Source organism: Pinus tabuliformis, chromosome 9, assembly GCF_031772625.1.
Source record: "Pinus tabuliformis cultivar Carrire ecotype Pingquan chromosome 9, CPIR1, whole genome shotgun sequence".
Taxonomy (NCBI): domain Eukaryota; kingdom Viridiplantae; phylum Streptophyta; class Pinopsida; order Pinales; family Pinaceae; genus Pinus; species Pinus tabuliformis.
The window spans coordinates 1,435,513,696-1,435,585,784 of record NC_142307.1 but is presented as its reverse complement, the minus strand read 5'-3'; positions in this window follow the sequence as shown (position 1 = coordinate 1,435,585,784).

The window sequence follows — 72,089 nt, the reverse complement described above, 5'->3', positions numbered from 1 at the left end:
GGCAGTCACCCGACTCAGTACTCCATGCAGTAGTACTCCAGTCATCTCGAAAGGATGGCCCACTCCCTCCACACTCACTAAGGTGCACATCCCAAAGCATTGAATTCCTTACACCCCCACCAGACTTCGGCATCCCAATCCATTATCAAACACTTAGCCTACAATGTCAGGCACTTGGCCTCCTCAAGATGGTCCCATAGCCCCTGAAGAGCTATCCATCAAAATCTATATAAGACAAAGGAACCACTAGCATATGTAGTGTTGATTGAATATGTCCCCAAGCCATATGGTGTTTCACATTCTCCCTCACAGTTATGGTCTCCCATAAGATCATCAAATAACCAGCCCTCTCAGCCCGTTTGTGGATTTCTTGTCAATCACCACATCTCAACATGCAACTAATGCATTAGTTATAACATCATAACATCATAGAAAATAATCCACATGCCAAGTCTTGCATGTCATCATGATAACATAACATCATTGTTAATCGCCACATTCTAGATAGTAAATAATTGCATGCTCATGCATGCCATAACATCTTCATGCAATTGCCACATGTTTCGCATCATGAAATACCATCATAATTTTTAACATCAACATATATGCATCAAAAATATATCATGACATCTCATAATAAATAGAACCACATGTCAACATAACCTCATCCCATAACATCATAACTAGCATTTGCACCATATGTTGCAAAGGAAACGTCATAAGGCAATGGCATAGATTTGTAGATAGAAGTTTTTGGGGCCAACGGAGCCATCATCTTTTTATTGAGTAAGAGAAGAATCCCACAATTTGATTTCGTAGAATTCAAAGTCTTGCTATTATTATTTTATTATGAAGTGTATCTTGGAAGCATAAGTCATGCTTCTGCAAAATTGCAATGTAAGGCAAGAAAGCCTTAATGAGACATTTCAGTGGGCATAGGATTTTCCCATATCAATGCGACGAATTGTACAAAGGTTTGTTTCACAATTTATGATGAACATTGAGAATTCGAGGTGCAATCATGTTCATCTACAGTTGACCTATGCATACTATGATGGAGGGCTATCTGACCATAAATTTAGATATTGAAAAGCCTGAACCGAGAAGAACTGACCCAAACATAAATAAGCACCCATGTCAACATGGAAATCTTGTTAAGCCTATCTATATGTAAGTTGCAAGGAAGCAGATACTGAATTGTTTGAATAGTGAGGATCTGATTACAGCGAAATGATATATAAACAATATGACAGTTGAAAATCCCCATGAACTACAAACATATAAAATTCATATTTTTGAATTTTACTTTGAAAGAAAACTCGTTCATGAAACTTAGTCCTTAAATTTTGACTATTTAAATAGTCCAAATAATCAATTTTAAAAAAATTATTAAAATAAACTAGATTTAAAAACACGATTCACCAAAAATAGCACAATCTGAATGCCAAGAAAGAAAAAAAATGTATTCCAAGTCATGAGACATGTACACGGTCTCTCTATATTCCAATAGCCTTTAATAGACACTGTGCTTGATTGGCAACTTCTCATTGTCTTCTCCACTTCCTCGAAGTCATCCATTGTCTTCTCCACTTCCTTAGAGTCATCTAATATCAAGTATTTTATGAATTTAGGCTTCTGTGATCCATAATAAATTAAGAAAATTATGGAATTTATAATGAATTAAGAAAAGTTTTTACGTAAAAACTTATCTTAATATCAAATATTTTTAAAATTTCAAAAAAAAATATTGAAATTGTAAATATTGATTGTTAAAATTATATAACTTAAATATAACATGAGTGTGTGTGTGTGTGTGTGTGTGTGTGTGTGTGTATATATATATATAGATATATAGATAGATAGATATATGAATGGTAGGTATCACTAAATATTACACAATTTGAATATAATAATACTTTTCTGTGTCTTTTTTTCCTGATAATTTTCAAAATTTATTCAAAAATTCAAATAAATTATCAATTGAGATTACACAATTTTATTAAATTACGCAATATAAATGGAATAAAAATATGTGAAACTAAACCAATTACATTAAAAATATATTTTCAAAGATCAAAAATTAAACCGAACAATCATATAAATCAAATTACCTAAAAAAATCCAACTAAACGAGATTCTTCTAAATGAATCCTCTAAGATCAATTTCTTTCAATTATTTGATAATCCGAGGCCAAAACTTACGTTAGCTTAATGAAGAAAATGTGAAGGAATCCTCTAAGATCAATTGCTTTGAATTATTTGATAGGCTGGGGCCGGGGCCACAACTTATGTTAGCATGACGAAGAAAATGTGAAACTACTAGTTTCAAGTCAATCGAGTAATTTGGTAATGAGGGGCCGTGGCTTACGTTAGCAAGATCAAGAAAGAGGGAAGATTCTACTTTCATGCCAATGGATGGAATTTATATATCACTATTGCTTTGCAAAATATATGAAAGGCCACTGGTTACATTCGCTAGATCATTTTATGTTATTAATGAATATTTAGTAATCTTTATATCACACTAATTACACTATAAAACCATAAAAACTATGATTTTATTATTAAATGACAGTCAACTAAACATTTTTCTCTATTATTTTTTTTCACCCACTTGTTAGGGACCACGGGTTATGCTACCAAGAAATTGCGAAGATTGCAGTTTCATGTCAATTGATGAATAATGAATTTGGTGTTAATTAATATCACATGACTGGGTCTAGAACATCATAATATTTGGGATCTTCAAGAAGCTAGATCGTCATGGTTTTATGTGGAAATGATAATCAATTATACTATTGTTCTGAATGATAATTGACTATACAATTTTTTCTTTCTAAGATGGGGAAGAGCAGAAATGTTTTGAATGATAATTGGCTATACAGTTTTTTCCTTTAAGATGAGGAGAAGCAAGAATTCTGCATAGTTAAACTGAGAAATTGTGGGAGAGCACCTTCCCAATCTACTCAAGAACATAGCTCCCAGCTTATAGTTTCCTTTTCTTTTCCCTTCTCCTTCTGTGTCATCTTATTTTCGTTTGCAATGGCATGTACATCCGGTTCCTCTTCCAATTCCATGGCTGCATCTGCCACCCCCAGCAGCTACTGCGATGTGTTTATAAACCATTGGGGAACATATGTTAAGAAGACCTTAGCCAACTATCTCTACCATTGCCTTCTTGTACATGGATTGAGAATTTTCCTGTACTTTGAGGAATTGCAGGAGGGAGACAACTTAACTTCCCAAATAGAAGGTGTCATTCGAACAGCCTCTGTCCATATCGCAATATTTTCTCCCAATTATGTGGAATCAAATTGGTGTATGAATGAGCTACTATTGATGGTGGAGTCAGGGTCAACCATTATTCATGTTTTCTATGGTGTGAAGCATATTTTAGGTGGATGAAGGTGAAAACAGTGTGTATGCTCAATCCCTATGCACACTGGAAGAGAAGAAAAAATTGGACCCTCAAACACATCAAGAAAAGCAGCGATATGACTACAACACTATTGAAAATGGAGGAAGGAATTTTTTGATGTTGCAGAAATAAGAGGTTTCGAGCTAGAGGCATATAATGGGTGAGTGAGGACCTCAAACTCTTCCTTATCTTCTTAGTTTTTAATTTCATGTTGGATAGATTAGATATATGACACTTTTCTAGGGTTTTCTTACTTGTTATGCTATATTATTCGAGAATTAGGGGCAGCTGGTTGATCAGGTCGTGCAACGAGTGGTGAAAAAGGTTAGAAAAACACCACTAAATGTGGTCAGATACCCAACTATTCTAAATGAAAAAATAAAATATTTTTAAAATACAGTGATATTGCAGCAGCAAAGTAGCGATGCTAGAGTTGTGGGAATTGTGGGTCTTGTTGGAGTTGGCAAGGCGACCCTTACAAAAGAATTCTTCAACCCGAATAGATCATATTACAATTGATCTTGCTTCTTGTCTGATGTCAGAGAAAGTGATGCTAGGAATTTTTTAAATTCCTTGCAGTGTATACTTATTAACGATTTGACCCAATTGAACATGCAAATATACAACACTGATGAAGGTAAAGAGAAGCTCGAAAGGCATCTCTCATATGTTCGCGCTCTCATAATATTAGACGATGTGGACCATGTTTAGTAGTTGGATACATTATTGTTGCCAATGAGGGATGTCCTAGGTTCTGGAAGCTTAGTTTTACTTACAACTCGCAATAAGAATGTTCTCACAAGCTCAAGAATAATAGAGTCATCTATATACAAACTTACAGACCTTAATCGGCTACACTCCCAAGAGCTCTTATGCTTGCATGCCTTCCTTCGGCCTCGTCCTATTATAGGATTTGAACAAGTAGTTAGTATGTTTTTGGATGCTTGTGATGGATTACCATTATCTCTATAAGTTCTCGGGGTGCTTCTTCATGGTAAATATGATTTGGAGTATTGGATTGCGCAACTGCACAAAATCTCCAAAATACTTCCCACAGATGTACAGAGCACTCTTAAAATTAGCTATGACAATCTTGATTCAGAAGAGAAGCAGATATTCTTAGATATTGCCTGTTTATTCATAGGAGAAGATAGGGATACCACCATAAGAATATGGGATGCATCCAGCTTTGAAGGAACACTCGGTCTTCAAAGCCTAGAGAACCACTATCTTGTCGATGTTGACAACAAAAAATCCATTAGAATGCACGCCCATCTTAGAGACATGGGCAGAGATATGGAAGATAAAGAACCTACAGGAATTCTGCGTCGACTTTGGCGCCCAACTGACATCCTTCTTCATAATGACCTATCACCTGTATACTTTTGAAGCTCTTTTGTAATCAATTTCAAATTAGTGTTTATGTGCTCTCAAATTTTAGTCTGTTAAATTTTGACTTTATGAAGTTTTCTGGGATATCGATTTATTGTTTCTAATAGTTTTAGAAGACCATTTAGGTGCACGAGATTAACATGGTTCAAGGAAGATCAAGCCGAACTAGGTGGTACAGTCGTTCGAATTTGTTAGCCAGAATAATTCATCACCAATCATGTGAAAATTTTGTGGAGCTGCTTAGGGCTGAAGGTGATTGTTTGAAAACCATATTCATCAGTCTGCAGTCACAACATCTCATATGGCTCTGCTGGTATAACTGTCCCTACTCTTGCCTGCCTCCCTGGATTCCAATGGAAAGTTTAAGGGTTTTACAAGTGGAGGGAAGCAGAATGAAAACTTTGTGGAGAAAATACAAATTTCAGTTATGTAGTATTTTTTGTTTGTTTGTCCCACAGAGATTTATATAATACTAATCTCATAATTTACATAACAGTTTATAACATGTTGATTGCTAATTGAACTGTCCTTATCAACAGGTATATAGTAAATCCTTAAAAATTTACAAAAGGTTGTCATTCATTTTCCCTTTGTGCTCCGTCTCCATGCTCTTACAGCTCGGAGTGAAGTACTTTTGGAAAAAGAACACTCCTTTGTATTTGTTTTAAACTAGCGTAGATTTATTTCAACTCTAAATCCTTTATGCATAGATGTTTGTATTTTTTAATCCTTCCTGATCCATCTTCACTTTGCATCTTTTAAACAACATATGTTTGCACCTTGCTTTTATACTCCTCTGTACTGTATGCAAATACGCCACAATTGTCAAAAACTAGCATCCTAAGTGTAAATGTGAACATTGCAGGTACCTATGCAGTTGAGGGAGTTGGATATAAATGCTAACATTTTAAAGTTTCCAAAGTCCATAGGGAAACTGAAGCACTTGGAGAAGATTGTCCTACAATTCCAAAATATGTCTGTTGAGCTGGAAATTTTCCCTATTGAATTCTGTCAGCTACAATCGTTGAAATCCTTGGAGTTAAATAGATGTTCAAAAATGAAATCGTTGCTAGATTTCTTTGGGAAATTAGGTAACCTCCAACATATTGACTTGTACAGGTGCTTTAAAAAAACTTAAATATCTCTCTTTAAAATCATGCGAAAGGTTGACCATCTCAAATGAACTCTGCGAAATATCAACAAACTTGAATTCTTAGATCTCTCAAGTTGTAAGGAAATTGAAGTGTTGCCTCCCCAAGTCGCATATCAATTGTCCCTCGAAGAAATGCATTTGTTAAGTACAGACATAAAAGAATTGCCAAGTGCCATTGGAAATCTATGCAATCTGGGTGTTCTGAAATTAGGAACCCCTTCGTTGGAAATGTTGCCACCTTCCATCGGATACCTAAGGAGTTTAGAGAATTTATGTCTACAGAATTGCCATAAATTGATATGTTTGCCCGATTCCATTAGACTGTTGACTCAATTGAGAGAGTTGAAAATAATTTAGTCAAATGTACATCACTTACCACCATGTATCATGGAGATGAACAATCTTGAACAATTAGAAGTAACGAAATGTCCATTAAAGGAACTGCCATTCAAGAAAGTTGAAGGGGAAATTGAAACATTAACAAGTTTGAGAGGGAAAAGAGTGTTGCATAAAACAGACACTTCCATTGAAAAATGTATGTTTTCTCTCAGGCACCTTGAACTATTCCAAACAAGGATATCATAGGTTTCCTTTCATGAAGATATTTGGCCCAACCTTCAACGTCTCAACCTGAACTTTTGTCATGATTTGTTTGACGTTGGAGCATTGCCAACAACACTAATAAAGTTAGAGTTGATCAATTGCACTGCATTGAGGAAAATAGGAGGGCTTTGTGGTGTTTCAGAACTTGAAGATCTTAATATCAGCGGGTGTTATCAAGTAGAGGAGCTGCCAGGTCTTGTAACATTGATATCTTTGGAGGAGTTGAGGGCATCTCAATGTTTGAAGCTGAAGAGCATAGAAGGGTTGGTGAAGTTGACAGAACTTCAAGTTTTAAAGGTGGCTTATGTGATGATTTAGAATAACTTCTAGGTATTGAACGTTTGACATCTTTGAGGAAGCTTAACGCCAAATTTTGTTCGAAACTACAGTGGGGCAGGGGAACAGTGGAGCAGCTACGTCAATAATTGAAAGAAGACCTGAGCATATAAACAACAATTTTTGCAATCATAACACTTCATACTTAAAGTCCCGGCCACAATACTTCCTGCATGCACACTGCAAACAGAGTTCTCTCAACCAATATACATCTGTCTTAACTCCAGATACATTAAACTTACAGGGATCTTCCCCCACCTCCACCATAGAGTACCCCACTTCTTTCTATACATTAAGAACCAAAAAAATTATGACATGATATTTTTTCATAGATGTATTGAATGCTCTAAATTTGTTCAATTTGTTTTATAAATAGATTTAACAAGGAAAACAGTGTTAGCTGTTAGTTACAATATCTCAAATAGAAGTTGATGATATCTAAGTATTTAATTTTATGGTGCACATCTTATCATCAAAATTGCTATATGCAATTCATTCCTTTTTTTCCTGCCTATACTACCAACTTCTGAAATTTACAACACCATAATGGCATCCATCCTCTGGTTGGTCATGGAGACTGCATGACTTTCCTGTGACAAAATTTGATCCCCAAAATTTGGTTGAAATTTGTGGTTAGCACATGCATATGAGCTATTTGGTGATGAGGGCTTTGCCTCCATGTAACATCTGATGTCCTCACTGAGAAAAACTGAATTCTCGGATCTCCATATCCCAGTGGGGAAATGTGATTGGACTTGCAAACAAAATGCTCTTCTACCTCTTCTCTTTGCTGTGAAGGTGCTTCTAGGCTTACCCTGCCCTGCTCCATAGTCAACAACAACAGGCATAGGAGCAATACACCCTAGCCATGAACATCACGAGGTCCTAGTACAAAGAGAATAAGCCTAGGAATCAAATAACGAATTTTGACCATCAGTGAGCCCACATCGATTCCATTAGACTGTTGATTCAATTAAGAGAGTTGAAAATAATTTAGTCAAATGTACATCACTTACCACCATGTATCATGTAGATGAACAATCTTGAACAATTAGAAGTAACGAAATTTCCATTAAAGGAACTTCCATTCAAGAAAGTTGAAGGGGAAATTGAAACATTAAAAGGTTTGAGAGGGCAAAGAGTGTTGCATAAATTAGACACTTCCATTGAAAAATGTATGTTTTCTCTTAGGCACCTTGAACTGTTCCAAACAAGGATATCAGTGGTTTCCTTTCATGAAGGTATTTGCCCCAACCTTCAACGTCTCAACCTGAACTTTCGTCATGATTTTATGGAAGTTGGAGAATTTCCAACAGCACTAATAAAGTTAGAGTTGATCAATTGAACTGCATTGACGAAAATAGGAGGGATTTGTGGTGTTTCAAAACTTAAAGATCTGAATATCAGCGGGTGTTATCAAGTAGAGGAGCTGCCAGGTCTTGTAACATTGATATCTTTGGAGGAGTTGAGGGCATCTCAATGTTTGAAGCTGAAGAGCATAGAAGGGTTGGTGAAGTTGACAGAACTTCAAGTTTTAAAGGTGGCTTACTGTGATGAGTTAGAATAACTTCCAGGTATTGAACGTTTGACATCTTTGAGGAAGATTAACACCAAATTTTGTTCGAAACTACAGTGGGGCAGGGGAACAATGGAGTAGCTACGTCAACAATTGAAAGAAGACCTGAGCATATGAACAACAATTTTTGCAATCATAACACTTCATACTTAAAGTCTCGGCCACAATACTTCCTGCATGCACACTGCAAACAGAGTTCTCTCAACCAGTATACATCTGTCTTAACTCTAGATACATTAAACTTACAGGGATCTTCCCCCACCTCCACCATAGAGTACCCCACTTATTTCTATACATTAAGAACCAAAAAATTATGACATGATATTTTTTCATAGATGTATTGAATGCTCTAAATTTGTTCAATTTGTTTTATAAATAGATTTAACAAGGAAAACATTGTCAACTGTTAGTTACAATATCTCAAATAGAAGTTGATGATATCTAAGTATTTGATTTTATGGTGCACATCTTATCATCAAAATCGCTATATGCAATTCATTCCTTTTTTTCCTGCCTATACTACCAACTTCTGAAATTTACAACACCATAATGGCATCCATCCTCTAGTCGGTCATGGAGACTGCATGACTTTCCTGTGACAAAATTTGATCCCCAAAATTTGGTTGAAATTTGCGGTTAGCACATGCATATGAGCTATTTGGTGATGAGGGCTTTGCCTCCATGTAAAATCTGATGTCCTCACTGAGAAAAACTGAATTCTCGGATCTCCAGATCCTATTGAGGGAATGTGATTGGACTTGCAAACAAAATGCTCTTCTACCTCTTCCCTTTGCTATGAAGGTGCTTCTGGGCTTACCCTGCCTTGCTCCATTGTTGACAACAATAGGTGTAGGAGCAATACACCCTGGCCATGAACATCACGAGGTCCCAATACAAAGAGAATAAGCCCAGGAATCAAATAAGGAATTTTGAACATCAGTGAGCCCACATGAATAAGGAGGAAGGGTTTGGTATAACTTCATTTTCCAGTTGATTCATGCATGAATAACCTTCAAAAACTGTTATTTGTCATATTTGAGGGGATTTCTCATAGGATGGAGTTGGATTCTCTACAATACTGCATGTGTTTTGTACCTCTTCCAAAGCACTCCTTTAACATTTTATGTTTCTGAATGAGATAAAATATGATGCTATCAGTCTTTGTTCCCTTGTGGGCTTGTGAAGATTGGCCAATCCCATAGTTCCAAGGTTGGAACTGATATAGGAAACCTGCATTGTGCAACATACTAAGAATAAGATCATATTTATTTGAAATAATAGCCATAGTAATTTGTTGATTCTTTAACTGTATAATCTCCTTATAATTCAACTCAAATCAAACCCTATCGAACTTTCATCTTTACATACCTTAAGATACTTAATAGATGAATTCGATATCCATTGATGGGTTCTAAAATGGCTCGGTTGGGGTTATGTAGTGCCCATCAGAATCTCATAACTTAGAGATAAGAAAAGGTTGCCTGCCTGTGGAGGGGTCAGATCAGGAAAGGTGGTCCAGATCAGGAAAGGCTTCAGGGCTCGAAGAAAGGCTGCTAGAACCCAATGGCTTGCTTGATGGTGAGGATTTGAACCTAGGCATCACCACTATACACATCGATGAAATACCAAGCACAACATCACAGACGGAGTTCGCAAACAACGTCTCTTTGTTCTTCTTTTGATGATGATGATTTCAACAGATTCACCATCGATCTGGTTAGCTTTGGTTGTTTCTTGGCGGCATTGAAAAGAGTCTTGCCATCTACAAGGGCATCAAGATGAGCTATTACTTATGCTTTGTAACCGTATACAACTTGCAACGAATTGGTAACCACTTTTCCCTAATCGAACGGTTGAGTCTTTTCCAATCGTCTAACATATAATCTCATGGTAAATAATAATGACAGGTGGGCAAGAGGGGAGTTGATTTCAAAGGGGAACGCCTTACGGCATAAATATGAGAATCATCTCAATGCACATAAAATATAGAGCAATAATATACTATAAGCATTCTTATCAATTTATATTTCTTATATAAACAATGAATACCAAGTATGAAATAAGATTATTCAACATCTCTCTAGGATCTAGGCTATCTCATCAATATTATTAGCTTCTTGTTTTCATCAAGTTTCCAATTACTTTTCAATAATTATTACTTCTTCAACTAGGAAGTTGACAATTTACATATGTATAGTTTCACTAACCATCAAAAGTAAGTAAAAACAATATTTGTATTATATGAAAATACACTTTCTTATAATATTTATGATATTGTTGTCATATATTGAGTTAAAATAAACATGTACTTCATAATTCTAATAATTTATCAAATATTATGATAAAAGTTGCTTAAATATATATAATTTATATCATACCTTCCCAAATATTCTTATAAACTTATTTATTGAGATATAAAACAAAATATATATAAATAAACTTAAAATACACATTATAAATTTTACATACAATGATAAGTCATAACATATTATATATACTCATCAAAATAATATGATTTAATTATAACTAAATAAAATTTTACTCTTGCCATATATAAATGTAATAATAATATAATTTATATACCAAAAATAAAATACCTTCATTAATTTATCCCATCAAGATTACTTCCAAAAATATATTGATATTATATTTATAATAATAACAAATTATATTATATTATATATATATATATATATATTATATTATGGAAAAGGCTGTTGTGTAGGGCTATTACGTGAAAGAGTCTAATTAGAGATTAGAGATTTGATAAATTAACGCGAGAAAATTTTTTGACCAAACTATTTTTTTTAATTCATTTCAAATTAATTTTATTTTTTTAAGTAAAAAAAATATCCTTTAAAAAAAATGAACAATACTTCTTCAAGGAAAACCCTTTAACAAAGCTCTTTTATAGGACTTTATGAACCCTTTTATAAGCTCGTTATTATTTTTCTTTCATACCATTAAGAAAAACTGAAAAGGAGATGTCACGTGGGCTCAAAAATCCATGTGACTTTAACTTGCCCTTAGTCTTTTGTTTTTCGATTTATAAGATTTTTATGAACCTATGTTGTTGCATGGAAGTTGTTTCAGTTGGCTTTTTGGATGACAAATTTCACAATTCATGGAGTATGTGATTAATTCAACGGAGATGGAAGATGCACAACCGTTCAATTTTATGAATAGTAATGGCCCCCGGATTATGGCGAGAGTGTGCACCGATTGTAAGACTGTTAAATCTTTGTTTTGACGAAATGACCCCTAGGATCTAGGGATCTGTGTAATGCTGGCTTGCATAATCTTGTACAAGAATTTAATTAAATTCTTAAATTAGTCGTTACTTATTAATATTTTTAATAAATGAATAAACTAATAGTATTATTTAAATATTATTTTTCGAAAATTAATCGTTTATTATATCTATTAATATTTGTTTTTAACATATTAATAAATTAATATCATAATTTAAATATTATTGTTCAAATATAGATATTATTTGAAATTATGTTTCTACATTGCTCTCTATTTAAGTTTTTGCCATGGTCTACTTTTTCATTTGGTCTTGATAATGAACCACACTTATTGATTCAAAACAAGTCGGCCAAAAACTTCTGTTATATGATTTCTATCGAAAGACTTTGCTTAATTCATTATGGATCACAAAAACTTGAATACATAAACTTTAACATGCTTAACCATTGATTTGCATGTTTTTTTTTAATGTAATTTGAAAAGTATAATTTTTATTATGATGTATTAAATTAAAATGTATATTCATGAAAGCATATTATTTAAAAATAGGATTAATAATAAAAAAAGTGTTAATGATTTTAGTTAATTTTTAAATAAGATATCATTTTAACAAGCAAACATTTTGTATTCAATAAAAATAATAGAAAATATGTTCCCATATTTTCAATGTACGTAATAACGAAAAGGTTTCTACATCTCATGTGTTGCAATCGTGCTCTGATACCATATATAATAATCCACAATTTAAATATACAACTAATTAGATCAATTATGTGATTTATAATCAACATACATCTATTCAACTAATTAGCATAGAATTTCGAAAAATATGAGCAGAGACAACTTACTTGTAGTGATGATATTCCTTACTTGTGATTTCAAAAGTGAATGTTATTTGAATGTCGCTAACCGCAATAAAGTTTTGGAGACGACTCTCCACTTAACCGTAGGCTCAGCTACACATAATATTTCTACAACTAGCCACCCCTGGGCCTTTAATCAATGTACTACTGTCATGGAATCTTTTGTTTCACAACATTTTTCTCCCAAGAGAATGAATAAAGGAATGGATGAATCTCTTCCTCATCATCGTCCATTAAATAGACCAAAAAATGGAAAGGGGTTTGCATGCACACATTCCATGTATCAACATACAACTTTTATTTCTTTATTTTAAGTTTTACTTAATTTAATATTTCTCTTAATTTAATTCTTTCTTTTTTTATTCCTTTTACTTTTTGTTAACTTCACTTATTCTTCCTATTTTAATAGTTTAATTTTATATATAATTATATAAAACTCCACTTTATTATTTACTATTTTATTTATTTCTTTATTATTATTATATTTTCTTCATTATTTGTTATTTATTTATTATTATTATATTTTCTTTATTTTCACTATTTATTTACTGTTATTATCTTTACTTTATTGTTTATTATTTATTTACTTATATTTTAATATTATATTATTTATTTATCATTATTATTGTTATTATTAGGGGCATTAAACCCCAATATTTATCTATCAAAAAACCAGCTCGAGGCATTCTTTTAAGAAACGACACCGAGATACGCAAAAAATAATTGTTGTCTTGGTGCTTTTGTTTAAACTCGGAGCGTCGATGTGTATTATTTGTATAAATGCACCAGTGCATTAGGGATATAAAATAACCAGTGTTGTTAATTTTAGTAATGCATCGGGGCTGCAAGTAATATTTTGTAAGACCAGAGTGTTAGTTCTATGAAAGCACTAGTGCATTAAGAATTAAAATGCGTCGAGGCATTTATTGCAAACAACACCAGTGCTTGAAGAAATAAACGCCCTAGTGTTGTCATTTTCTGAAAAGGAACTGGTTATGCAAAAATATGTCCTATGGTACTTTTATATAACATAACGCACCATTGCATTTTTATGTAATAGAAACACTGGTCTTTTGTATGATATTTTCTCTTTTTTGGAAACATCATCTTGTAACAGTGCAATTATTGTAATTTTTTTAATTTTTTATTCATTAAAAAATCGACATGTATATCTTATAACAGTATTCATATAAATTAAAATTTGATTAGTGCATTTGTATATGATGTTTGGAATAATTTATTATATTATCAGATTTCGCATCTCTTCAATATAATATTTAATCATTCATATATTTAATCAGTGGTGTAACATTTAATAGTAGCATTAGATAACACAATAGAATAAATTAAAATTTATTATATTATATATCAATAAGAGGCTCTTTGTCATACAAAATGGAATTGCTATTGATATCCCCTTATCTGTCAATTGGGACACTATGTCCATTACATTAAATAAAATGTTTGATTTTCACAAACAATTATTTCAAAAAATACAACAGGTTGCATTGATATCCAAATAAATCATCATTCATCACTAGAACTTTTTTCAATGCTATGTCTTCTTCCATGACTTGGATTATTTGGAGGTCTGTTATGTTGATTACATCGATTGTTTTTGTCTTTTTGATCTTATTCTATCTGCAAATAGAAAATTAAAATGTAATGAGTGTATCTACATTGGTGAAAATAATGAAAATTGATAGAAATTATACATGTCAATGTAAATCAAATAATAATGTACCATAGCAAGAAGTTACTCATAAATTGTGCACATGGTTTCAAAACGAAGTCTCATTCCTTGTTGCAACAAGTCTTCTGTTGGTGTAGATCCATACTTTGTTTCCTGCATGTTTTAAACCCCACTATAAATCATAGATTTAATATAAATGATTTTTTGTTCTGTTAATTATAGACTCAGAGAAGTATAACAACATAGATACGAACAAATTCCACAATTAATTTTTGATATACCAACATATATTCACAACCCATATTTAACCCAATCTCAATCAATTCTTCTAATGGCTCTTCTTTGTATGTTAGCACCTATTTGAAGATATTCAAGGATGATTGTTTTAAAACAACTTAAAATATACAAAAATGAAACCTTAAGTTGTTATAAAGAAATATTAAAAATTACTAACAAATTTTGAAATCAACTATTTTCTTCCTTCTCGTCCTGTTTTATATGTTGAATGAGTTCCATTTTGTTTTCTTTTCTGCAAGAAAATACTTGAAAATTGACATTTAATGTTAAATTGTTTTTTATATGTACATAGTCAATCATGATTGCATACATTTGAAGCACGTTGTTGTTGAGATGGCTCCTCCTGTGATGCAAATATGTCCATTTATTTGACCATCTCCTTGTACACTATTTTGGACATTTCTACTAGCATGTTTCGCATATCAGCGTATTGATCATTTGGGATTTTCGTATTATTCTTGAAAAAAATTAATAAACTATTTTTATATTGATATATGAAACCTAAATATAATAAAATTCATATTAATAAATGAATGGTTTTTAGTAATATATATAATTTTAGAAAATCATTTTAATTAGGAATATTACCTTTTGAATGATTTTTTTTGTTGGTGTATGTTTTTTCTATTGCAAATATGACATGTCTCATTGACCATTGCTCTAGAAAAGCTTCTTGTACTTTAGATATAATTTGGTTCTTAGAATCATTGGATTGATTTTTGTATTGTAAGTGGAAAGTATGTCTATATGTTCATTCCACTAGATCCCTCATAATTTTGTAAAATAAATCCCCCCTTGCATTAACCTTCAGCACCAGTCTAGATGAGCTAAGGTCCAATGCATTGCCATTTACAAGTTCTATAAAAAGTATTTTCTTAGAACGACATTGATCATTTCCTCCGTTGTTAGGTCCCTATAATACTAGTGATTCCCCCATTACTATTGTCATTGTATCCCTTATTGTTATTATGTATGGTATCAATGGCTTTTCTCTCGTAAACAAATTGTCACTTGGGCTATTTTTATGGATGAAATGATAACACATTATAAGGATACAAAAAGCAACATTTTTTTAGTCAATTGATAAAACTCAAACAAAAGGTTCTTAGGGAATTGCACACCTCTCCCTTAGGAGGGCACTCAGGATTTCTAAAAACCTACCAAAGGGTTAAGAAAGATTTTTTTGGGATGACCTTAAATCAAATATTCAAAAGTTTGTGGCAGAATTTTTGGTTTGCCAACAAAATAAAGTTGAAACAATTAAGACCACGGGACTATTACAACTTTATCAATTCCAAGCCAATGTTGGGAGGAGGTTTCAATGGATTTTATCACAAGTTTACCCAAGTCCGAAGGAAAGAGTGTTATCATGGTGATAATTGACAGACTTACCAAGTATGCACACTTTTGTGCATTATCTCATCCATTTAAAGCAAGTACAGTTTCCACTGCATTTATGGAAACAATTCAAAAGCTACATGGAAACCCAAAGATTGTTGTAAGCGACAGAGATCCCATTTTCATTGGAAATTTTTTGACAGAAATATTCTCTTGTCTTGGTACTCAGTTAGCTCATAGCTCATCTTATCATCCTCAATCTGATAAGCAAACTGAGATAGTAAACAAATGTTTGGAAGGATATCTTCGTTGCTTTGTATCTGATACATAAACACAATGGGTCAAATGGTTGCCTCTGGTTGAATGGTGGTCTAACATTTCCTTCCATACTGCAACAAAAATGACCCCATTTATGGCACTTTATGGATATCATCCACCATCCATAGCATCATATTTAAGAAAAAATTCTAAGATTCAAGTAGTGGAAGATCACATCAAACATCAGCAACAAGTTCTCCAACTCTTAAAGGATAACCTCACCTTAACGTAGAATAGAATGAAACAGCAGGCAGATCAACATCGTAGCGAAAGAATTTTTGATGTAGGTGATTGGGTATTCCTACGGCTACAACCATATAAACAAATGTCCCTCAAGCAAGCTAAGAAGGATAATAAATTATCAACAAAGTATTATGGTCCGTACAAGGTGTTGCAAAAGATAGGTACTATGGCATATAAATTGGAGCTTCCTACAACTTTCTGAGTCCACCCAGTTTTCCATGTTTCATGCTTAAAGAAGGTTATAGGTGACAAGATTCCAGTTCAAACAATATTTCTAGAACTTGATGAGGAAGGAAAAATCATATTGGAACCTGAAGCAGTCAAAGAAACAAGAACTCGACAGCTACGAAATCGATCAATTTCAGAGTATCTCATCAAGTGGAAGAACTTACCCGTTGAAGATTCCACATGGGAAGATGAAAATTTTATATAAAAGCATCTAGAACTACTCAAGCATAGAGGACAACACTTTTTTAAAGGAGAGGGGCATGTTAGGTCCCTAAAATACTAGTGATTCCTCCATTACTATTGTCATTGTATCCCTTATTGTTATTATTGTGTCCCATAGAATCCCACTATTGTTATTTTTGTGCCTTTATATTATTATTGTTAGGTTGGCTTGGTTATATTGTGACCCCTTAGACTCCTATATATAGAAATGAGGTTTTGTCATTTGTAACATCCAAAAATTGTTCATTTGTGTAATGTAAAAAAGGATTCCCCCTCGAAGAGGCTGAATTCTAAGGCGTTGATTTATCTTTTCCATCTTTTGTGAGCTGGTTTCAGAACACCTGTTGTTTCTCCTTGTAAACATATATGAATTAATATATTGTTTGAAACATGTTATCTAATATTCTTAAGTATATTATTAATGAAAAACTCATATTGAATAGTATTTTTTCATTTACCTGATTCATCCTTCTACAATTTTTCTATTATGCTTTTACACTGTTTTTCACTTAACTTAGAAATAACCTTATCGACCTTCTTCATTTTGTGGTTTCACATGAAACACACTAACCAATACATATTAGCTAAACTCACATATAGTTCCAACATATTAATTTTGTAAAAAATTTACAAAGAACTTGCCTTCTCTGCTTTTTTCGATGTGTTATTATTGTTTCGATCAATATTTTTGTTACTTTACACCTTCTCAGACATTTTTTTATCAATATACAACTTGTGCCATTCAATACAAAGACCATTAAATATATTTTATAAATAAATCAATAGATTTTAGCCAAAAATAGCTCTAGTAACCAGTGCATTTATCTTAATAAACGCACCGGTGTGTTTACGCCATTAAACGCATCGAGCGTTTAATTGTTCGGCACCGTTAGGGAAAATTATTTTTTTAAATGATTTTAAATTATTACGTGCAATTTGTAATGTTAAAAGCACCGAAATGATTTAATAGTGTTATTTGGAATAGGCGTGTTGGTGCATTATATTACACTGGGAGCAACGATGAACAGACTGGACAGAGCCAACAATGTTATAATATACTAGTATGTTTTATTACATTGTGTGCACTAGTGTATTATATTACTCAAAGACCACCGTGACACATATATTCATTTGTTTTAAAACGAACAGAGTTGATAAGTTTTAGATCTAATTCAATAAGTGATTTCCCTACTTTACATGTCCAATTCCATATATATAGTAAGTACACAAACCCATTAAATATAAAATGCCTAAAATGAAAAACACTAAATGTGATATGATAAAGGAAGTTAAACCCTAAGGTGAAATTTTGCAAGAAGAAGCAAGGATTTAAAGTATTAACTTTTTTTATATTGTTTTGAATTTTAATTAAATTTAAACAGGAACAAAGATCGTAAACTTTTTACTGGTAAAACTAATAGTAATTTTTTTATTATAAATGGTTTTTAAATTTTTTTTCTGAATTGTGAATAAATTTAACAGAAATTGTAAAAAAAATTAAGAGTAAAATTTAAAATTTTTGCTATCTAGGGTTTTGAGTGAATCACCATACCTTTCAAATTCTGATCTTTCTATAGTTCCAAAATATTTTACTCCACAGTGCTCCAAGTATGTCTCTCTTGCAAATGATCTCTCCTTTAATTAAACCCTAAAAGAAATTGTAAGTTTTTTTATTAGTAAAATAAACAATAAAACTTAAAAAATTTACCATGCAAGGTTTTGATTGAATCACCATACCTTTCATCTTTTGATCTTCTGAATAGTTCTGTTGCTCCAAAGTATTATGTTTTTGTACTGTGCTCTTGGTATATATCTCTTGCAAATCATTGCCTTGAAATTTTGGAAAAAATAACGAAATAGTAAATAATTTTTTACTATGTAAAAGACTTTATGAAAATAGATTTCGAAAAATCAATTGCCGTTCATTTTTTAATTTCAAAAAAAGAAGAAAAAACTTGTTTTACTCTTTTTTTAATTTATCTGAATATAGGTGTGTTCGATAGTCAAGCAGATTGGTGCATTCATAAGAAAAGTGTACCGACATTTTCGGGGTGCTAAATTTTTTCAACGCACCAACATGATACAATTCTTTTTTATTTTCAAAATCCTGAAATAGTGCAATTATTTTTTTTTAACACAACAGTGTGGTTTCTCTTTAAAAGCATAGATGTTGTATTTGGTATAAGAGCATTGAGGTGGTTGAATTCATTTTTATTTTATAGAATCTGGAAACAGGTGCATACCGGTGTTTTTTTTTAAACATATTAGTGCATTTTTGTACAAGGGCACCGATATGATAACATTTTTTTTGAAATGTAGGAAACCGATGCGGGTATTATTTGAAAACATCGATGTTGGTATTATTTTAATGCATTGGTGCGCTTTTTTCTTATAAACACACCGATCATGTTTAAAAGCTATCTAAAATTTTATTTTCACATAAAATGGCATATTAATCTCAAATTATCCTTTAGGACGCATCCACATGAATTACAATGGTTCATAATATACATTTTTCGCTTAAATAAATGGACAACTATACTAAATTTCAGATTATGATTATATGGTTCTCGAGATTAATTTTAGATATGCACACAAAATTTTATTTCTGATTTTTCTCAAATGCAAGGACAAAATCTTAATAATATCAAATGGCCAATTCTTCAAATTCCAGCTCGTTCCATATTGTTGATCAAATTCCTTCATGGAGTTCTCCCTTTCCATCTTTAGTAAGTTTAGATTTTATTTATATTTTGATTATCTAATTGAATTTATGTTTTTTTTAATCCATGTCAATTTGAATAAAAATATATCCAAATTTGCAGGATCCTGATTCATAATCGAGTTCAGATGCAAAAAAATATTCCTCCATTTCAAAAACATCGAAAGCTCTTATCAGGAGCAGAATATCACAAGTAGTTGGTAGATGAAAATGGACAACCTATTCACACTGCCAATTGGAACATGGCATCTTCCAGCCGCAATCCTAGATCAACGATAGTAATAATTGTTTAGTGTAATGTAATTTCAACAAACCAATTGCATTGGCGTGCTTACTAATATCATTGATAATGTACTAATGACGTTCAATATTTTTTGAAATTAAGATTCTAGTGATGATGAGCGACCCACCTACCATCTTTTGGTGCACCCCACTATAATGTCAACTTGAGAGTTCGATGCATTAAGAGAAAGGTTCAGAGAGGAAGCATACAAAAAATGGTTGAATCAACCACACATTCAATTCCCAACTATGTCCAGATTCACCAATTAGGAATGACTATAACAATAGTAGTTATTCATCACAAGTTGACAATAAAGGTAGTCAAACAAAGGTTGGTATAGGTGATTACTTATAGGATACGACTGCCATGGAGGTAATGTTCTTAGATTCATTCCAGAACGATGAGTTAGGGAATGATGCTCATATCATTGATGCCTTATTCGAAAGTCTAAAATCTGCTTCTACCTCTTTAGACCCGGAGGCAATTCAAAGTCTACTTAGCTTGGGACAATGATGTTGCTATAAAACTTGAAAGCAAAGTTCGGCATGTTGAATGCATGTTTCTCGGAAATATTGAGGTAATTCACCTACATGATCGATCAAGTCCCTTATATTTGATAAATATTGCCACACAATCAACATTAAAAATGGACGATTTTACGAACGTTAAATATTAACATTCTACAATTATATTCTCCACCAACTGTAGGTTATTCAAAGATCAGGTTCTTCTGAGTGACAATGTCTTGCCAGGTAGCTGCAAGGAGGCAAAGCGGTTTTTGAAATCGTTGGGTGAGATGAGTGCATATCATATCATGCATGTCCAAATGATTGTAATTTATATAGAGGAGAATATGTAGATAAAGAGATATGTCTGAAATGTAGACATGGAAGGTACCGTAATTCAAAAAAAAAATGGGAAAATCACATGGTCCTCCTCATAAGATATTGAGGCACATGCCTATAATCTCAAGGATTCAAAGACTCTTTCGTTGCAAAGAATTAGCTACATTGTAGGGATGGCATGCCTCTCATAGAAGTGAATCAAGAGTTATGTGAATCCCAATAGATTCAATAGTCATGATGCATATAGAGGATACATGGCCTGAAAAATTAGAGGATGAAGTACAAAGTCTATGACTCAACATAGCTACGGATGGCGTCAACCCATATTCCTTCCAAAACACCAATTATTCTATTTGGCCTATAGTAGTGATCAATAACAATATCCCCCCATGGTTGTATGTGAAGAATGAACATCTTATGTTTGTTTTCATAGTTCCTGTAGAAGATAAGTGAAGAATATGGATGTCTACTTACAACCATTGGTAGATCAAATGAAGGAATTATGGGAATGGATACATGCGTACGATGTATCAAGACCCATCACAATAGAAAGGAGTTTTATGTTGTATGGCATATGTGCTTACACCATACATGATTATCTAGACTTAGGAGTTTGCTCTAGTAAATTACCATTAGAGGAATTTTGAGGTCAAAATTGGGCCTCCTAAGGAAAATGTACAATCAAAATTCACTTTATGAGAATCAATCACATTTTAAGGGATGACATCATCCCCCATGGTTGAGTTAGCATTGCTTAAGTTAAAAGTACCTACTTGTCACATTCTCAATGGTGGATAAAAACTTATGGTTAACCATGATAGTGCTCTAAATACTTTTAAAGTCATAAAGTAAAATACTCATAATAAAAGTCATTTCACATTTTTTGAATAAAATATTATTATTGTCATTTCATATTTTTTGAAAGAAACAATGCATATCCCTATACAATCTTCATGTCTTTACACACTTTTCAATAAATATTATATTTTTATATTTTTATATATTTATATATTTATTTTTAAATTATATATTCATTTCATTTTATTTAATATTACAATTTCAAATTAATTATAAGTTAATATCTATACATATATAAATAAATACCTACTCATAAATATAAATTAAATATATTTCAATACTTTTTTCTTTAATTTTAAATAGAACTCAATTCATTTCATTATAATTATATTATTATTATATATAATATTAAGAAAAATAATCTAAAATTAATAGAATATATATTATATTCATTTTTATATTATATATATTTTTTCTTATGTTGTAAATCAAATCAATTCAATATGTAATATACGAGCCTAGATCCATCTTAACTCTGGATTTATCAAGCGCCGAGAGGGATCAATTCTCTCAAGGTGCGAACCTCTTTTTTGAGTGACAAAATTGAGGAAATGTTTCCACCTCAAGAGATTTGATCCATCTAGGCACTTGATAGATCCAAAGTTAAGATGGATCTGGGTTAGTTTTAGTCGTGTACGGCCAAAGAAAATATAACGAAAATATGATTAATTTTATCAATAATATGTAAATTCATCTAATATCAATATAATAATATTAAATATTCTAAATATGTCTCAGATTAATCTGGTAATTTTAATTTTAAATTTTCTTAGTTACCTCAACTATTGTTAATAACTGTAAAGTGAAAAATGATGAAATACAAATTTTGAATGTAAAGTGACAATGTAATAGTGTTGAATGATAGAAAATGTGAATAATAAGAATGTAGTCAATTACAAATAGTATTCATTGTGATTAATATCAAACTATTTTCTTCTACTATTCTTATTGTCACCCATGTTAATTTTGTCATATTTTCATATCGATTGTCATCTTTTCATATTGATCATATGAAAAGGACAGGTTAAATTGTAAACCATTTAAATCTTTAACTCAAGTTATTGTAGTAAACATCATACCTTGTCTCTCTTTCTCTCCAACATTAATAGGTTGAATTACTATAAAACAAAAATCAATGTACATTGTCAATAAATTTTTTTGCTTACACTAAAATCAATGCACAATGTTAATCCAATCACTTTAAAATTAATGTACCATCATACATCCAATTACCTCAAATTAGAAATCAACATCTACAATGAAATCAATGCATCTAATGCAAGCAATCAAATAAGATTAGAAATCAACATTTACACTCAAATCAATGCATATAATTCAAGTAAGAAAATAGTATTATAAACCAACATCTACACTGAAATCAATGCATCTAGTGCAAGTAAGCAAATAAGATTATAAACCAACATCCATATTGAAATCAATGCATCTAGTGCAAGTAATCAAATAGGATAAGAAATCACCATCTATACTGAAATCAATGCATTTAGTGAAAGAAATCAAATAGGATTAGAAATCATCTACATCGAAATCAATGCATATAGTGCAAGCAATCAAATATCATTAGAAATCAACATCTACACTAAAATCAATGCATCTAGTGCAAGAAATCAAATAGGACTAGAAATCACCATCTACACTGAAATCAATGCATCTAGTGCAAGAAATTATATTCCCTCTCTCCCCCCTCCATCTATATCTATATCTCCATCCATCTCTCCTTATTTGTCTCTCTATCTCAAACCCCAAACAAGCATTCTCTCTCACTCCATATCTATCAATCCTTTTGTCCCTACCTCCCTCGCTCCATCTCTCTCTTCTTCCCTCTATTCACTTTCCATCTATATCTCTATCTCCCTTTTTCTCTATATATCACCCCCAAAACATACACTCTTTCATAAATCTATCTATCTATCCCTCCCTCCTCCTCTCCCTCTCTCTTTCTCTCTTCCTCTTCTCCCCCTCTGCCCTACTTCTATCCCTCTTCCCTTTTGCTATTCTCTCTCCCTCTCTCTCCATATTCTTTATCACTCCCTCTCTTTTTCTCCACCTTTATCTCTCTATTTATTTCATCTTACCTCCCTCTCTCTCCCCTCCAACTCCATCTCTATTTCCCTCCCTTTCTCCACTCTCTCACATCCTATCTCTCTCTCTTCCTTCCTCTCTCAACCTTTCTCTCCCTCTCTCTCCATCTCTCTCTCTCTCTCTTCATCCTCCAACTCTGTTACTATATCCCTCCCTCTATCATCTCTCCTTCTCTCCCCCATTCTCTCCATCTCTCCTTAAATGTCTCTCTATCTCACCCCCAAACATACACACTCTCTCTCCATCTCTCGCTTTCCAATCCCTCTCTCTATCCACTTCTCACTCTATATGTATTTCTTCTTCCCTCCCTCTCTCCCCCTCCAACTCCATCTTTCCTCCTCTCTCCCTCCCTCTCTCCCCATCCAACTCCATCTCCCCCTCCCTCTATCTCTTCTCCTCTCTCCCTCCCTCTCTCCTCCTCTCTCTCAAGTCTACTCTCTCGTACTTCCTCTCTCTCTCTCTCTCTCTCCAATTATGTTACTATATCCCTCCCTCTCTCCTTCTCTCCCCCTTCTCTCTATCTATTCTTATTTTTCTCTTTATCTCACCCCTAAACATAAACTCTCTCTCTCTCTCCATCTCTCCCTTTTCACTCTATCTATCCTTATTTTTCTCTTTATCTCACCCCTAAACATAAACTCTCTCTCTCTCTCCATCTCTCCCTTTTCACTCCCTCTCTCTCTCCACTTCTCACTCTCTATGTCTTTCATCTTCCCTCCCTCTCACCCCCTCCAAATCCATCTCTCTATCCCTCCCTCTCTTCTCCTATCTTGCAAGTCCTCTCTCTCCCTTTCTCTCCTACCTTCCTCTCTCTTCCCTCATCTCTCTCTCTCTCTCTCTCTCTCTCTCTCTCTAAACTCCAATCCTCTCACTATCTCCCTCCCTCTCTCCTTCTCTCTCTCCCCCTCTATCTTTGTGTCTCCCTCTCCCTCTCTTACCCTTCTCTACCTCTCTCACTCCTCTCCTTCTCTCTCTCTTCATTCTTACTCTCTCATCTCCTTCAGTTTATCTCCATCTCTCCCATGTCACTCCCCATACCTCTATCACTCTATGTCTTTTTTCTTCCCTCCCATATATATCTAGAGTTAATATATATCATGATATATTAATATATATTATATTATAACAAATTTAATAGTGTATTAATCCAAAGTTATTAAATTTAATAATATTAATATTATGATATATTAATATGAATATTAGATTTAATAATAATATTAATATGAGGGTTAATACTAGAAATTTCACCACATGTTGCAAAGGAAACATCGTAAGGCTTGTCTTTCTATCTTTGTCAGGAGTTTCTTGTTGTTAATTGTTAGGGTTTGAAATCTAATGAAATTTTGTGGATAACCCTATTCTGGCTTGTGCACATAAAATCACATGCATTGATTTGAATGGCCTCTGGAATACTCTTATTTATATCAAATGTTGACAAACATTTGCAGGAAAAATAAAAGTTTAAACCAAATTTTATGATAATAGGTTACTCATTGTCAGGATAAATTTTTAATGGCCATCATCTCAGGTAAATTCCTATTCCATCCATGAAATAGTGTTCTATCAAAGAGTTATGAGTGGGTCATTTCAGTTGAGGAAAGAAACCAAGCAAATTTACCAAACAATACCAACATGTCCATTTCCAAAATATACTTTCCATTTAGATCGTAACAAATCAGTAGCTAACTTTGCACTAGAAAATAGGAGTATAAATCAACATCTACACTGAAATCAATGCATCTAGTGCAAGAAATTAAATAGGGTTAGAAATCAATATCTACACTGAAACCAAGGCAACCAGTGCAAAATATCAAATAGGAGTAGAAATCAGCATCTACATTGAAATCAATGCATCTAGTGTAAGGTATTAAATAAGATTAGAAATCGACATCTACACCAAAATCAATGCATCTAGTGAAAGTGGTCAAATAGGGTCAACTACACTGAAATCAATCTCTCTCTCTCTCTCTCTCTGTCTCTCAATATCTATATCTCTTCCTCCCTCCCTCTCTTTGCCTCTCTCTTCTTCCCTCTCTCTCCATATATATCTATCTCTCTCCCTCCCTCTTCCTTTACCTCTCTCTCTTACTCTTCTCTCTCTCTCCTTCTCCCTCTCGATTGCTTACCTCTTTCTCTCCTCTCTCCCTCACCATCTCTCCCTTGTCACTCCCTCTCCATCTCCACCTTTCTCTCTCTATGTCTTTCTTCCCCTTCCAAATCCATCTCTCTCTCCCCCTCTCTCTCAAATCCTCTCTCTCTACCTTCCTCTCTCTCCCTTTCTCTCCCACCTCCCTTTGTCTCTCCGCCCCAGTCGTACTCTCTCTTTTTCTCCACCCTCTAACTCTATCACTCTCTCCCTCCCTCTCTCCTCCTCGCTCTCGCCCTCCCTCCCCCCTCCATATCTATGAATCCCTATCTCTCTCTTCCCCTTCTTTCCCTATCTCTATCCTCTCATTTTCTCTCTCTTCCCTCATCTCCTCTCTCCCTCATTCCATCTTCATCTCTCAATTATCACTCCATCTCTCTCTCTCTCTACCTCTATGTTTCGACAGCTTTCTTCTTCCCTCCCTCTCTTTCCCCCTCCAAATCCATCTCACTCTCCCTCCCTCTCTCCTCTTATCTACCCCTACTCTCTCTCTTCCTTCCTCTCTCTCCCTGACTCTCCCACCTCTATGTCTCTCTCTGCCTCTATTCCCTTTCCATCTCACTCTCTCTTAAGAAAGTATCTAAATTATAATAAAAAAAACATAATTGATTGTAAAATATTAAACCTATATTTTGGATCATTCATGTGAAAGAAATATAATAATAATAAAAACTTAAAAGAATCATGCATTATCTGTCCTTTATCATTGTTAGACACTATGCTTTCTCTCTTCACTTGGATTCTTGGTTAAGATGCATCTATCTTGGTTCTTTGTAATATTATTTATATTATATAAATTTCACATATGTATATATAAAATCATTCTCATTTTTAATTTATTAAAACCTTGATTTAATCTCTATGGGAATATTTTTAGTAGTTGTGAGGATAGAGGGTTTAGATATACCTCAAAAGTAATTATAACCTTTTTTCTTTTACATTTAATTAAAAAATGTTATAAAATTAAATTAAAATAAATTATTTGTAAAATATTTTGATTTTGAAATAAGTTATGGTTTTTGGGCATGTGGTATTGATAAGTCATGGTATTGGCCCATGGTATTGTAAATAATTAAAGCCTATATCCATAAAATAATAATCAAAATACTAGATGGCCCATGGTATTGATAAACCATGGTATTAGCCCATGGTATTATGATTTTCTTCCCTCCTCTCCCTCTCTCCCTCTCTCCCTCCCTCTCTCTCCCTCTCTCTATCTTTCTCGTTTGGTATGGCCCATGATATTGTAAAAAAACCTATTTAGAAGTTAATAATATGTATGGTAAATATTCATGATTATTGTAAATATTAAGTTTTTATCTGCTTATTAATTAAATTTATAGATGGTTATGGAATCATTATTTTAATTCATATGGTAAAATAAATGTTAATTTATAAGTACTATTTATATTTTATATATTTTAATGTGATATGTATATTATATTTTCTTTTATCTAAAAGAGTGTTAGTAATTTTATTAAAAAAAAACAAAATTACAATATATAAAAAATTGAATTTAAAAAATATATAACATCTCACATCTAGCATCTCACATTCATCTTATGGACTGGCTTCTTCTTAAGTATTAGGCTCATTCATAAATTATAGAATAGATATGGCTCATGTAAGAGATTGGTCACACTCGCACTTACATTCACCAAACCAACAATCAAGTTAGTTAGTTAGTTATATATATATATATATATATATATATATATATATATATATATATATATGAGTACTATAATATAGTTGAACAAAACATTAGAATATAAGATCTTAGAATAGAACCTTAAAATATAGGTTCTGAAAACTAAGGAAAAATGCTTAGAATAATCCACTCAAACATAACTCTAAAAACGCATAACAAACTCTAATAATGAGAGATTCTAGATTTCTGGCCTGCGGTGTCAGAAAAATTACATCTATTGCAGCAATCCCCAAAAGAAAAAAATTGATGTTTCGAGCTTGTCTTGTTTTCCTGTCTTTGTTATATGATTTCTTATACTATTTCTCTCTAATAAAGGAAACTTCGTAAGGCTCGTCTTTGTGTCTTTTCAAGAGTTTCCTCTTCTTAATTGGTAGGGTTTGAAATTTAATGAAATTTTGTGGATAACCCTATTCTGGATTGGTTTCTTTTGGCGTTCCTCCATAATGGATGTGCACATAAAATCACATGCATTTATTTGAATGGCCTCTGGAAGACTCTTATTTATATCAAATGTTGACAAACTTTTGAGGGAAAAATAAAAGTTTAAACCAATTGTTATGGTAATAGGTAATAGGTTACTCCTCGTTAGGATAGACTTTTAATTTCCATCATTTATCAAAGATTTATGAGTGGGTCATTTTAGTTGAGGAAAGAAGCCAAGAAAATTTACCAAACAATACCAACATGTCAATTTCCCAAATATAATTTCCATTTAGATCGTAACAAATCTGTAGCTAGCTTAGCACTAGCAAAGAGGAGTAGAAATCTACATCTACACTGAAATCAATGCATCTAGTGCAAGCAATTAAATAGGATTAGGAATCAATATCTACACCGAAACCAATGCATCTAGTGCAAGCAATCAAATAAGAGTAGAAATCAGCATCTATGAAATCAATGCATCTAGTGTAAGGTATTAAATAAGATTAGGAATTGACATCTACACTGAAATCAATGCATCTAGTGCAAACAATCAAATAGGATTACAAATCAATATATACATTGAAACCAAGGGATCCAGTACAAGCAATCAAATAGTAGTAGAAATCAACATCTACACTGAAATAAATGCATCTAGTGTAAGGTATTAAATAGGATTAGAAATCGACATCTACATTGAAATCAAGGCATCTAGTGCAAATGATCGAATAGAATTAGAAATAAACAACCACACTGAAATCAACACATCTATTTTAATTAAAAAATAGAATATTCATGACTTTCTGTATCTAACTTTTATGTCTATATTTGTCTTTGTGTGTCTCTTTCTTCTTCCCTCTTCCTCGACCTTCCATTATGTTTCTATCTCCCTCCCTCTCTCCTCTCTCTCCCCCTCCCTTTCTCTCTCGTCTCTCTCTCTGCCTCTCTCTCCCTTTCTCTATCTTTATCTTCTTCCCTCTCTCTCCCTGCCATCTATATCTATACCTCCCTCCATCTCTCCTTATATGTCTCTCTATCTCATCACCCTAAACACATGTCACGCTTTCTCTCCCTCTCTCTCTCTCCATTTATATCTCTCACCCTCTCTCCCTCTCTTTGTCTCTCTCTTCTTCGCTTTCGGCCCCTCCATTTATATCGCTATCCCACTTTGTCTCTCCTTCTTTATCTCTCTATATCATCCCACAAACATACTCTCTCTCTCTCTCTCTCTCTCTCTCTCTCTCTCTCTCTATATATATATATATATATATATATATATATGTATATATATATATATGTATATATATATAGATATATATATATATGTATATATATATATATGTATATATATATAGATATATATATATATATGTATATATATATATATATATATATATATATATATATATATATATATATGTATATATATATATATATATATATATATGCCATTGTCTCTCTGTCTCAGCCCCCAAACAAACACACTATCTCTCCATATTTATCTATCTATCTCTCTCCCCCTCCCTCTTCCTCTCCCTCTATATCTCTTCCCCTTCTCTCTCTCTCTCTCTCTCTCTCTCTCTCTTCCACTTCTCTCTCCATATCTATATCTCTTCCTCCCTCCCTCTCTTTGCCTCTCTCTTTTGCCCTCTCTCCCCCCTCCATCTATATCTCTATCTCCACTTGTCTCTCCTTCTCACCCCCAAAACATACACACTCTCTCTCCATATCTATATATCTCTCTCCATCCCTCTTCCTCTATCTCTCTCTCTTCCTCTTCTCTCTCTCTCTCTTCGCCTTGTCTCCCTCTATCTCTCTCCCCTTCTCCCTCTCTTCTTCCCTCTTCCTCTCCTCTCTCCCTTGTCACTCCCTATCCATCTCCACCTTTCTCTCCCTATGTCTTTCTTCCCCTTCCAACTCCATATCTCTCTCCCCTCTCTCTCTCCTCTCTCTTAAATCCTCTCTCTCGCTATCTCTCCCACCTTTTTGTCTCTCTCCCCCACTCTATTCCCCCTCCATCTCACTCTCTTAAGAAAGTATCAAAAAAAAAACGTAATTGTTTGTAAAATATTAAACCTATATTTTGGATCAACCATGTGAAAGAAAATACAATAATAAAAAACTTAAAAGAATCATGCACCATGTTTCCTCGATCATTGTTAGTGAATATGATTTATCCCCCCTACATATCACTCTCTCTCTTAAGAAAGTATCTAAAAAAAAAAAAAAACATAATTGGTTGTAAAATATTAAACCTATATATTTGGATAAATCATGTGAAAGAAAATACAATAATAAAAAACTTAAAATAATCATGCACTATCGTAACCCTCGTTCGTTGCGTTACGATAACCACACTGATGCGAAAGATATCTGAGAGCACCATGTTTTTTTTTAATTAAAAAATCTATAGAAGTGATTTTGGTAAGACGCCCCAGGGCATTCTAATGTAGGTACTACATTGGTGCTTTGGTTGACTATAACACCAATAATTTTTTTTAAGTTAAAAATTGCATAGCAATGCTCTTTAGAAGATGCCTTGGGGAAATTTAGTACATTTACCGCACCGGTGCATCGTTGGAAAACAACACTGCATTTTTTTGAAATTTAAAAACTATAGTGGTGCAAATTCTTGGTAGGCAAGGGGTCGTTTTACTACATTAAGTGCACTGGTTTTGTGGGCATATATAGCACCGACAATTTTTGAAAGCTAACATTTTTTTGGTGTTATTAATTATTCAACCATCAGTGCGTTGTGTTTTTTATTTTATATAAATAAATTTTCCACGGTGCACCATGTTTTATATGCACCACTACTTGTATGGATAGTAAAGCATCGATGCATTTGTATATTGTAGATGCACCATCTAAAAAAAATCCGCTTAAACATCTACCTGCCCACCTCCGCTAGTGACCTCCACTACAAATGGATTTTTGGGCTATTTATATAGGGGTTTCAAAAAAAACCTCTGCTAGAAAGTATTTTCCTTGTAGTGTAAGGGAAAGGAGTGGCTTTTGAAAGTAAAGTGGAAAAAAAATCATCCAACATTTTTAATGATACAAGAAACAAAAACTCCAAGTAATGTTATCAATAAATTGATAAAAAGACAAGGACAAGAATCCCAATCAGTAGTGATTGATGCCTAAGGAAAAATCAAGAAACTTAACCATTATCTAGAACTCTCAAGAGGTTTTGGTTCTAAATTTTTCTCCCCTCTTTCAAAATATTAACCATACAATTTTAGATTATAGGATCCTCAAAAAATTATTTTCTTTCAAATTTTTATGGCCTACACTACCTAGAGACAAAGTCCAATTTCTCAACTCCGTCAAGTAAATCAATCTTCTGGTCTCCCCAGGGCTTTGGATTATGGGAGGTGAATTCAACCTAATCAAATCACTTGAGGAAAAGAAGGGATGGATCTACAAATTAGAGGTGGAATTTTCTCTATTTCAAGAAATAATTGCTTCCTCCCATTTTTGGACTTGGACACAATCAACAACATACACACCTCAAACAACCACAAAGGAGGCTCATAACAAATAGCCTCAATATTGGATAGATACGTCATCTCAGAGAATATAATGGTCAAGGATATTTATATGGAATCTTACATCCTCCCAAGTCATGTATCATATCACTGCCTAATCCAATTAGATATTAACATCAAATCTCGACCAAAAAACCATCCCTTTCACCTGGAAATATTATGGATCCATCACCCTCCCTTTCAAGACAATATAATAGAGTGGTGGGATGATATGGAAAATATAGAAGACACCTCCATGTATTTCCTACAACAAATACTTAAAACCCTCAAAAGTCAACTCAAATTCTGGAACAGTGAGAAATTTCAAAATATCCTTTAAGCCAAGTACAACCTAGAAGCCCGAATGGAAAGTATTCAGTAAGAAGCAATACATAAAGGTAGATTTAATGAAAAAATTGAGGAAGTTTAATTTCTGACATAGCTTGAAGAAAGGTGTAAGCAGGAAGAGATCCTCTAACAGCAAAAATCCCAAATACGTTGGTTAAAGGAAGGGGAGAGAAACATGATTTTCTTCCATAATTCGATACTTCAGCATCGCCACAATAATCAAATCTCATCATTAAGATTTTTAGAAGGCATCAATATCTAGGATCATAATGACATGGTGCATGAGTTGGTTTTATTCTATAGATATCTATTGTATGACCCATCGTATGACCCCAAGCCAAAAAGAGATGAGACCATTTAGAAAAGTGTACATCATATACCATTTATAGTTATCAACAAATACAATGAAGCCCTCCTTTGAAAAATCACTATGAAAGAAGTTGAATCGATGGTCAATTCCACGCCCAAAAACAAGGTCCCGGGACTAGACAACTTCACCTTAGAGTTTTTCCATGCCTATTGGTCAATCGTTGAACATGAACTCTAGAAAGTTATAGAATAATAGTGAAGTCCTCAATCCATTCTAATATCTCTTAATGCCACCTTATTCACCCTCGTCCCTAAGAAAGACAATGTGGAAGATCCTAGTTACTTCTTCCTTATAACTCTTTAAAATGTCATATACAAAATAATTGATCACCAAGATTATAGCCAATCAATTTAAACCCCTCTTCCCACATCTTATCTTTCCTGATCAAATGGGTTATGTGGAAGGAAGAAAAATACTTAATGGAATTATGATTTCTCATAAAACCATTCATTCCCTAAATATCACAAAAAAGAGGAGCATGTTGCTAAAAATGGACCTTTCTAAATCCTTTGACAAACTCAATTAGTCATATCTACTCCATATCCTTCAATCCTTTGGATTCAATAATGAATGGATTAGTTGGATAAAATATCTCATTTCCTCAACCTTTTGTATACTCCAGAAGGGATCTCCCACTAAACCTTTCTCTACTACTTGAGGTATTCACCTAGGGGACACCCTCTCCCCCTTCCTCTTCATTCTGGCATGGAAGGACTAAGAAGAGTGCTCAAAGTAGTGATCTCAAACAAAAATATCAAAGGCCTTTGTTTATTCAAAGAGGACCTCCCACTATCACACCAATAATTCGTAGATGATACCATCTATATGGGAATGCCAATGATCCAATAAGCTTGAGGTCTATCAAAATTATTGGAGGAATTCCCTCACATCATGTATGAAAATAAATAAATATAAATCTCAAATATTTTTCTTTAATACTATGTTTTTTGCATAGAACCATATAGCCAAAACTCTGGGATTTCAAATTAGAAAGATTCCATCATAATATTTGGGATCTCCACTGGTATAAATCTCCCTTAAACACAACCTTTAGGAATATCTCATTAGTAAATTCAATTGTAAGATGGTGACTTGGACGTTCTAATCCCTCAACATTGTTGGAAAACTAGTTCTTCTCCAATTAATTCTACAATCTCTTCTAATTTATCTTTTTTCTGCTCTCACGGCACCCTCCTCCATCCTTAGCTTCGTATGGATCTTGAAATGATAGAATTTTTGGGTTGGAGCCAAAAAGGAGAAAAAGGATCCTTAGTAGCATGGCATAAACTATGTAGACCCAAAGTAAGAGAAGGGCTTGGTTTAAGGGACCCATCAATCTTGGCAACAATCTTAGGAGCCAAAATCTAGTGGTGTTGGTTGTAAGGTGGAAATGATCTATGGGTGTGCATTTGGCTCTAGAAATTTGAAAAACAAGTCCCAATACAACAACTCATCTGAACTCCCTTTGGACAAATGGGATCCTCCATTTAGAACTTGGAAAAAAGGGACATGCATATCATTAAAAAAAACTACTTCTAGAAGATCCAAGATGGAGAATCGACCTTTGCTTTGGGATGATTGATGGAAACAATTACCAAAGCTATAAGATTATAACAAATTCAAACACTCTTTGAATCACTATGCGGACATAGGGATCAAATTCAAAGTTTATTGGGTCAACCGCAACTCTTCCTCTTCTTAGAGACAATGGCTCAAACTGACGGACTGGCATATTAAACCCAATGAAGCAATATGGTCTCAATTTTAGTGGAAACTACAAGAGAGGTAAATATCGATCTCTATTCAAGAAAAAAAAAATTGATGTGGATATTGAACAAGTGGAACATTCTCAAATAGAGAATCCTACAACCTTAAGGCCAAGTTTAATGAGATGCCCAAAGCCTACATATGGAGCAATATTTGGAAGTGGAGACTATGGCCAAAAGTCTCAATATTTATTTGGCTCCTTTTACAAGGGAAAACACTAACTTGGGACAATATCCAAAAGTGTAACTTTCTAATCCCTCAAGAGGTCATATGTGCCTCCTTGATTATGAAAAATCGAAGCACTTATTTAATGATTACTCTTATGCTTACCAAATATTGACAACCTTATAGAGAAGTATTAAACACTCAGATTTTGACCCCCTAAGTATCCTTCAAACCATCAAAAAATGGACAGCATAAGGTTTTAATAACCCCATTATAAAAAATATTTGGGTCCTATTTATAGGTTTTCTTCTTTGGAGCATTTGGAAAGGAAGGAACCACCACATATTCATAATTAGTTCCCTTTCTCATAACCAACTTTGGCTCCTCATTCAAAGGAACATTCGATAATCCATTGTATCACAAACATAGTTGGACCACGACTAGCAAGCCTCAAGAGAAGAAGCATCCATTCACTAATACTGGAAACTACACCCTAGTACCCCCTCTCTCTCTACTGCCACCTTCTCTCTACCCATCCCATCAAATTGCGCACCTCCTCCCCATAATTTTCTAAATTTTAACTTTGATGGAGTGTCACAATGAAACCCAGGCCCTGTCGAATTTGGTGGAATCTTCAAGGATCACTCAAGAACTCCCCTTTACATCTATTCAAGATCCATGAGGCACAATAGAAATAATGCATCTGAGCTTAAGGCATTGGAAGAAGGAACAAGGACCATGTAATCTTAGGGATATACCAAGTTGATGGTGGAAGGAGACTTGAAATTAGTAATCACCATGATCCAAAAAATTCTAAATGCTACCCCCTATCCAAGGTCTCTGTAGTTGGAGACTAGAAGGCTTACTGCATCAAGTTCTTTCCCTCATTAAGGTTATCATTGTGTTCATTCCTACCCATATTCATAGGTCAAGAAACAAAATAACAGAAAAATTGGACAATGAAGGATGTTCTACTGAAGCCACCTCCATTTCAACCTTTTGGAACTCCTTCATTGAATCTCCCTCAAACATTAGTGTCATCTTTTAGCTTACCAAGACTCAAACTCCCTAGACGGGGTGCATGCGACGTGAGAAGTTGGGGGGCATATTATTATTATCCAACAACCCACATACTAGGGGGATGTGGCAGCATGGCCCATAAAGGCTTTTTGCATGTCATGAGGGGATGATGCAATCAATCACCACTTGGAGAACTAGGATGGAATTATTTGCAACATTTATTCAAAAGCTAGAAGAGAGGATATCATAGGACATTAATGGAGTTGTATGGAAGGTTGTAAAATACCCATGGGAAAGTCATCCCAATAGTGTCCCTTCAACCATTCAAAATTAAATAGGAAGCATTCAATGGGATATCAAACTCATATATTGGCTTAGGGGAGGAGACCCCATCATTAGGCATGGTACACAGCTTGGGTTAGTTTCATTATTCTTGGCATCGAAAGTCACAAGAATTCTATAGTTTTGTATTTCCCTATTATTATTTACTAAAGAACTACATTGAGCTCTCATATCCTATTGATGAATATCTAAATGGAAAGGGAGGAATTCATTCCAAGATCATAGGAAGGAAAATCCAGTCCATCCAAGATGTTTCCATTTCCCTCACTATGGTTTGTGTTCACTCCAAGATTTTCCAAGCGCTTCTAGTTGAATGCTCCAAGCCTAAGGGGAAGTTGCCTTCTCCATTAAATATACAAAAGTCTTTAGCCATCCTCGACCTCCCTAACAAGCCACCTCCATGGACTAGTAGCATAGACTAGCATAGGCGTGTTACTATTATATCATCTTTGGTGAAAAGCTCTATTCATTTTCTTGTAGTGGGATCTATTATCCTCACTCTCATAAACAACTTTGGATTCCATTTTTCACTTAGTGTGAGTGAATTCCCTTGTCTAAGACAAAGTTCCATTCTTGTTCTAAACCACCCCCCTCGACACCTTTCTTTTTTCGCTTAGGCCTTAGGCCCACACCCACTAATTGAATATTGGTTGAGGAGGTCATTCACCTGCCTTTGGGCCTAGCTCTTTTCATAGTCTTACACCATACCTTATAAGAGAGAAAGGATGTTCAAGGGAGTAGCTTATAATTAAGAACATGGGCACTCAAGAGCACAAATGCAAGATGATATATTAGCTACCAGATTCAAATATCTTATTCCCCAATTAGTTCAAGAGGAAGTTACCCAAGTGGAGAGGGAATTGGAAAATGAGTGGCACACCCTCATGAAAACAAAGGTGTTAGTGGAGGTAGTAGACTAGTTCCAAATTTTGGGCACACCAAAGGACATTACAACCAGTATATGTATACTATTGACATTTACTAGCATATTAAGTTTCTCCTGGGAAGAGTACTTTTGGATAGAAATGAAATTAAAGATGATAGTCTCCTAAAACTAAATCAAATGAAAAGGCACATGATTACAATGGATACAGGCTCGAGAGGCTAGAGAATCATATGGGAAATCCTCTTGATCTTGATTGTTCCCCAGGAAGCAACAAGGAGCCCATCCCTATTGAAGCTACTAAATTAGATAAAGTTGCATGAATGTCTTTCAGTTTCTATGTTTTTAATACTTTATGGTTTTGTTCTATAGTCTTATATTTTAGAATGGCCCAAGAGGCCCTGTAGTTAGAGTTTGTTTTCTTAATTTGTAGAACTATGAACATCATTCTATCTTTTTCTATTTTGAAGTGATTGAAGTTATGTATCTAGTTTGCTTTCCCTAGTGACAGAACAAAACAAACTTCAAAAGACATGGTTGTAAATCTTTGATTCCAAGAAATGAAAAATTTAATTCATGAAAAAAGCTTTGCTCGAAAATGGTTAGTTATGGTAACATTCAACAAAAAAAAAATGTTTACCTCACATTGTGAGTTTAAAGAAAGAATAAAAGAGGGTTACTTTCATTTTGTCATCCTAAAAAAGTGGGTTTTGTCACATTATCACATTTCAAGAATAATAATTTAATCTATGTGTGAATAAGTGTGGGAGGGGGGGGTTTGTGGGGGTTGGGCGAGGTTAGTTAATCTAGGTTTCCAAAGGTTAAATTTATTTGTGATTGATTAGTTATAGGTTACTATTATATAATATGTTTAATTAGTTGATTTAGTTGATATTATTTATTGATAGGTTGACTCATTGGCTTTGGTTCTTTATGGTGGAATTTAGTATAATAGACATGTTAATGGTTGACTTTTGTTTAAATTTGATTAATATGTCTTGAATTTCATTGACTGTGATTAATTATGGTCACTTCCATATGCTAAAGTTGACTATAGGGACATTCTTTTCCTATAGTTAATTATAAGTTTAATTTGGTTCATTACAAAACCACTTTATTGTGTTACATTTTTGTTGATTCTAGTTGCATGGTTCACTATGGTCCCCTCATAGTTCTTAATGGGTGATTATGGTTGACTATGATAAATATGCTTGACCTTAACTAACAACTATGGTTGACTCTAATTAGTTAACATACAAAATTAATAATATGAAAATATTTATATAGTACCAATCTTTTTGAATATTTATAATTTGTATTAAAAATTTATTACAACCACACCACACGACATAATAATTAAACAAAAATGTTCTTTTGATAAGCCATTATTTGAGGCATTTTCCAAAATCCAAAATCATTTCGTATAGGTTGGATTGTCTATGCATTATTTAACATCCACAAAGATATGGCATAGAGACCCATTATTGGATATCCTAAGAAACTAGCATAGTATCAAGACTACCTCACAAAACATAGATAAATATAGAATTTTAAAAAATGCTATGGTCTTCTTGTTTGATGTCTACTAGTAAATAGGGCTCATGATCCACCTGCCTTATTTTCAAATCTCCTAAATCTTATTGGATAATTTTTTCATATTTTACGATAAATGGTTAACCCAATTGATATCTTTGTGTGAGAAACCAAAGACTAAGAACTCCTAGTGACGCATGCCTCACTTAGCTTCAAACTTCTCAATTTTCATTTTTTTATGAGTCACAATTTCTAGTAATTATTCATGTTTGGAATTATGATCTTCAACTTCAGTGGAAATTATATTATTCATATGAGAACTAACTACATGGTTGTCAACAGGGAGGTGTTAATTTCATGTCAAAGCATAGAAAAATTCCAAAATATCACATGACAAGCACCAGCTGGAGTGATTGTCTTTCATTATTCTCTAATAACTCTAAGATTCGTTATTAAATGAGCTTGGAAATACAAAAATCCATACTTAAATTGAGCCTCTATCCTAGGAGGGGGGGTCTCAAACTTGGAAAGAAACCCCCATAAATGTCAACACAAAAGAAATAACAACATCTTAATGAAAAAAATCACAGAGGGATCAAGTCCCACGAATTCACAATCACTCCTAAACCCAACACATTCCCAAACAAAACAATTCAAACAAAATTCTAGAGTAATCCCACCTACAATTTCCAAAAACATGTTATGCCATTTATGATCCTACAACACCATTGTGTGAGAGTACTATAGGACTAAAGGATGTTAATAGCCATCTCTTATGATTAAATGCACTTTACCACCTTTCTCAAATTATGCCCTTCATTTCAATTTGGAGTTTTCACTTGAATAATGGGTAATATCAATTGTCTATGGGATATGGGATAAAGTTATTACCCCCCCCCCCCTATTTTCCTTATTATTCCCAATAGAGATGAGTTGTTTCATTTTCCAATCAATTTGCTTAGTTATTTTGTGCCATTAACACATGGAAAAAATCTATCTCCTCAGACCTCCTTGATTCCTCTTGAATCATAAGGATGAGCCTTGTTAATATGCAATATTTAGGGGTTGAAAAGCATAACATATGATTTATGATGACTATTGAGTCTCTTATAACCAAAAGGCAGCCAACCCTTCATAAGTTAAGAGTTTGAAGGCCTTGATAGATAACCAATTACTTAGATTAATTATTAGTAGCTTCCCCTCACAAATCTTGTTTCATGATTACCTTTTATATTAAATATGTTCTTCCCCCCATCGCCCCCCAAACAAGCATACACATGCCACCCCTAGGTATTTTTTTAGGCCCCATCAAAGAAGAAAATATACTTCTAGTACATCTTCCATTGTTTGAATTCTTCTCCCCTCTATTTTAATTGGCCAACATAACAAGTTTATGAGCCTATAAATAATTATTCTTGACAATATTTTTTATCCTATTTAGAGGTATTCGAGATAATTATTTTCCTCATGTTCTAATAATGCAATGTTATTCCCTCAAGCTAATTGTTTTCTTCATGTTCCAAAATTGCAATGTTATTCAATTTTACTACTTCCACCTATTTCGCCTACAGAACGAGGCCATGGGATGTGGATGCTTCTAATCTCAATGGAGAGATGTCTTGGTGAAAATGCATCTATTTCTTGACAACCATATTAAATTTCCAACAAAGAAACTTGAGCATTTCCTTCCATGATTTTTGAAAAAAGGACTTGTTCAAAAACAACCCAAAGTACATTTTATGCTAAAAGGTGAACATCTATTTTCAATTTAGAGGGATAACTACACTATGCTCAAGTTCATAAAAATCAACTTTCGATACCCAAAATATGTAATTACATTCAAAACATAGATTCTTTTTAGTTTCATCTATCTCATAACACAATTCACATCCTGACAATCCATGGATCCCTCTTCTCTTAAATTTTTGGTCATCAATGAATTACCATGCAACATGGTCAAAATAAAAATTATCACCTTTAGGAATCCCTATCCTCCCCAAATATGATTTCATACCATTGAATAAGTGGGTTGTGGAAGCTCCTTTATTTTCAACCTGTACCCAGGTTTCATGATATATTCACTAACAACAGGACCTAAACCCCTACAATAACGAATGGATTTAACCACTGATGCCTCTCCATGGAGGAAGAAAAACCCAGAAGACATCTAATTAACTATGTAACCAATTGGAGATAATTATTTCCATCATATCCATTAATTGGCATATGACTATTACCAATTAGAGATATCAAACAACATATGGAATTCTTGGGAGTCCAACCATTCTCTTGATTCAATTAGATCTTATCAGGGAAAAAATAGACCTTTCCCCATTATTGCACATTACCATAACTTAATCAATTTTCTATTCTCAAGCACCCATGTGATCTAGGTCTATATTGATGGACACCCACCTCTTTCATTGACTCAATGGTTCTCTATCTTCTTGGCAGTTGTTCTATGGATTTTTGGGTCCCAAATTTCTGGGGATGTTTTAAGGACATAAAAAATGTTATTTTGGCAAATTGGGGGCCAAGGGTTTCCATGGCATACCCTATCTCCAATCCAAAGTTTGTATCCTTGAATATTTATTTATAGTGAGCTACTTTGTGACCCAAATAGATATTGTATGCAAAATTTGCACCCTGAGGAAGTTGAGGTACCAACTAACCACCTCAAGGCCCACTAACCTTTTGATGCTTCAACTTCCAGGGATATGTTTTATAACCTCTAAGGCTATTCAGTTATGTTGAAATTTCATTATTTTGGTCTCTTGTGATAGATTTTTGTGAATGCATATATTTACCATCTGTCTCTCTTCAAAGATATTTACCACCATTTTATCTAGTTTGTGTTCTACATTATTCTACTATTTTGTTTATTAATAGAAGTTGGGTTTTCACTATAGTACTATGCTATCTAATTTATTTCTTTGTGTGTGTGTTTCATTTCCTTTCCAACCTTTCATTTCATTCCTTGTACAACTTGGATTAGTGGTATCAAAACAATCTGTTCATTGTTGTTTATCAGAGCTTGTCCCTAATGAGGCCAAGGTATAGAGAGTTGGGCCTCAAGCTAGTTTCACTTGGGGAAAAATTTCTCTCACCAAGCCAAGTGGCCTACAAAATGTCATCCATTTTTACCCACATTTCCATAATTTTACCCTCATTCCGTAACTCTATAGCCCCATAACCTTACATTGAGTAACCATTTTCATGATTGTATGGGTTTATCATTATTATTTTCGAAGTCATTGATTTTAAGTGTTTTAAGATCATTTGTGATTAAATATTAGGAAATTAACATGTTTTCATACATATCTAAAAGTGTTATGAGTTTTGTAATATTGTATGCCTACTTGGAGATTCTAGAAGGGTCCTATTTGGCCACCTAACCACAAATTCGAATTTCAAATTTCAACTCATGAAGATTTTTAGAATAATTTTAGAAGATGTGGATCATTAACTATGCACATTCAAAGGAGAAGAATCATGGATGAGAGAATTTTGAGAGGATTTGTATCTTATATTTTTAGGAGATTGGTTGTAACCACAAGAGATAAATTTAGATTTAGGAGAGATCTAAGGATCTATATTTATTGAATAGTTATCCTCAAATTTTGTATAAATAGGAGTGCACCTTTCATACAAAGGATTATTAGTTGTTAGTGTTACTAGTTAGGTGTTAGAATTATTAGTTGTTAGTTGCAAAGTTGGTAGTTAGTGTTAGTGTTAGTTGCTAGTTGGAGGTTCCAAGTTCCATCCAAGATGTGATTTGTAAAGTGAGGATAGAGAATTATTGTAATATCTTGTAACTCATTTTATGAAATACATACTACCAATTTGATCTCCAAGTTGTGATATTTGTTCAGTGTGCTCGCTGAGGAATGGAGGGCCCCCATCAACCACAGTCTGCATACATATTGGTAACATAATGTAGTTATGTTATTTCATTTATTTTTAGCAAGTGTGTTTTCATTTATGCAAGTGTGGTGTGATTTCAATTCTGCAAGTGTGATTTCATTTATGAAAGTGTGGTGTGATTTCAATTATGCAAGTGTGATTTTCAATTATGCATGTGTGGTGTGATTTCAATTTTGTAAGTGTGATTTCATTTATGCAAGTGTTGTGTGATTTCAATTATGCAAGTGTGATTTTCATTTATGCATGTGTGGTTTGATTTCAATTCTGCAAGTGTGGTGTGATTTCATTTTTTTTTTTTTTTTAGAAAAAGTCGTAATTTATATTCATATTGAAATAAATTACATTTTGTAGATGCTTTGTGCATATGCAGATAGTTGTCCATGAAAAGGACAGAAAAACACTAGTAAAAATAACAAATTATGTTTACAACTACATCAAGCCTATACTTTTCTGCCCTTCTTCTTCTCCACCCTACGCCAACCCTGAGAGTCAGAAGGGGGAACAATGATGGCCTGTTGGTATACTTGTGTGTTCACTGGAGGTTCTTTGTCGGATTCTGATCCTTCAAATCCATGAGTTCTTTTGTTGCCACTAACTTCCAGCTGTGGGGTTTTCTGGTGCTGAGAATGATCCTCCATTTGTGGGTCTGGTTGATCCAGGTGGATATTGGTGGCCACCTGCCAAGTCCACCTGGACCCCCACCATTGTCTTTCTCAGCATTTTCAATTTCCTTAATTGTAGCACAACTTACTATTTTTAGCAGTTTTTCAGGTCCTTAACTTTCGGAGCCGTTTTGAGGCCCTAAACGACGTTTTTTGGGGAATCCGGGGGCAACACGAGTCCATGGAATGGACTGGTGTTGCCCGTTCCAACAATGATAGTGCTCGGATAGATCTTTCTAATGAGCTATTCTACGCGTCAAACGGAGATCATATGCCAAAGTTACGACCCCGGGAAGTTGATGTACCAACTTACCCCCAAACGGGGCCCACAGTTTAGCGTTTCATCTCCTAGGGTTAGGTTTTGGAATGATAAGGGTTTTTTTCCATTGTTTCTCAACAATAAATAGGCCTTCGAGCCTCATTGTAACACAGTTCAGAGGCATGTAGCCATCACATCTCTTCTCAGAGATAAGCTACCATCGCCCTAGCTAGTTTATTTCCATTTCGGTTTGTAAGCATATTTCAGTATTTTCCATTAATGAAATGAAGTATTATTTCCGCTGCATCTTTGTGTATATGGTTATCTCTGTAATTTGTTGCGTTCCTGTTTAAATCCGGATCACTGGTATCAGAGCGGTCTGCTTTTTCTCTGTTTTTTTTGCATGTCCCCAACAAGGTCGGGATATAAGGAGTTAGGGCTTGAACTGGTTGAACCTTTGCAAGACCAGCCTCGCAAATCCCAACGGCCTCCCATGGCGGACGAGAAGAAAGACGAGGGGGCAGGAGATCCCATCAAAATCTTGCTCGAAGAAGCGCTCGAGCGACAACGGAATGTGATGATGGACAGCTTTGCACAGATCCTTCAGCGGCTACCCAGAAGCGGCGCATCGGCTTCCAACAGCTCCTCTGGAAACGCCACACCCTTTAAGGTACAAGTTAATTTTGAAATCCCCATATTCGAGGGTCAGATAGACGCCGATGCCGTAGATAAATGGTTAAATCTGCTAGAGGGTTATTTTTCTGTTCATGAATTTTCGAGTCGGGAAAAGATTGTTTTTGCTCTTCTCAAAGCAGCCCCCCACGTCAAGGACTGGTAGGAAACCTACTGCGAGCAGAAGGATGAAAGTACTGGCTCACTATTTTCAGCCGCACCCACCTGGGATTCGTTCCAGGATGCCATCAAGGAGCAGTACTACCCTGTCGGAAGCTATGAGGATGAATACATAAAGTGGACCATGCTGCGGCAGGGAAGGGACCAAGACGTGCCGGAGTTCACCAATCTTTTCCATACCCTTCGCACAAAGTTGGGTATCAAGGATTCGGAGCAACATTTGATACTCAAATACCGTGGCTGCCTGCACAAGTACATCCAGGAAGAAATACAGTTCCTAAACATCCCCTCGCTCGGCGCAGCATACCGGTATGCCGTCAAGGTCGAGCAGAAGTTTAAACAAAAGAAGCGAGACTTTGGATCTGCGAATCCAAAGCAGGGGAAAGGTGCCCCTAAACCACAGAACAAAGGACAAAGCCAAGGCGGGACAGCCCAAGACAACCAGCCGAAGCTGCAAGCAAAGAGCAACGCCGCGAAGCCGAGAAAGGACACTGGAAAATGGTGCGAGTTCCATAAGAGCTCCACTCACAACACAAGTGAGTGTCGGGCCAAGCAGTCACTGGTGGCTGAGCTAAAGGTTTCAGAATCAGATGCATGTTCCGACTCTGAGTCAGAACCCGATAAGGGGTATGAAAAAGGGAAGCAGATCATTGATGCGGATCCCAGCGCCACTGTTGCTACCGCAAAGATCCAGAAAAATGAACCCGAAGATCCAGAGGAGGAGGAGCGTCTCTTCCACTCCCAGATGTGGGTAAAGGGCTCCCCGATACAGTTCATTGTTGATAGCGGGAGTCAAAAGAACCTCATTTCGGCAGAGGTCGTGAAGCGGTTGGGCTTACCGACCACAGCACATCCACAACCATACACCATTGGGTGGCTTCACCAAGGGCGAGATCTTCGCGTGAGCCAGCAGTGTCGCCTTCCATACAACATCAAGCCCTTCACGGATGAGGTATTGTGTGACATTGCTCCCCTTGAAGTTTGTGATGTATTACTAGGACAACCATACTTGTGGAAGCGACATGCTGTGTATGAATCAAGGCCCCGTGCTGTTATTATTACATTGGGAAATAAGTTGTTCAGGATACCAGAGGTAGCACCACCTGCCGCCATCTCTTTGATTACTGCAAAACAATGCAGTAAGATCATTTCCAAAACCAGGAAATTTGTTTTCCTGATGATACGCCCTCAAGGGAAGAAGAAGACAGTGGCCGCGGCCTCCAAACGGGGTCCCTCTGCACAGCAGCTACAGATGGACAAGATTGTGGAGGAGTACAAAGACATCTTCACCTCCCCGGCAGGGGTTCCTCTGCACTGTCAAGTCAAGCACTCCATCGATCTGACCCCAGGTGCGCCGCTACCCAATGGACCAATTTATCGGCGCTCCGTTCTGGAGAACAATGAAATCAAGAGGCAGATTCAGGAGCTCCTGCAGAAAGGTCACATCCGTCCGAGTTCTTCGCCCTGTGGGAGCCCGATAGTGTTGGTACAGAAGAAGGATGGGACGTGGAGACTCTGTATTGACTATCGGGCGCTGAACAAGATCACTGTCCGTAATAGGTACCCGATCCCGCGGATTGATGACCTCCTAGACCAACTAAAGGGGGCGAAATATTTCAGCAAGATCGATCTGAAGTCAGGATATCACCAGGTACCAATTGAACCCTCAGATGTGTGGAAGACTGCCTTCAAATCCAAGGAGGGCCTCTTCGAATGGTTGGTCATGCCTTTCGGATTGACGAATGCTCCTGCAACCTTTATGAGGCTAATGGATGACATCTTGCGGCCATTCACCAACTCCTTTGTAGTAGTATACTTGGATGACATTCTGATCTTCAGCCAGAGTTGGGAAGAGCACCTCCACCACATCCGACAGGTTCTCCAAACACTGCGGCAACACAAGCTATGTGCCAATTTGGAGAAATGCACTTTTGGCATGACCGAGGTTCAGTATCTGGGATACATCATTGATGAACAGGGGGTGCATGTCGATCCAGCCAAGGTCCAAGTCATTCGGGATTGGCCCTCTCCAACCACTCTAACAGAGCTCCGCAGCTTTCTAGGTCTTGCCAACTTCTACCGCAGGTTTGTGTTGGGATTTTCTCATATTTCTTGGCCCTTGAGTCAAGTCACCAAGGGTGGGGCGAAAGCAAAATTCTTTTGGTCTGAATCTCAACAGAAGGCATTCAGGGAGTTGAAGGATCGCCTCTGCACGGCACCAGTGCTCGCGTTACCAGATTTACAACAACCATTTGAGGTCGAGACAGATGCCTCTGACTATGCTATTGGGGCAGTCCTTACTCAACATGGACATCCAGTGGCATATCACAGTGAAACACTTTCAGACACAGTCCGGAAGTACCCCACTTATGATAAAGAGATGTATTCCATTGTACAGGCCTGCCGACAATGGAAGCATTACATTTTGGGGAAGGAAACGGTCATCCACACAGACCACCGACCTCTGCAGTTCATACAGACCCAAGGGAAATTGCAGAATGATCGCCATCAGAAGTGGTCTACATACCTGCAACAGTTTCACTTGAATATCAAGTATAAAAAGGGCAGCACCAATAATGTTGCAGATTGCCTCAGTCGACCACCGATCATGGCGCTAACCACCGTGCTCAACTCTTGCGGGCACGAGACTTCTGATTGGCCACTTCTCTACAAAAGCAACCCAGAATTCGGCCACACATACCAGACACTCTTGGAGGGTCGGCAGGTTGCAGATTTTCACCTCCAGGATGCCCTATTATTCCACCTCGGTCACCTTTGTGTTCCTTCAAGCGAGCGTGCCAAGATGATTTGGGAAGCACACTACAGTCGGGCTGCTGGGCATTTCGGGGTCGAGAAAACAGTGGCAGTACTGCAAAACTATTTCTATTGGCCGAATCTTCGACAGGATGTTGGGAAGTACATCCGATCATGTACTGCCTGTGCCATTGCCAAACCGACCATTAAGAAGCAAGGCCTCTATACCCCGTTGCCTACCCCTAGTCGACCTTGGGAATCCATCTCCATGGATTACATGTCAGGCCTTCCTTCCACTAAGCATGGAAATGACTGTGTTTTTGTGGTCGTCGACAGGTTCTCAAAGATGGCCATTATGATGGCTTGCAAGAAGAATATCACAGCAGAAGCCACTGCTAAACTCTTCTTTGAACGAGTGTGGGTGCACTTTGGGATCCCACAGTCTATCATCTCAGATCGGGACAGTCGGTTTCTCAGCACCTTTTGGTCCAGTCTCTGGTCAATGCTGGACACCAAACTCACGAAGTCCACAGCCTTCCATCCTCAAACTGATGGCCAGACAGAGGTTGTCAATAGGATGATTGTGCACATTCTGCGCATGTATAACTCAAAGCATCCACGCACATGGGACGAGAGCCTCCCCTACGTTCAGCACAGCTACAACCGAGCTCTTCACAGCTCCACTGGCCATAGCCCTTTTCAGGTGGGTTTGGGATTCCAGCCACTATGCCCCATTTATGTGGCCATGCCACTTGCAGCTACTCACATGAATTTAGCTCATGTCCAGTCCAAAACAGATAAGGCCACCAGCTTCATTGAGCGCATCCAACATATTCGCCAGCAGGTCCATGACATTCTTGAGAAATCAAATGCCAAGTACAAGCAGCGACATGATCAACATCGGGTGCCACACAAGTTTCAGGTGGGCGACAAAGTCTGGTTGCATTTGCAAAAGGAACGCCTTACTAGAGCCTATCGGAAATTGAGACCACTCCGATATGGTCCTTACACCATTACTAAGGCTATGGGAGACAATGCATTTGAGCTCAGCATTCCCCCATTCCTTGGCCTGCACCCAGTATTCAATGTGGACCGCCTTCGGCCATACTTTCCACCATTGCTAGACACATCCGACATTGCAGAACAGCTCAAACCCACAGAATTAAATCCAGATTGCATGGAACAAGCTGCAACTAATCGGATCATGGACACACAGATCAAGAACACTCGCCAACAGAATATCCAACTGTATCGAGTTGTCAAAGCAGGCCAACTCCTTCAGCAGGGCAAGTGGCTCACCAGGGAACAAGTTCAGCAGAAGTTTCCTCATCTCATGGAGGAGCTCAACGCAATGGGGACCATTGCTTCCTAAGGGGGGAGGAATGATCCAGGTGGATATTGGTGGCCACCTGCCAAGTCCACCTGGACCCCCACCATTGTCTTTCTCAGCATTTTCAATTTCCTTAATTGTATCACAACTTACTATTTTTAGCAGTTTTTCGGGTCCTGAACTTCCGGAGCCGTTTTGAGGCCCTAAACGACGTTTTTTGGGGAATCCGGGGGCAACACGAATCCATGGAATGGACTGGTGTTGCCCGTTCCAACAATGATAGTGCTCGGATAGATCTTTCTAATGAGCTATTGTACGCGTCAAACGGAGATCATATGCCAAAGTTACGACCCCGGGAAGTTGATGTACCAACTTACCCCCAAACGGGGCCCACAGTTTGGCGTTTCATCTCCTAGGGCTAGGTTTTGGAATGATAAGGGTTTTTTTCCATTGTTTCTCAACAATAAATAGGCCTTCGAGCCTCATTGTAACACAGTTCAGAGGCATGTAGCCATCACATCTCTTCTCAGAGATAAGCTACCATCGCCCTAGCTAGTTTATTTCCATTTCGGTTTGTAAGCATATTTCAGTATTTTCCATTAATGAAATGAAGTATTATTTCCGCTGCATCTTTGTGTATATGGTTATCTCTGTAATTCGTTGCGTTCCTGTTTAAATCCGGATCACTGGTGCTTTTTTTTCCTGTGTGTCGTTCTGTTCCATATTTATATCCGGTTCCTCTTGGTTTGCTGTGTGCACTGGCTGAATGTTCTCTTCTTCCAGCGGTTCTGTATTCTGCCACTCATTTGGCTTTTTTTGCTGTTTCTTGTTTCCTTTTGGATTCTTTCTGGCCAGTGGGCAAGAATTTTGGAGGTGTCCTATTTGCCGACAGCTGCGGCATCTGAATGTTGTGTTTTCATAGTCGAGGGGTTGTATCCACTCCTTGTTGTTATAGTTTAATGAAATTTTATCTGACAGCCCCTGACTCAAGTCCACTTCAACGCAGATTCTGGCAAAGGTGAAAATCCCTCTGCTATATCTGTCTTCGTCAATTTTTAGGAATTTCCCCAAGGAATCCCCAATCGCAGATAGTATAGTATGGTGCCAGAAATGTAATGGGAGGTTGTGAAGCCTCACCCAAACAGGTGTTGTCGTGATTTTCATAGTGTTTGCGTCAAAATCAGCAAACCAAGGGGTAACAAAGAGACCTGCATTGCCCCAAAACCAAGGCCCCTCCTTGATGATACTATCCCTTTCTTCCTCTGTGTGGAAATTTACAATAAAAAATCCTTTTGAACATAGGTATATATCGCATTCTGGTGTCCAGCGGGAATAAACCCATTGATGTAAAGCATCAGATTTTGGCTAGTAACCATTAAATCTACATATAATAGCATGTTTTGAGAGTTCAGAGTGTAGTGCATTTACCTCTGGTATAGTAATTTTGAGCTCGTAATAATCCAACTTTTGATCTACTATATGTGGCCCTGGTTGTTCTGGTGGTGGATTTGGTTTGGTCGGCATTTTTCCCTTCCCTTTAACTGCATCCCGAAAGGAGCCTGGAATCTGTGATCCGCTGGCTGCTGCACCTCCCCGAAGCCTCATGTTGACAATAATGTTAGATCCTGGTTTAATGTTGTAGTGGCCTATTGCCCAGTGATCTTGTATCGATCTGCCTTCTGAGAGCAGATGTTGATATCCTTTCGGGAGGCCAATGTGATTGGCAATGATTTTCTTCAGTTCTGAGACTTTGTCTGAAGCTCGAACCCAGATTGGGGTTGATTTCCCAGAGGGGGGCTTTATAAAGATTTGGAAACGTAGATCTGTTGAGGATGCCGCTATGGGGGATGCCTCGGTCATCGATTTGGGTTCGACACATTCCTCCTGTATTCCATATAAAAGCTTCCAGGCCTCATCAATCTGGCCGCTCTGAGTATACCCTGTATTTAACGCTGTCCCCGCCGAGGACAGAGGAGCCTCAGACCACAGGTAAATCTGATCCAATATCCGGCCCCATAATTGGTCTTCAACCAGGCCATTTGTAGACTGCCTTGGCGCGGTAGATCGGGTCCTCGGTGTATCGAAATGGGGCAGCGGTACAGGGCTCTGTTTCCCATTGACGCAGACGCAGGGCAATTCATCCGCGTAGGAGGGCACATCAAAAAATAACTGTGTGGATCGGTTGTTTTGAAAAGTATAACCCCGGACAATGAAGAGGGGTGTCCAGGGCCGTCCTGTGGAAAACGATCCGAGACAATTGGAGGGGGAAAACCTCCAGTTCTGATTGCTTTGGTTCGAAACCTTATGCTTCTTTCCATCAGAGGATCCAGGCCAAGGCCTGTGGGTAGCCTCGAGCTCTGAGGCTCCCGCGGCTAGGCTCCAAGCCGTTCCAGTATCCAGCAGATGTTTAGGGGCGGCGGCGGCATCGAATCGGTCTTCTGAAACCGTAAGTTCACGAATTCCTGCCATCCTTCTTCTCCGTTTATGAGTCCTCTTCAAAAAACATGTCATTATCATAAAATGGATTTTCATGTGTGATTTCATTTATGCAAGTGTGATTTCAATTTCTTTATGTTGGGTTTGATTTGGATTAGATTGATTTAATTTGTTTTGTAATTAGTTTTAATTGCATTAGATTAATCTATTCTGATAAACAATCACCTAGTACATACAGTACAAGTATCCTTTATCAATCTACGAACCTCGAGTTGATAATTAATGACAGGGATTTAACTCACAATTAAATCACGCAACATTTTGGTGTCGTTTCCGAGGAGGTATACATAGGTGTTTATTTTGAAAGTTTAGACAACTAATTATAGTTGCATTCATTCTTAAATGCATGGTTAAAATCATATTAAAATCATTTAGGATGCATATTAGATTTCAATCATTTTTCAAAACTTTGTACTAATCTGTGTGCACGACATGAATTATCAACCAGTTGGAGTAATTCACAAAAAATTAAGAGTTTGAAGAATGTCCTTCCAAGAACTTTATCGAATCTTAGCAACAGTTGGGATATATGCTTCTCAGGAAGAGTATATTTTAACTGCATTCAGAAACTTGTCTATCTCTCCACCTCCACAAGAAGATATTCAAGTCTCTTTTGATTCCTCTTGTCAATCTGTTGAAGAGACTAAATAATCATGCAATACTTTTGATGGGGAGAAACCATTAGAATCTAAGATTGAGTAATTCATAACAAAGTGGTATATTCAGTGTGATCTAAACCAAGAAAGGAATCAGGAATGTCATGGCCTTATTGAAAGATGGTTCCAATCAAGGATCAAGTCACATCACTCTTTCGTTCTTCCTTACTTCTTGATTGTATTATCAAAGCAACTGGTATTTCATGCTTTGATTTTTTCAATGTATATTTTTCAAAACTAAGTATGACTGTCCTTTTACTCATGTTACGCACATGGTTACATTGGAGATATGCGTAAACTTGAAACAATTTTTCTATTTCCAGTAGAGTAGAGTAGGATAGAATCAATGAATAAAACCAAGTTTGGTGATGTTTTTTTTTAGTTTTTAAGTTAGATTTCATTTTATTTGCAATTTTATTTATTGGTGGTGTAGTAAGAGCCACCCAGCTCACTAATCATTTGCAGGAAGATGTAGAAAGAGAAGGAATATTTGAGAAGAAGGAGAACAAATAGAGTTTTGAGAGCCACAATTTGAAGTTAGAGATCGAATCCTTTCACTTTGTCTTTTAAATTTCACATTCCAAATGAATAAAGGATTTCAATATTGTTGAGTATGCTCTCTTCTTGCACTCTTTACAACTTGGAAGATCAGAAAAGAAGATTGGACAAAGTTAGTTTTAACATTTTGCAATAAAAATTGGATAAGATATCTAAATTCATACTCAAAAGTATAATTGCAGACTTTTATAAAGATCAAACAGCAAACCAATGTCTCCAATGGATCCAGCATTGTCGAAAACCCCTATTTTGACTCTTTTTGCACATAATTTGGCCAAAAATTAAGTAAAATATCATTGTTCCAAGTTTTTTCCCAATTTTGTTGTTAATAATCCTACAATTCGACCTAAACTTGGTCTGTGTGCCCTGAACACAAAAATTGCACGCAAAGCTGGCCTATATTCCCAATCAGTGGTCAAATTTGTAGGACAGTTAAAATCCGCATTTAGTCCCCAGTTCTAAATATCACGATCATGTGGCACCATATGACCACGTTAGGTGCCAAAAATCGAGGGCTAACAGATTTGCACCCCTTTCCTCCGTGAGTGTGTTCATATGCGGGCCACACAATCCATGGCTAGCCCCATTCTCTGTCGCGCCCCTTTCATTTTTGCACTGGTCATATTACAGTTTCATGGGACCGTGGATCGAGCTAAAACCTAGCCCTTGGCCCCCACCTATGGTTCCATGGCGCTGGAGTGGCCAGGGGCTAGGGCTTAGCCCCGACCCCTTTCCCCAATTGCGCGCCCAATAAACCTTAAATATATCTCTATGGACCATATTAAATAAGGAATAATGTAGTTGGGTTGGTAAGGCTCTTTGTTGGTAGGTCGTAGGTCGTAGTTTTGATTCCCATGGAGGGCAGTTCGACCCTAAACAAAATTTTGTCCACCACGAGGAGGCCACGTGGCAACTAATGGTTGGCCCATGCAGCACTCCCTCATTGGGCCACCACACAAAACCGTAACCAATGAAAAATAGCCAAGTGTAACTATTCAAATGGTGCCAAGTGTCAACCACTCATTGGAAAATGAACGAACAGTCAAACTTGCCAGGTCATGACCCAATCAACGTACAGACTGCTGGATGGGCATTCCTACAACTCAAAATTCATTTTTTTTCCCAAAACAAACAGAACATGATTCTGGGAGCATCCAAAGTCAGATTTCAGTGAAACAAATTGCATTGGATTCAAGGTGGCAAGATCTACGCTTTGGCGTTGGTTTCAAGCTTATCCAAGCATTTTGAATTTTGAGCATTTTCTTGATCCATGGGGTCATGGATAAGGGTGGAGTGCTATAGAAAAATAAAAAATACAGTTACGAACTTAGACTTTCATAAAAACCTGCAAATATTAAAAATCCAACTACGATAATTGAAAACCACCATCTATGTCTAATTGCAAGTTGTAAAGCAGTAAGGTAATGCAACGATCCGTGTTTTTAGTAGCTGTAGAATTGACACAATTTAGTAGCTTATGAAAATTTGTTTTATGGTCTATTGATGAAGCATTAAGTGTGTGGAGAAGAGGTATCAAGCTCAAAATTGGTTAGAAACACAATGAAGAAGGTACTACTTTCTAAACAAGTAAAAGTGCATTTATTTTTTCTTGAATTTGTTTTATTAGTACTATTTCTGAGTTTTTGTGTATATATTAGATGAAGAGAGACTAATAATCTCTTTCTCGATAGTCTTACATTTTATTGCAGAAAATTGCTAAGTTTTTGCAGGTTCCAGGTGTTATAGATCTGATCCAAAAATATATGAAAATACAAATATACCCAAGAAATAACACAATATAAGATAAGAACTTCTTATCTTTATTAATATCAAACTCTTGAGGTATACTACATTCCACCTCCCTTAAACATGTTTCATCCCCAAAACATAAGAAGAACACAAATAATAAGATCTACTCAAAAGAGTAGTCCACTAGTACCATGCACGTGCATCTAGCCATCCAAGAGAAAGGTGAACCCTCGATCTAGCTGGTGCCTCGCTCGCTTGAGATGGAAGTTGACTCTGGTGGCTCTTTTGTGTTGATGTGTAGTAGGTGGATCGTCGCCTCTCTCTATCTGTCATGTAGGGGTTGTTGTCCTTGTGGCTAATTCATTTCCATCTTGTTGGTTATTTTCTTGCGGGGTGATGTGGGTGGTGATATGCTGAAGTTTTAACCAACGGTGTCTTTTTCTTTAATTCGCCACCTAATGGAGCTTGATTGGTATCTGGTACATGTTGTGGTGTCTGTTGTTGTTTCTTATCTTCCAATATTACTTCAACCACTGAGTCTTCATCTGATGTATCAGTACCTGTAACCTTTTCTGCTTCAGCCTCCTTGGATTCTCCCTGTTTTTCTGGTACCTGGTTTGATGTTTGTGTTTGGTTGTCGACCATCAAGGGCTCATCATCTGATGTGTCAGTCCCTAGAACATCTTCTGCTTCAGCCTCCTTGGACTCTTCCTATTTATTGATGGAAATATCCTGTAATGTAATTTTCTTCCTTTTATACCAGAGCTTCAGGAATTTCTTCTGCACATTAATATTAATAGTACCCACTGATTCCATCCAAGGGTATCCCAAAACAATATCCACATTAACCATATTTGAAGCATAAATATCAAAATGCAATACATACTTGTCCATAGAAATCTTCAAATCTTCATAAACTTTCACCTCCTCATTATTAACCTATGTGTGCTCCATTTGTTTTGCTGGAACTTGCAATTTTTTTGCCAAATTGACATTTATAAGATTTTGCTTGCAACTAGGATTTATAGACACAATGATCTTCTCCTTATGAATATATCCATAAACCTGTAATAAGCAAATACCAGTAGAAAATAACCCCACATGTTTCTCATTATCTTGTTTTCTAGCATGAGACCATCTTTCTAAAAGGAATTTTTCAAATTCTTCATCGAGCAGGTTGGAACACTTCTTTTTGTTAAGTAATTCCCACCATGTGGCCGCCTCATCTTTAAAATTAGCCACTGCCCAAAATTTCCAATGTTTTTCCCATAATGACTTTCGTTCTTTTATGTATTCTTCAATAGTAGGACCATTATCTTTTCCTGTAAAATATAGAACCTCCATGAAGAGAGTTTTGAAAAAAAATTCACTTACTTGGCGAAAATTTGAAATGGCCACAATTTAGTCAATATTGCTCAGAATCCCTATTATAACTTATTTTTTGAAATGGAACAACCATTCCGCTTCTTCCCATGTGATAGAAATCCCGATCTAGGCATTGGAATTTCTGATTCGCACTGCAACTATCCTGTCGTCATAAAAAATTCTGAAAAAAATAAATAAATAAATAAACAAATAGCTAATTTTAAATCAGCGACATCTCCCTCATCTGTACTCCGATTCGACCGGTTTTTTTTTTAAATTGGGTATTTTTTCACAAAGAACTCATATCTACAATTATATTCTACAAATAATGCCCTAGAACATATAGATCTGATCTACAAACTTGTCGTCCCGAAAAATGTCTGCAACACAACTGATTTTTAAATCAGCGATATCTCCCTCATCTGGACTCCGATTTAGCTAATTTTTTTTTCAAATTAGGTATTTTTCCAGAAAAAACCCAGATTTGCAATTAGATTTTGCTGATTTTTCACCAAAACGTACAGATCTGATCTACAAACTCGTCGCCCCAAAAAGTTCCTACAAAAAAACAAAAAAATCTTCGCTTTGCCCAAGAAAGTGCTTCGATACCACTTGTTATAGATCTTATCCAAAAATATATGAAAATACAAATATACCCAAGAAATAACACAATATAAGATAAGAACTTCTGATCTTTATTAATATCAAACCCTTGAGGTATACTACACCAGGACAATGAAAGAAGATCACTATATGCACGAGTACCTTTTTAAAGACTAAGTTTCTTTCAGAAGAGCATGATCATTCAATGTTAAATCAGAACCATTACACCATTGCTACTAAACAGATACCAATTTTAACATTTCTACTCATTCTAAGCCTACAGTCGATCCATAAATTTCCATCTCCCTACTACCAAAAACTCATTTCCCTTTGAAATCTTCATACTTTATTTGCCTCATCTTCACTCACCCTTAACCTAAAAATAAATCTATTCAGCTCCCTTACAAATCTGAGTCACTCCATTTTCCTTTTCTTTCTTGTCAAATAAACCTTTCTTCAAATGCAAATATTTCATCTATGGTCCTTCAAATTATTATTTTACACTCGCATTAGATGATGGATGATTCATTACGGCCTCCCTTCAACAAGTTTTGAACCATCAACTCTGACACATCATCTGGGATTAAGACTAGAGATATTTCAAGTACCTTGAGGCTTACATGCCTTAATGGAAAGTTCTCTCACCAATAAACAATGGGAATACATCAATGTCCCATGTTTGTCGGATCTTCTAGGTGACTCGACTATGACACATCTATTCGGACCTAGTAATATGTACTTAGGCATCTTGACTCTCATTGACATCAATGGTGAGTAGTCTCATGTTGGTTAATGGCGTTCATTAGTGGACATTAGTCCAACAATTTATTTTATATGTTTGACATCGAAACATCTATTCACATAGATAAGAATTATGTCACTGATTGAGAATGAATGAAGATTATATGATTTTAGCAGTTTGCAACAGGACTCAATTCAGCATCCATAGCAATAAAGATTCCAATCTAATCCTCTATTCGTATAACCAAGAGAAAGAAAAAGAAGATCAGATTCTTTTACTTCACATTCCATGACCCAGCAACCACAGCCACATTCTTCTATATACATAGCTTGTCCAATTTTCAGGTAAGTGAAGGTATGTTTTTTTCTAATCTTTAATCATGTAATTCCTTAAATGCTAAAATTGTGATTTTGGAAAATAACTCACTTCATTTATATTCCCTTTCTCATTTGCCAAAAAAAAAACCTTTAGTTGGGGGGAAGCGATATCAATTCATATTCACATTTCATTTTATCCTAACCAACATATTTTTCCCAATCGACTATTATTGCATTTTGATTCAAAAAGTTTATATGTTTTGTAATGATCAATTGATGAGCACATTAAATGGTTGACAGCCGCTATGGGACTTAAAAGGAATTCTCAATGTTTTCAAGTATTTTGATGCAACAAAAATAAGAAAAGTATTGTTACACAAGAACCAATACTCATAAAATTTTGGTTGTCACACAAGAACCAACCATAAAAAAATATATGTTGCAATCAATTGTATTTCAAACTACACTTTGCAAAAAGAATAAAGTTATCAAATGATATGATTATGCAAAGTTAAAAGAGAATTAATACAAAGCCAAAGCTCATATAGAAGCAAAACACTTCAATAATATCAACTTATGATTAAGGGATTCAATGCAATAGTTGCATGGGGACATGCAACATCTTCATTTGGGGGGTATGTTAGTGATCAGGAGCTCAGGACCAAGTGTCGTAAAATGGTCAAAAATGAAAGTGCTTAGAACTAGTTCGAACCTAAACGACCGGATAGAGCTCGTCTTTCTGATTTCGGTGCCGCGAACGGTTCGAAAAACGGTCGCCGTATGAGAAATTTATGCCAAAAACAAAATCGCCCAATAACCCTTAATTTTTGAATATTTTTCAAAAAAATTATTAAAAAAAGAATATTCCGTAGAATATTCTTTGGAATATTCCATCTAGGCAGCTAATAGCAAGCTGCCACGTGGCAGGCTCGGAGGCCACCATGTGGCCTGGGTGATGTCAGCAAAGGTATGTTGGGCGCATATTAAAATTTGTTTGGAGGCGGAGAGGTTTGAACCTACAACCTCGTTCATATTAATCCCACGTCTTACCGTTGGGCCAAACAGGTGGTTCGTGTTTGCATAGCGGACCAAAAACTATTTAAATGTTAAAATGGTTTTGGGCGGGAAATGAAGGGGGCCAGCCCCCATACCACGTGACCAATGCCATTGACCATGGGCTTTACCCTTAAAACCGCCGGCTAAATTCCAAACGGTCAACAGTTAACATATTACGTGTTCACATACACGTTAAGCGGGGACCAACACACAGTTCACTAACCGTTTGGTTAAAGACTTGGCGCTAAATCCGAGGTACCTGCCAGTTAAACAAACCGTTCTTTAATGCGCTCACATGCAACCGTTACCACAGCAGTTAGACTGGCAGGAATATTGGAGGAGCGCCAAATTTGGGCGGTCCCACCATATTTAGCGGGCCTAACTAGCCCCAACTAAAGTTATCTGGAGTTTTTGTAGGGGCAGCTGGCAGTTGGGAGTAAATGGCCATAACTTTGGCTAGGAAAGTCCTTTTTAGACGAATTTTTTTTTTTATTTTGGGTATCTTCAACCTTCTGAAGCCATTGGCATAGGTTTCACATCCATCTGAGGTCTTTTGCAGGTGTTTTAGCTTCGTGGAAGTTTCAGGAGCCACTAGGGCCAAATCAGTTTGGGAGCTGCATTGGGAATCGTGCAGCCATTGAATGTGGAACGAAGGTCATTCTTGAAGGTTTTCAGCATTCTAAATCTATTTCTACAGCTAGTTTTTCCTGTTGAAGCATTCTTCTCACTGTTTAGCTTCAGGGAAGCTTTCACGGCCACAAGGGCCATTTCAATGCTTGAGCTATTTGGGGCTATGTTCATCCATTTTTGGTGATTCAAAAGCCTATGTCTACTATTTTCGACCTTCTGAGTCTAATGGCAGAGGTTTCAGAACCAATTGAGGTCATCTTCACCTCGAAATTCTCCATGCAAGTTTAAAGGGCCACTAGGGCCAATTGGGGAAAGTACTGTATAAGGTACAATTTCACTGTTTAGTGTTTGGGAAAGAGCATGTTTAGCTAATTCCTATCTTCTGATTTTGTATTTATAGTCAGATCTGTCTTTCGAGACACTCATATTCTTGTATTAGCCTTTGTAGCATTTTTAATACAAGAGGACAAGCCTAGTTTGAGAGGTTTGGTCCAGCAGATGTAGCCCAGAAGGGGTGAACTGCTTTATCATTTTGATGTCTTTATTTTTTGAAGATGATATGCTAAACAAAACTGATATAAAGTGTTAAACAACAAATATACATAACTTGCATACACACATAATCACCTATTCAGCTGCAGAAAGTTATTTGTCTTATTCCGCAAGACATCAAACTTCAAGTATGTGTATGTCAAAGACTTCTAAGTGTTTACTTCGTTATTTCTTTAGGCAGAGCCTATAGAGGGCCAGGTAGCCTCTGGAACTCATCCTCTCTTTAGAGGTGACATGTCTGGTGAATGCCCCTACAGTCTATCTCTGTATAAGAAATAAGAAGTTTTCACATTTTTAAAGGTCACTTGGAGTGTATAGCTCACATTTGAAATTATGGGAAATGGATACCTTGCACCCTTAAACAAGTACATTCCATTTTCAGATCATTTAGGCCTCCAAAATTTCATCCACTTTTACCCACATTTCCATCATTTTACCCTCATTTTGTAGCTCTATAGCCCCATAACCAGTAACCATTTTCATGATTGTATGGGTTTATCATTATTATTTTTCAAGTCATTGATTTTTAGTATTTTAAGGAATTTGTGATTAAATATTAGGAAATTAACATGTTTTCATACATATCTAAAAGTGTTATGAGTTTTGTGATATTGTAGGCCTACTTGGAGATTCTAGAAGGGTCTTATTTGGCCACCCAACCACAAATTCGAATTTCAAATTCCAACTCATGAAGATTTGTGGAATAATTGTAGAATATGTGGATCATTAACTATGCACATTCAAAGGAGAAGAATCATGGATGAGAGAATTTTGAGAGGATTTGTATCTTATATTTTTAGGAGATTGGTTGTAACCACAAGAGATAAATGTGGATTTAGGAGAGATCTAAGGATCTATATTTATTGAATAGTTATCCTCAATTTCTGTATAAATAGGAGTGCACCCTTCATACAAAGGGTTATTAGTTGTTAGCGTTACCAGTTAGGTGTTAGAATTATTAGTTGTTAGTTGCAAAGTTGCTAGTTAGTGTTACTGTTAGTTGCTAGTTGGAGGTTCCAAGTTCCATCCGAGACGTGATTTGTAAAGTGAGGATAGAAAATTCTTGTAATATCATGTAACTCATGTTATGAAATACACACTGCCACTTTGATCTCCAAGATGTGATAGTTGTTCAGTGTGCTTGTTGAGGAATGGAGGGCCCCCAACAACCATAGTTTGCATACCTTTGTACATATTGGTAACATAATGTAGTTATGTTATTTCATTTATTTTCAGCAAGTGTGTTTTCATTTTATGCAAGTGTGGTGTGATTTCAATTCTGCAAGTGTGATTTCATTTATGCAAGTGTCGTGATTTCAATTCTACAAGTTTGATTTTCATTTATGCATGTGTGGTGTGATTTCAATTTTGCAAGTGTGGTGTGATTTGAATTCTGCATGTGTGATTTTCATTTATGCATGTGTGGTATGATTTCAATTATGCAAGTGTGGTGTGATTTCTTTTATGCAAGTGTGGTGTGATTTCATTTATGCAAGTGTGATCTCATTTTCAAGCAAGTGTGATTTAAATTTATTTATGTTTGGTTTGATTTGGATTAGATTGATTTAATTTTTTTTGTAATTAGTTTTAATTGCATTAGATTAATTTATTCTGATAAATAATCACCTAGTACATATAGTACCGGTATACCTTATTGGTCTACGAACCTTGGGTTGACAATTAATGACAGGGATTTAACTAACAATTAAATCACCCAACACCTCCTGTGGTATAATAAAATAGAGATGATAAATCAGGATATCTTATCAAGGTGTTTCTCGAGGAAGCACTCGCACGACAAAGGAATGAGATGATGAACATTTTTTCTCCAATCCTTCAATGACTACTAATATCAGATGAAGTACCTTTAATAAGAGAAAAATTCAAAAGAAAAACACCCTTCAATGTATAATTTAAATTTGGTACTCCCTTATTTAAAGGCCAAATAAATGTACATGCTTTGGAGAAATGGATAAATCTATTAGAGGGCTATTACTTTGTCCAAGGTTTTTATAACAATGAAAATATCACCTTCACACTCTTGAAAGCTCTTCCTCATGTCAAAGACTGGTGGTGACTGGTGGGAAGGTTACCCAGAGGTATATAACATAGATGTTATTGTGATGTTCAAGGAAAGAACCACTTATGAATTTTTTGTTGATGCCCTTAAGGAGGAATTCTACCTAGTAGGGAACTATGATGAAAGTACATGAGACAAAAAACTTTGTGACAAGAGAGAGACCAAATGGTTTGGGGTACACCAATATTTTCCATACCATACACTCAAAATTAGGTGTTAGGGACTCGGTGTGACACTTGGTTTTGAATATCATAGTGGAAAACACAAGTACATCCAAATCAATTATATTTCTTAAACATCTCCTCACTAAGAGTTGCTTGTTAATATGATGTCAAAATTAAGCAAGAATTGAAGGGAAATAAGTGGGAGTTTAAGTCTACAAATATGATGCAATAAAAGCTTGGAAAAGGTATCTAGAACTTGCATAGTCATATATAAGGAAAGGAGAGTCATTCTCATGACAAACATCCCAAGTCATAGGAAAAGAAGGGTAATGGGGAGTCAAAAAAGGATATTGGAAAGTGGTATGAGTTCCACAAAATCCCATGCACAACAATGGTGAATGTCACTCGAAACAATTAATGTTGGATGAGGTTAAAGAAAAAGAAATAGACGCTAGCACTAATTATGATTTGGAATAGGATAACGAAAAGTGGAACATAGATACAGAACCTAGTACTACCATCGCAACTACAAAGATCCAACTAGAAGAGTTAAAGGAGATTGGGGAGGGGGGTTGCCTCTTCTATTCTCAAATGTGGGTGAAGGGGACCCCACTACATTCATTGTCAGCAATAGGAGCTAAAAGAACTTGAACCCAACCAAGGTCAAGAGATTGAATTTGTCAAAAATACCACACCTTCAACAATTGTTATGAACCTGTTGTGGCCACAACCCCCCACGTTTTTTGCACAGTATATTGAGACCCTCCAATTTGAATTTTGGAAAACTCCCTTCTTTACTAGAATTTTGGCTGTTGATGATACCTCTGATCTTTATTGCTTGGTCTTGAGTGGGTTTACACATAGATCTTGTTTGCTTTATTGTCCTCACTCGTCCTCCAATTTTCTAATTGATACATGGAATTTTAGCATATCTTGCTCATGAATTGAAAATAGAGCGTTCACATTATTGCCACTTACTTTGACTAGTTCCTACTTTGAGTTGTTTAATCCTAATTCAAATTGGTTTCAACATGGTAGTGCCATAAATTTGTAAATATTAATTATAAAAATTATATATTAATTAACTTTTATTTTTTTGTATTTTACATTATTTCATATATAATATACATAAATAAACATATTTATAAACCTCTTTTATAATGTATTTAAATATATTTAAACCTAAACATATTAATTAGTTATATTTTAATATATAACCTAAAATAAATATATTAAAACACAAAACATAACCCACATTACAATTCAAACCAAGTATTGTAAATTATTTACGTATATAGTATATTATAATAATCGTTTTATGTATGTTTCTTTTACACATTTTATTATCACAAAATTAAACTCGCCTACCTCATACATAGTTCCACCTTGAATATCCAAGGTAGTAATGATAAACAAATTATACTTGAACCAACTCTCATTAAACTATATTAACAATCTATTTGTTGAAAAATAACTTATGTTGGAGAAAAGCGTTGTTTTATAAGCAGGCTGTTTGAGTTCAAATTGTTGCAAGAACGTAGAGAAGCACATCTTAATGGATGAAATAAAATAAAATGGTTAGCATATAAATTCTAGTAATATTTTGATAAAAATTCTAGTAATATTTTGATAAAAATTAGTAAAGATTTTTGTAAATTTAAATTTTAGTTTTTAAAATTTAAATGGTTTTTGATGGTGTGGAATTTATTTCTATTATCAAAAATATGGTTCAAACACTGCTATTATTTCTTGAAATATTTTTGTCTAAATTTCAATCATTTTTTACCACCATCAAAAATATGATTCAAACATTCCCACTGTAAGATTTGTTGAAATATTTTTGCCTAAATTCTAACTATTCTACCACCATCGAAAACAAGATTCAAACACTACTATAGCAAGATTTTTGACCCAGATTCCAACCACTTTTAACCATCCAAACAATTTTTCGAAAACCATTAATAAAATAAAAACCACCACGCCACCAAGATAAGAACGAAACACTTATTTTGAATGCGTCATTCAAATCCTTTCATAAAAGCCACCTCAATCGTTGTTATCTTCTACGTTCTCTCCACGTCAACTGCCTGATTGGATTCCATATTGATAATGAAGGCACTAACAAAGGACGTGGGGAGATCCCGAACGACTTGATCCCTTAAATTATTAATAAAATTAATTCTCCAACGCCAAGTAAGCCGCCTTATCAGACCATCCAAACACACATCGCAGAGATTTCCAATGATGGAGGGATTTTTGCATATCATCAAAAGCCAGCATCCATTAATACACGTCATCATTCATTACCTGCTCTCATCATCGAAAATACACGTCATCCCGCGCTTGTTGACCCCGCTTGTTCCCATATGCCCCCTCGCCCAGCCTGTTTTTGCAATTACAATTTATATAACACCCGGGCCCGGGCTGTGTCTTATTAAAAGGCCTGCATGCCACGTTAGCGGGGCTGAGGAGTGGAAGTTGATGGGTAAAAATCTCCAAAAAGTCACACTAAAGACTATACCGCGGTAAAATGCTCGTCAAATGTCCCATATTTAACGTTAAAAATTTGACTTCTTTTGTAATGTGTATTAAAGTTTATAAACCGTTATTTGGACGGTTTGGTTTTTACCCAAAATTTTATTAAGAATTTATCTTAAACAGTTGAACAATTAGATATAACGTTTATTTCAAAATTTCGAGAAAAATTTAAAATATTTTATGGTTAAGTTTTATTCAATTTTACTAATAATTAATGTAAAATTTATGATATTTTTGAATTTAGACTTCTGTAATCCATAATAATTATAACATTGTTTTTCGGAAAAGAAAACATATAAAAAATAAAAGTTATAGTTTGTGATCACCTATGATATTCTTAGAAATTTACTTATGGTTAAAAAAGTTAAAGTTTGTGTTTTATCCAATTTTGTTAATAATCAATGGGTGACATACTTTTGCTTTTAAAGTTTATTTTATAGTTAAAAAATTCAAAATTTGTTTATAGTTTAAAGAATCCAATTTTATTATCTAATCTTTCATTGTTATTTGATTTTGAGAAAACTCGATCTTAGATATATGTTTTCTTTTATGATTTACTTGTAGTTCAAAATTGGCTTATAATCAGCATAGACTTATTTTAACTCTGGATCTACCAAGCACTGAAGTGGTTCCAATCTTTCAAAATGCAAGTGTAAAACTTGAGGAAAGATTTGCACTTCAAAGAGATTTGATTCCTCTATGTTCTTGGTAGATCTTGAATTAAAATGGATTTCTCTATCATACCATTAATTCAAAGTCACAAACATCACACCAAAACTAAATGCAGATTACTCAAATAGAAGTTAGTAGCAAATTAGTAATACGACACGGATATTAATAGATGAAAGTTGAAATTTCTTCATTTGTTTTGAATTTGCCACCTATTTGTCCCCTCATGACCCACCAAAACCAAGTTGAGCCAGAGAAAGGCTCATTGGTGCACAATAGACTAAGAGATGGGGTTTAAACCAAAAGGAGAATGCAAAACCATGCACACCATGGCTACCAAAAGTGAATATCCTGGAGTTTCCGAATGCGAAGGTACAAAATGTCGATGAAGATGTTTTCCAAGAGGTGAACTATAAGCCCATGGAAATTTTCGTAAACCCTATGTTGTGGAACACCACACTTGCTATGTGGGGGTGGGAGCATGGTGATGCTAGTTCATTTCCTCTAGGAGATTGAGGGCGGGATGGTAGTTCTCCAGTTGTCGTTATAGAGCCGAACCTGGTGGTCCCAACCATGAAGTGCAATAGGCCATCAATATTATGCAAGACCAGGTGAATAGACATTGTGCAGGAGTCCTCGACACCTCAACTAATAGAAGGTGTGTGCACAGTGCAAGGGAAATTTGAACCCTTCACATCAAAAAGGCGTTGGCTATTTGACCCTTTAATCTTCTAACCCTCATGGGTGCCACCAAATATGAAATTGTTGGCTTAGGTTGGGCTGACTTGGGTTCAGATTTTACTGCGCACCAACAAAACCCTCAATCATTGACCCTTTTAGCAATGACCTGCAAGCAAGTCGCAGTGTCACCCGAAGTGACTATGGGAAGTTGCAAAACTAGGCTTTTGTAGCCTTAAGGGATGCTACGATGTGGCACTTTTGTATTTTCTTTATGGTTTAATACTTACAAACTACTTCGCATACATCAACTACTTCACACTTATATATTACTTCGCAAAATTACATTCATCACTTAAACATAACATAAACATCCATAAACTTCACAGTACTGAAATAAAGTGTAGATAATAAGCAAATCAACACATGAGACACATATTTTACCGTGGTTCATCCTAATGTGGGACTACGTCCACAAGAACTGTTGCTTATAATAGAGAATTGGTACAACAAACAGTTATTTCTTGTGCACATAGTTGCAGGTTGTCTACGCACTAAGTTTCAGATGGTCTACGCACTAAGTTGCAGATGGTTTGCGCACTAAGTTGTAGGCCCAGGCCTCCACGCACTCAGTTGTAGAGCCTCACCCTTTCTCCAAAGTACAGATCACAAAAATATCACCATAAACATAGATATGGATCAATTTGATACCTTCCTTCTTTATTATTCATCCCTATATATACTATGACATGAGGGATTACATCACTACATTACCATGGACCTGATACCATGGTTTCCAAAATATAAGGGACTATGATTAAAAACCATCAACTTTTACAATATTTATGTTTTTTACAAAAAGAGAGGGGCTTCGCCACGAAGACCTATGTTGCACAGTGACTTTGCTACACGGTCTTCGTTGCACTTTGCTTCTCTACTGAGTGGTCCACTTTGTACTCCACGACATCTTTTCTACTTTGTGCTACATAAAACTCGGATTTCTTGCCTAAAATCCGGCCAAGTTGGGCTACCCCAACAGGCCCCCAACACTCACCTGTGACTAGTCCTAAGTCATTTAGATGTTGTGCCTTTGATATTTTCTGCAATGTTATTTCAAGCCTTGTTGCACTGTTGGATCACATCTATCATCTATTTATCCTCACTGTGTACTTCCTCCAATAATGCTTATGTTACATGATCTACAGCCTTATGTAGCAATGTTGCCTCCTTCTGACGAAGCTCCTAAAGCTTCTCATCTACTTTCTGTGAGAGCTGAAGGGCCTCATCCTACCAAGGTTGAGTTCTTTCTATCAATGTTTTCTCTTCCCTCTTTAGCTCTTCGATCCTCTTCTGCAACACCTTCGATTCATTGATCTTTGCGAGCTTATGTGATATAGGCAATGTCTTTGCAGCTACTCAACTCTCCTTTAACTGTTGTTGCCTCTGCTACATTTCCTCCCGCAATTTCTAAATATTTGGATCTTCCTACAGCAAAGTCCAAATTTGAAAACTTTCATCCAGTAGTTTGTTGTAGTTCGAAAATGCTGCGGAGATGCTAACAATGACTAACTTTAGGTCAACCTCCCTCTGACTTCTTACTTCTGGTGGCGTAGTCAATTGCAACTTCATTCGCAGCTCGCTAATCTGCATCTCATATTTAAATTTCACTTCAGCAATTTTATCCTTGTATTCCTTGACTGCAAGGTCAAGCTTCGCGACCTTGTCTTCTGTGGATTCCTCCTTGCAAACATCCATGTCTGAAAATTCTCTACAAGTGGCTTCAACCACTTCTTTCAATTTTTGTTGTTGTAGCTTTGCCTTCTCCTTCTCTTTGATTTCCTGGTCGAGTTGTTTCTTGAATGCAACTTGTTCTTGTTCTATTTGAATATTCAACCTTGAAGTGTGTTTTTCGCATTCCTTTAACTCATTTGTGATGCCTTGGTGTAACTCATGTAACACCAAAATGGGCAGCACTGCCATATTCATGTTGACATGATCCCAATTCTTCACATGTTGCTTCGCCTTGGTGGAGTCGAACTACAGAGCTCTGGCAGGTATCTACATTATTCTCATCCCAAACGTCATTTCTATCATCCTTTCTGGTCGGAGTCCTTGAGTTAGCTATGTTGGTTGAGTTAGTTGCGTTGGTTCTTTGGATGCTTGTGTCAATAATTTTAGCTCTGCTATACTCTGTTGCACACCTATGATAAGCTCGCCATAGCGATCTTCCACCCTATTCCAAGATTCCATTGTTATCTCCTGAACCTTGTCTCCAATTTGATCCAGGTCACCTTCAGTTAGAACCATTGGTGTGATTTGTTTTGATTTATCCACCTTATGCTTTTTTTTGCTGCTCGGCGAAGCTCCACTTTACATCTTCCTTTTCTCCACTGCAGATTTCTCTGTTTTTGTCATTTCTTTCTCCTTAGTTGTATCCTCGCCTCCTTGAGGATCCTCCTCATGGTTTTCTTTGTCATGGTGTTCTTCGTGGTGTTCTTCTTCCTCTTCCTCTTCCTCTACTTCCTTCTCCTTGTCTTTTCCACTGCCTTCGCCATGGTGCGAAGTGTCCAACTCTTCTTCTTTTGTTGCGTTGTCTCCTGCTTCCTCCAACAAAGTCATCCATTCTGCAGGCCATGTCTGTATTATTTCTACCAAATCATCTTCTTTGACCATATATGGCAATGCATGCCATTCCTTCTTCACGTCTATGTGTGCTTGTATGTACAATTTATGGAAATCCACCTTGAACCTCGCCACAGGGTTGTACTATTTGTGTAGACTCGATGAAAGGCACGGACGTTGGTTTACCAACATGTGCAGATCCATTTGATATAATATAAAGAATATTCTATTCTCCTACGCTCATGATGGTTGGGTGGTATGCCACAGCGAAGCATACCTCGCGACCTCACATACATCTTCTTCTATCGAAGGAAATTGTGTATCCTTCAGCTCCTTCCATGCCAACATAGCAATGATCAATATTAACTAGGTGTAGTGGAAAGATGTACCTTTTTCCTGGACCTCACGGTAGTTGTCCAGGAATTCCTTGCATAATATCCAGCCCAGTTATACTAGACTCCATTTGCGCACTGTGTGGCTAAAGACACCACTAACGCATGAACTTCATTTGCGCAGGACTTCCTCATGATCTTTCCAGCCAAAATATGTGCGATGAAGCAAACTGCTTGATTGTTGATCGAGTTTGTTTCATAGCCCCTATTTCTTTTGACCATACCATACTTCTTCTTGATATTCTCCGTCACAATGCGGTCCTGATCCTTTCCCATGAACTCCTCCGCAGGGTTCTGCCCTTGGTAAGGTAATCTAGTGATCCTCCAGATCAACATTTGGTCTATGGGGATCTTATTCCCCATCCACATGTGTCCATCATGTATTAATATAAATAATTTTCGTACGCATGTTGTGTTTGCTGGACTTCTGCCGAAATGTGGCACAGTTAACATGTTGAGCAGTCCTGACCACGCCAACCCATTTTCCCACCGTTGTGGCTCCGATATCGTCACTCCGCTGTCTGGGTAGTGAACCTGCTGCAAGTACCGATCTGGTACAAACTGCAGGTACTTCGTCTGGTCATTAAAATCATTGTCTGTGAATTTCAATTGCAAAATTTTTCCTAAAATCTCTCCAAATGACACATCCTCCAGAAATAGAGGTGTGAATGTCCCATACTTCGCATCTTTGGAATCTTTTATTGGTTTAACATTTGGCTTCCTTGGCAGGATGTATGAGGGAAGAGGTGAGATGAACATTGTGCCACCTTCCTCTGCGTGTATTTCCTCCACTTCTTCTTCAATATTGACCTACTTAGGTTTCTTCTGAGGCTTCACAAGTTTGGCAGGCTTCTTGTCATGCTTTTTCTTGATTCTTCCTTCCTTGGTTTTCTTCTACCTTAGTGATGTCTGCAGCTTCTGTGGCAGTGGTGCTACTATTTTGGGTGTTTCAACTATTGGCGCAAACATATCTGCAGCTTCCATGACTCCAGACAATCCCTACTCATGAAAATTCTACACAATCTCCTCCCAAGATTGCTCAGTCGACATACACAGCGGAGTCTCATGCAACTTCTTCACACTATTAATCACTCGAGCTCTCGATTTAGCAAATTTCTTAATCTGAGTGGGAGTTAGCTATTTATAACAATTCTGGCCTTTGAACCTCATCATTAGATTTGATTTTGTCTCGATTCTGTTCAAATTTCGTCATTAAATGCGTATCTATCCTTAAATTATGCCAACATGTCGTCTTAAATGCAACTTTGTGCCTGTATTTTCCCTTTTAACGGTCATATTTCTACTTTTCTAGCGAACTTTGACACGCCCCTATTGTAGCGCACATTTGTCTTACATCACAACTTCCTGTGAACTTCGACATATTTCTGACTGTAGCGAAGTACTTTCTTCGTCGAAGCTCTTTCTACAACATAGTTTATAGTCCAGTTTCCACTTTCAATTGCATGTGACACTAAGACTTTCCTTCTTTCTTCTTTAGGGCAAAGCTGTAGGGGCAGGGTTGTCCTTGTACAACTTCAACCTACTGCCATTTACTTTTCCCTGAATTAATTCTCCATTTAACTTCGCTAACTGCACTACACCTCCATCAATAATATACTTAATAACATATGGGCCTAACCAATGTGTTTTGAATTTCCTCGGGAATTTCACAAACTTACTGTCATAGAGGAGAACAAGGTCTCCTATCTAGAACTTCTTTTGCTCAATGTGTCTGTTATCCAAGCATTTTCTCTTGCTTTTTGAACTTGTTAATGAAATCCTACTATAAACCTATCTTCTTCCAGAGCAAGTAACTGCGACATCCTCTCTTCCATTATGTCGAGGTCTACCATATTTGTCAAAGCTGCAATTTTTAGGCTAGGGAAAATTTATTCCATGGGCATCATAGCTTCTTGCCCATAAACCAACCTAAAGGGTGTCTAAACTGTCAAATTTTCGCATGTAGTCCTATAAGCCCATAATACTGTTGGAATACTAAGATCCCAATCATTCATGTTTACATTGCATACATTGGTCAATGCATTCTCCAAAATTTTATTGAATGCTTCCACAGTTCTATTTGCCTGAGGATGATAGGAAGTGCTCCTTTGGTGGTAAACTTGAAATTCTTCAATTAATGCCTCAATGGTCTTATTCAAGAAATGTGATCCTTGATCACTCATCAATATATTTGGACACCCAAATCTGGACAATATGTATTCAAAGATGAACTTCGTAGCAGCTTTGTGCTGCAATATTTCACTAGTTGTGTGTAGAAAATCCTGTAGATTCACAAGCTCATGTAATATACTAAAACAAGAGACAAGAATTTACTTCTACTCTTTACAGTGGAAGCCCATAAACATCGATCAAACAATAATCAATAGAGGAAGAGAATCAAAGGCACATAACATAATAAATATATGGCGAAAACCACATCTCAAAACCCCACTATCTATATTGCATTAATCCAGAAAATCAAGATGATATTACAATGCTTGTTCTCACAAGAACAATCCCAACACTCAGTAAAATCAATCTCCTAGCTCACAAGCAAGCTCAAGCCAAATCCAGGCCTCTTCTCTGCTCTCCAAGCTCCCTATTTCCTTGCACCCTTGGTCAAAGAATTCAGATGAATACAATATGCTCTGCTCAACCTTGAGCTTAACCTACACAAGTATTTCCTATCCTCCGCCTGATGACTTCCTTTGGCCAATACTTAGACAAATTTCCAAGCCTCCAAGCTTCTAATTCTTTGCATAATTCCTAAGAGAATTAGCCTGTGTTTAAAGGGAAATTCCTCATCCATAACTGCGCAATCCAAAATTAGGTCATTCTCTGATTGCATGCACCATATGTACAACTCAGAAAATTATACAACAAATAGTACATTGTCCCTGCACTCTAGCCTCAACTAGGTCTTTCTCAGAATTGACATGCATGAGTTTCTGATGAGGGAATCTTCAGTTAACTGGAGTAGCACTAATTGAGTGCACTAATGCATCAACTAACTATTAACTCACTATTAGTTCCTCAAACAGTTTGGAACTAATTTGAATGGAGTTAACTCAATAAACTGAGTTAACTAATTACCACTCATACTTAACTCATTTTGGACCCCTATAATATAGGGAGAACATATACATGACTTCAGAAAGACTTCCAACTCGAAATTCCTAAGTTAATTAAGTTAATTAAACCTAATTAACTATTTAGAAGTTTCTATGAGAAAAGAATTACAATTTAATTCAAGGACAAATTAAATTGGAATTTTTGGATTCTATTTTTATCGTTTCTTGTTGTTATTTTCGACATTCCCTCTCAGCAAGAAAGGAATTCAACTCGATCCTAATCCTGAACCTTTGGAATGTTCTGCATGCAACACTTCTCTCTAGTGTTGTTGCTCCAAGAACTCCAAAGAAAAACATCCAACTTGAATTAGAATGATGCCTCCGTCATCAAAGTCTTTGACTACTATTGCCTTTGTCAACTGAAAACTTTGCGCTTCTGTCGACTCTGTCTTTCTACATTGTTGTCAACCCTCTCTACACTCTTCAGTATCTGACTACTCTAGCCTCTGTCACTCTGATCTATGACTGCATTAATCCCACTGATTCCTCCTGCTAATATGTATTTTGGGCTCCGGTAGCAAGGTACGATCCATGAGATAAAACCACTCAATGGACCCTGCCCAATTTCAGACCTCTAGGGACTATCACTTCAAATCACCCCACCTCACACCTAGAGGTATGGCTACATGTGATCCCTCTGCCCACCTAGATCGAAATTTCCCCCTACTAGAGGTCTCTACATGACTGGATGCCTCCACTCGGTCTCCTCTCAGCTTCTCCAATTGTGGCTGCTCCATAATTGTCTAAGACAGCTTCTAAGACTCCTTCTCTGCTTGAGTGGATCTCTCCACTCGGTCTTATCTCAGCTTCTCTAATTGTGGCTACTCAACAACTTCCTGAAGCTGATTCTGAAGCTTCTCCAAGGGCTGCATGTTAAGAGGTAATTTACTCTCCCTCTCAACCACCAAGTCTCTAAATTTTCCCTCACTCCTCAAAGCTTTGCATTCATCTTGAGCCTCAAGATCATGCATGTTCTTGACCCGTGCACTGATCTGTTTCACCTGTCCCATGGTGGTGTGTTTAAGGAAAACATTTCCCTTACTAAAAACCACATCATAGCCACGGTCTTCCAATACCGCAACTAAAACAAGATTCTTCTTTAGTCTTGGAACATACATCACATATGTGATCCTGGGAGGGGAGCCAGACTCCCTCTGAAAGGTAACCGTACAAATCCTGGTAGCTCTATACCTATCGTCATCTCAAAACTCTATGCTCTGCTTGAGGTCTTTCTCCTCAAAATCACTAAAGAGATCTTTATTCCCTGTCATATGGAATGTGGCATCGCTGTCAAGATACCACATGCCTCCCATGGCAGTTTCGACCATGCATGAA